Source organism: Amaranthus tricolor, chromosome 17 (assembly GCF_026212465.1).
Source record: "Amaranthus tricolor cultivar Red isolate AtriRed21 chromosome 17, ASM2621246v1, whole genome shotgun sequence".
NCBI classification, from domain to species: domain Eukaryota; kingdom Viridiplantae; phylum Streptophyta; class Magnoliopsida; order Caryophyllales; family Amaranthaceae; genus Amaranthus; species Amaranthus tricolor.
The window spans coordinates 18,145,000-18,207,796 of NC_080063.1; the positions used below are offsets into that span (position 1 = coordinate 18,145,000).

At 31.6% G+C, this 62,797-nt stretch overlaps 5 protein-coding genes, 1 long non-coding RNA gene and 1 pseudogene across 6 annotated transcripts; 3 read left to right on the forward strand and 4 right to left on the reverse strand.

Annotated features, from left to right (window-relative positions):
- Positions 1-9,473: 9,473 nt before the first annotated feature.
- LOC130803554 (protein CHLOROPLAST IMPORT APPARATUS 2-like) lies at positions 9,474-14,389 on the forward strand. The gene is made up of 3 exons (XM_057667721.1): positions 9,474-11,811; positions 12,467-12,622; positions 14,138-14,389. Exons 1-3 carry the CDS (start codon positions 10,747-10,749, stop codon positions 14,186-14,188), a joined length of 1,272 nt encoding a protein of 423 aa, XP_057523704.1. The 5' UTR covers positions 9,474-10,746; the 3' UTR covers positions 14,189-14,389.
- Positions 14,390-15,084: 695 nt separating this feature from the next.
- LOC130803822 (uncharacterized) lies at positions 15,085-15,747 on the forward strand. The gene has a single exon (XM_057668024.1). It carries the CDS (start codon positions 15,085-15,087, stop codon positions 15,745-15,747), a length of 663 nt encoding a protein of 220 aa, XP_057524007.1.
- Positions 15,748-21,418: 5,671 nt separating this feature from the next.
- Positions 21,419-23,979, reverse strand: LOC130803555 (laccase-17-like). Its single transcript, XM_057667722.1, has 6 exons — positions 23,748-23,979; positions 23,487-23,638; positions 23,144-23,388; positions 22,906-23,034; positions 21,679-22,641; positions 21,419-21,555 (listed from the first exon to the last, which is right to left on the reverse strand). Exons 1-6 carry the CDS (start codon positions 23,859-23,861, stop codon positions 21,425-21,427), a joined length of 1,734 nt encoding a protein of 577 aa, XP_057523705.1. The 5' UTR covers positions 23,862-23,979; the 3' UTR covers positions 21,419-21,424.
- Positions 22,464-24,980, forward strand: LOC130803556 (uncharacterized). The gene is made up of 2 exons (XR_009039929.1): positions 22,464-22,603; positions 24,750-24,980. It is a non-coding gene; the product is annotated as an uncharacterized LOC130803556 (long non-coding RNA).
- A 1,688-nt stretch (positions 24,981-26,668) lies between these two features.
- On the reverse strand, positions 26,669-28,559 carry LOC130803557 (aspartic proteinase PCS1-like; annotated as a pseudogene).
- Positions 28,560-41,934: 13,375 nt separating this feature from the next.
- Positions 41,935-43,934, reverse strand: LOC130803558 (probable E3 ubiquitin-protein ligase RHC2A). Its single transcript, XM_057667723.1, has one exon. It carries the CDS (start codon positions 43,625-43,627, stop codon positions 42,326-42,328), a length of 1,302 nt encoding a protein of 433 aa, XP_057523706.1. The 5' UTR covers positions 43,628-43,934; the 3' UTR covers positions 41,935-42,325.
- A 7,230-nt stretch (positions 43,935-51,164) lies between these two features.
- Positions 51,165-60,225, reverse strand: LOC130803823 (glycerol-3-phosphate acyltransferase 5-like). The gene is made up of 5 exons (XM_057668025.1): positions 59,646-60,225; positions 58,493-59,395; positions 57,429-57,533; positions 51,351-51,419; positions 51,165-51,275 (listed from the first exon to the last, which is right to left on the reverse strand). The coding sequence occupies exons 1-5, from the start codon at positions 60,195-60,197 to the stop codon at positions 51,165-51,167; spliced, it is 1,740 nt and encodes a 579-aa protein (XP_057524008.1). The 5' UTR covers positions 60,198-60,225.
- Between the last annotated feature and the right edge of the window lie 2,572 nt (positions 60,226-62,797).

Genomic DNA, 62,797 nt, shown 5'->3' on the forward strand with positions numbered 1-62,797 from the left:
AACGGTGCTGTTTGGTTTCTTAGAACCTGATTGTTTCGACAGTGATTTCTAAATGAATTATGAATTCTGATGATAATTTAGGAGGTGAGTGTTCACTAGTCCATGAAGATGTCAAATTGACATTTGATGACTATGAATTTGAGTCACTCGGTTGGCTCTCTTCTATAGGATATGAGTTGGGTTAAGGAGTAATGCATTTGATGACCTTCTCCATAGTGCTATTTGGATGACACCTTTTGTTATTGTAAGTTGTGACAGCTGATTTTTGGATAAATGAGGGGCATGGTCAAGAGAAATTGATGCTGTGAATCGCATACGACTTTGTAGTCGTCTAAATTTGGTATATGATAACAACTTAAGGCAAAAATAATTGACAATGACATTTTCTCTTTACAAGTTTCCGTCCTACATTATTGTTTGTGATTACGAAGGAAAAAACAGCACCAATACCAAAACACATGTCCTATTTTTGTCTCCAACAATGCAAGGGATTTTGGAGGTTTTTACCATTATCCATTCCATACGACTCAGGACAGGGTAGATCCAGAGTTGGCTTGACAAATAGATCGTGTGATATATCCTTATTTTAGATATTTTAGGATTTGAACAATGCTGGTAATGGACAATGAAGCAGTAGTGTTTGATTAGTGACGGTGACTTGATATGTCGTCCATCAAAACCTTTGGGTTTGAAGCTAACCTCAATTTTCCATATTATGGGGAGTTTATATTATAGATTATGGAGTTCTGTGTCACTGGATGTACATTTCCCACTAAATATTTTGGTTTTCCCTTGCACATCGTAGGGACAAACATACAATGATTATTTGTTGGATAGCGAAGAAGAAGACAAGTGAGTTGGTAATTCTTATATATTTTTAATTTTTCTATTATTTGATCTAGTTTCCAAGAAATACAAATATGTAGCCTCTGCCTTGAGCCATTTATTTTCATATGGTTACATATGAAGATAACAACTTCCAATAGCTTTCGCTATCTATGGGTATGGCTGTCAGGCTGTGTATACATGGATTTTTGGAATTGGTGTTGTTAGAATATTCTTGACTCTTGTATACTGGGCAAGTGTAAAATGTGCAGAAAAAATCATCAGTTGACATACTTTAGAGTTTAAAAACTAATCTCATTAAGCATTGATAAAGAGGTGATGTCTTTCTTTAAACTGAGAGTATTTAAATGTATACCTTTAAAATTGTCCCTTTGTCTAGTCCAGTCATTTTTTGTTGATATTGTCTTTGATTAAGTCACTTTTTGAGGATTAAATGTCTGATTTTCTTAAAAATGGTTACACCTGCAAGGTAGAGTAATTTCCATTTTTGTTAATATTGAGTAGAGTTTGTCATGAATGAACAATTTGGCCAAGCAAAAGATGCTGTTTATTCATCATTTCTATCAAAGAGGAAAACATAATGTGATTTCTTGATTTAAGAAGAATTCATAATGTTGCTAGCTTTTGAAAATGCCATTGTTGACTCATCAACTTACAGACATGTTTTGACATTTATTATTTTATACCGTGCAATGAGATTTTCTTATTTGTCATTGTTGACTCATCAATTTTGTTTATTATTCCGTTCAATATTGTTGAATATTTTTGACCATGGACATGTTTGTTCTTCCACAAGCTGTTGTTCTGTTCTTTCTTGTGTCCAAGTCCAGTATAATATTTTTCTGAATTTAATGGTTTATGTTTTTCAAACACGCCTTGTATGGTTTACAACAGTTGTATCTTATTTGAAATTCAGAATAGCCTAGTTCTCTTCTATGCACATACTGGTGACAGAACCTGAGTCCTAGGAGTAGGGAGTTATTCAGTAGTTTCCCTTTCAAGTTCTTGTCTTAGTGTTTAAACTTTCTTCTTGGTAGAGAGAAGGTTGCTGCATAGGATGGATCATTGTTTTACTCTGAGAAAGTTGCTCAGTATAAATTTTCTGGTTCTTTTTCTTTTTGGTAGTCAGTTTTAGCTTTCTGATTATATTGGCCTCTAATTATTGTAGTGAAAGTGTTTAGGAAAATCTCTATTTAATGAGGGGCAGGGGGTTTTAAACCTTCAATAGTCAAATAGCTTCTTTTACAAGTTAAAGGACAATAGGCTTGTTTAATCTCAAGAATCAAGTAAGTATGATGATGGTTGGTTATTTAAATGTCTTAACTCTTGTCTATCCAATAATTTTACAAGATTCCTTTCTCATATGCCTTTTCTATTGTTCATCATACTCTTCGTAAAATGTCTTTCCCCCCTTTTATGGGATAGCAAAAAAAACCACTGAATTTTTAATGTTCGATACAAGGGTTGTTCTTCATTTGTCAATGAGGAAAGATAATAAATTTAAACGCAACTAGAGGAGTTCATTTAGTGGATTGGTTTCTAGTTATATATTTCGGGTCGGATCAAAATTGGTTCTTGTTTTCATATTGGTTTTTACATCATTATAAATCCATTTTTAAAGTTTGGTTAAAGTCGGGTTCAGTTTACAAGGTCGGATAAATGTTTTGAACAACTCTAAACCCAACAAAAAACACCACAGTATGAGAGGAAAACTGCTCCAGCTCACAAAAATTCAGGACTTGGATTGTGTTTTCAATATCATTTCTTCACTAGAACTCCATGGTGGAAATTTGTGGTAATCTCTATAGCAACATATCTATTATGCAAGAGCATGAAAATTAATGGTGGGGCATTACACCTAAATTGCTGATGCAAAAATAGATGATTCTGTCTCTTTATTACCATAACACAAACATATATTCTTAACTCTCTAACCAATTAATCTAATAGCTATAATTACTTTATAGTGTTTCTAGGAAAGCTTTGCATAAAAACATTTATGTTCTTCCAAATCTCAAACATCCAAATAAGTCCGGATAAAAAGGGCAACAATTTTGATGTTTTCTTTGGACAATGATTTGACCTGAAGGTTTATTGTTTTTTATTCTAGATTTTTATTGTTGTCCCTGTGTCTCCCTTTTTTTCCTTTCATTATCTGTTCTTACTACTTGAAAGTGTATCCTAAGTTTACTCTTTGGAGTCAATCTCTTCCGAATGCTAATTGAGTGGGAATTCCCTGTAATAAACTTAAATTCTACATATTTCTTCTAGACGAAACTGCTCGATTCCTTGGCTAGCTACTTACTAAAATTTAGAATTGCGTATCACCATGTTGGTAAACGATTATCAAAGACGGAATATTCAGCCAACATTTTAAGGTAGGTAAGCCTCATGGGTCCCTTAGTCTAGCCACAAAGGGATTGTTGATCCTTTGGGAGGAAAACCTAACAATGTATGGTGTTTGGACAGAAATATTGTACAAGAGCATTATACCCCAGCATCATTAAGGGGCTCTCATTGATGAAAAAAGGGTCCTTTTTTTATTGATGGATAATAATATGTTGGCTAAGGGAAAGAGAGAGGGAGGGGTGGGGGGGGGGGGGGGGGGGGGGGGGGTTAAATATCCAAAAAAAAACATAAGACATCAGGAGTTTGGGACTTTCAAGCAAGGTCAGAAAGCAGTAGGCCAAATTTCATTTAGATTTGATATTATATAAATGCCAAGGTAGGACTTTTTGTTGATTGTAGTCGTATTGTTGAACAAACATGTAATGGTGATTGCAGCTACATTATTTGAGTGCTGTTTCAAGGTATATAATCTCTCATCATTCCTCTATACCTCAGTCTGCGCTACCTTGTGGATGCTACTTTGACTACTAATGATGGAAGGCAGAAGGACCTGTGTTTTACAATTATGTGTGCACGTAAAAGCATCAAACAAGGATCAAAAGCTTTTCTCATCCTTGCGTATTTAAACAAATACTCCAGGACAAACCCAAACAGCTTAATTTTCCTTCCTCATCTTACCAACCTTAAAATAATATTTTATTTTAAAGAAGGAAATATCCCTTGTTATTTTTTCCTCTCTTGACCCAATCTGTTTGTTAAAGGACTTGTGATTCTACTTTCATTCAAATTTTTGAAGTAACCTAGAAAACACTTTTATTTTAGTTTAATTGATCTGTTTGTTCTCATTCATTTGATCAACTGCTGGAGTGAACAACGATAAAGGCTTTTAACTTTTGAGTAGTATGGTTTATTTTAGTCTCATTTTTTCCCCCCATCTTTCTTCCTCCACCTCTCTTCTCCTTGAGGTGGGGCATAGCTGAGAGAAACAGGTGGGTGTGGGTGTGGGTGTGGGTGTGGGTTGCTGCAGACTTTTATCTTGTAGAATACAGACTTTTCAATGGACAGTCTGCTTCTATTTGGTCTGGTTATTAGTACTTAAGGTACAGAAGTTTGCATGTGTTGCTGGTTTAGAGCCTCAGAGGGGGCCTCAAAGGGGTTCCGGAATTTCTATGATCAACTCTCTTTGTTATCAGCCGATAGAGAGGGGAGAAGGATCATGACCTTAGGAAGTGTTGTTTTCATAATTGTATACTTTTTTGACAATGCATGGACGGCTAAGTAAGCTTAAACTGTGTAAAATTGATGCTTCTTATGATCAAGTTTTTTTACTCGTGTCAGCAACTTTACTTTCAACTTTGCAGTGAAAAAATAGTGTAATTTTGCATTTATGTTTTTTTTTTTTTTTTTTTTTTTATCATCTTCTGTAATACTTTTTAACTTGGAATATATACCAAAAATGTACCAAGAATGTAATATTTATATAACATTTTGTTATCAACCAATTCATAATCAAGGATTTATATGCATCATTTCTTTAACACTTTTGCTCGACTTAGTTTCTGTTTTTTTTTTTTTTTTTTTTTTTTTTTTTTTTTTTTGAAATGACTTGGTTTCTGTTTAATGCATGAATCATTATGGTTTTCTTATGAAACTGACTTATTCAAACTTTTATTGTTAAGCTTGTCAAAGATAATATTGCATTTTGTCCTCGGGAATCAGGATAATTTGGAAGAGGACTGTCTCCTTTATAAAAGTCCTACTACTCAAAACTACGATAAGCTCATAAGAAATGGAAGAATTTAAATGCTTGCTGTTATCTGTCGAGGTAAGCATTTCGAAACTTATCTAATATTTTTGGGTGATTTAACAGTATATTGATCACAGTTATCTGGTTCACAGCTTTTCATTTTCTTTCATATTGGATTATGTTTTTTATTGGGGTGGTTAGAGAAGTAGCTCATGATTGAATGATTATTTTTTTTAATGGGTTTGCCCCAGCGCTTTACATGTTTTCCTTAATTGCTTTTTTAAAAAATGTTTGTGGTTTTCTTTGAATACTCGTCACTAAATTAGGAGTACTTGACCAAATAGTTTTTTAAATCTTCAATTACGTTGGCAAAATTGTCCTGTCTCCAAACCTGTCTGTCTCTTTCTTTGTCTCCTGGCCCCAAAGGCATTGTATATTTGTATCTCTTGATGGTTCAACCATCTCTTATAAGCTTCAAATGTTATACTCTATGTTGTATTAAAACTAAAAGGTAAATCTGCAGTTCATCAACCATAATGGATTATATAACAAAATTCGAAAGTTTTGCAAATTATTTTTCCCATGTATTTACTCTTAAATAAATCATGATTCTCTAATCTTTGCATCCGAGCTTCTCTTCCAGTTTTTGCTTATAAGTTTGTTACTAATGGTGAGGAGAGTGATGAGATTTCTCATTGCAATAGATTATATCAGGCAAACTCATAGGAGAAAAAAACATCAAACATCTAATTGTTGTAGTAGCCTTTGGATTAGGGGAAAAAGCTAATTCAACCAACTATCTCGACTAAATTGTTGTGATTATCAAATATCTAATTGTGTAGTAACTATCAACCTATAATAATAAGTTCAAATGTAGTAAGGCCTTAAGGTTGTAAATTGTTGAACTAAACTAAATTTTAATTAAATCGAAAAATAATAAAATGTGAGAGTAATATGATGAGTATTGAGTTGAACTGAATTAAAATAGAATTAAATGGAGCTGAAATTAAGTTGTAGAGAACAAACTCAACTATAATATAGCTATTATGTAATCTCTACCATAATCTAGCATTATAATCTACTTAGCAATTGCTGGTTGCTTGAGGTAAATTAAAGGAGTTGTCATTGTGAAAGGTGAATAGGTGATGTTGGCTTCTGTTCCAAAATATTACTTAAAACAAAATTGTTTTTTTTTTTAGCAGTAGACGATCGTTTAAAGTTCAAACTAATTGTTGCATTCACGAGTATTTTTCCAAATACATTTCTTAGGATTTCAAATTGTTTTGACTTGGCTAGAAAAATCTACCAATCTATCTTTGGATTTTTAATTTTTCTGAAGTGGACCTAATTTACTGTCTTATCATTTTATATGAGTTTACCTCCACGTAATCGTGTTTCTAAATACATTATCTCAAAAAAAAAAAATTATCTAAAACTTTTAAAAAAATACTATGAATTTATAACGTGGAGCCTTGTTATCTTGTGATATCAAATGGTTAATATCTAAGATAGTGTTACAGGGTGGGGTTATGATTATCTTCTGTCCCCATCATTCAGAATCATCCTGTTGTAAGAGTGGTGGAATTTTGTTACATGCAAATGTTACACTTAACACTAAACCGCATAAATATGGCTATTGGCTTCGCTGTAAGCACGATAGCAAGTAGTATAGCAAGAGACTTGGCTTTTTCTACATTCTAATCTGAAATCTGAAGGTGCATTTTAGTGCTACGTTAAAGGGTTATCTGCCACACATCAATGGGACATAAGACTCCAGTAAGTCGCAAATCATTTTGCTACTGGGTCTAGGGTAAATTTTTGGGCAATACATAGTACCAAGTCAATTTTCAATATTTTTAATTGTGCATATTGAATTCTTAAGATCTTTAATCGTATATAATTAGAAATGAATAAAATTAATATTAATTAAGTTTTCATTTAGACAAGTCAAAAAAAATCTCATTTGACTACTATAATTCAACCTATAAATTAAGAAAAATACACAAACTTTATACTATGTTAGAAATAAACATTTATAAAATATTTTAACTTTCTTTGTAAGCCAAACAATTAGAAATAAACAATAGTCGTATTTAGATTAACCATTTATATTGAATAGGTTGATTTATTTAAGAATAAGTTATAGTTCAGTTTATTTTTTTGCAGAAGAGTAAATATTGATTTATTTAATTGCAGAAGAGTAAATAATTTTCCAAAATTTAAATGAAACTAGAATTGGATAGGAGTACTCCATTATTTATCTCTCTTGATAACATCTGGTTTTCTTTTTCATTTACCTTTTTTTTTTTTGCTAACCCAACTTTCCTTTTTCCTATTTATCATTTACTCTCTCTTCCCAATATTTTGCACCTATTTGTTTGTCCTGCTCAAGGTGCCCTTGTTTTTCTTTATTTAAGAATACTCCTCAAATTTCTCATTTAATCAAATCCACAAATTTATTTTCTATGTTAATCATATTTACAAATTTATTATGTCTTTGAGTAACATTCACAATTTCATTATCTCTTCTAATCACATAAATTCACCAGTTATTTTCTTTAATTCACTTGTTCTTTATTCTTCAACTACAAATTAACAAAACATCTTTTACATAGTGGTATAATTTTATAGAGACTGAGGTAGGATTAGTTTCACACGCATAGTGCCTTTTACGAGCGACAACTAGAGGCGAGTAAAAATGACAAATTCTTTAAAGATCATGTGCAATTTTAATGATTATATATTTTTCTAACAATTTTATATATTTAAACAATTAACATAAACTACATAATTTTTATCTTTACTACTACTGCAATTATTCTATAATTAATAAGTAAAAAATAACCAAGACAAAGTGTAACTAAATTAAAGATATAGAGTCACGGAGTAATTGAAATTTTATAAGCAGCAACAATAAAAAAAAAAAAATAAAGTCCTTTTTTCTCTCTCCTTTCTAGTTACTCACGTGAAAGTGCCACCAACCTATAAAAGTAGCCTCCAGGTCAGCCTGAAAAAATCCTGTACACCCAATGGTGGTATGCCATGTCATTGGATAAGAAAGCTTCCCATATAAATGGGCAATAAATGATTGAGGATTACTCCTACTAGTACTTAGATCCGTTGAGTAGCAAATTGAGTAACAGAGAAAATCTTATCAAGCCACCATACTTGCCCATGATTAGGATAGGTTGATAAGGCGCATAATAATATGCCATTGATATTTTTTAAAATTGTACTACCTCTATCCTACAAAATTTACTATGTACTTCATTTAGTCCGTTTTATTAAATTTGTCTCATTTTAACTTTTAGTTATGATTCACTCTCTTTGTTCAAGTTTCAGCTACACATCTAATTTGCTTTTTCGTTTTATTCACACATTTCTCTCATTTCTCCATAAAATTCCAATTTACCCACTTTTAAAAGTTTTTCCACTAAATGCCAACGAGACAAACTTGGTAAGATAGAGAGAGTAGAACTTTTATAACAATTCTATACTTCTATACTACCAGGAAGGAAAGTGGAGTAATAATCTTGAACTACTTGAACACAAATATTGAAGTTTTTTAGATAGTACTGGTACATTGTGAGATAATTTTTCAAAAATACCTCTAAGATGACTAGATGAGTATTTTTTACAACAAAAGTTAAATAATTTAAGTTTAAATATGGTTGAATTTACCCTGTTCTTTGAACTTTGACGAGTCGAATTGAACCTTTTAGTTTGTATTAAGTGAGAAACCTATATGATTGAGCTTAGCTAATGATTGGCTTTACTTTGGTTGTATTTGGAATCATTATTTCTAAAAGTTCTAATTATTAGGGAGCTAAGAATTTCATTATGCTAGTGTTATGCTATCTTTATGATGGCCACGTTTATAAATATTCAAAATTCACTCGGAGTAATTTTGTTTTTTTCCCAGTTTAGGTATACATAGCTTGTAACAACTGAAAACTAATTAGTTTGCAAATTTTGTTAATGATCTTTGGCGTATCTAATGAAGTATGATTTGGGATTGAAACCCGTTATATATATTTTTGTTCCTTGCGGTTTGTTGTCAATCCATACCTAATTTTACACACAAAACAAAAGGCTAATTAGTGGTAGGAATTATCACAGATAGTACTCACATTACTAAGTCCTGAATAGTTTCTTCAATATTCCACATTTAATTGGAAATCAGTACAATTATCACACTACTAAATGTTTGAATAGAAATTAGCAATATTTTGGGTAATTATTTAATTACATTGTTTCAGGATCATGATCTTGAGAAATTAGCTTTATATCATAATAAGAGTACTTGCATACTACTATACATATTTTTGTTTGCTCCTCAAGAAAGATCTAAGTTTATATTATTTTGGCATAAATATCTGGATTTTTTTTCTTTTAGAAAATATCTACTATGTTTCCAAAATTCATTAATTGATGCATTCTTTTTGGCTGCATCTAAGGCTACAATCATATTGCAAGCTGAATTTTGAAATTGCAAAGGCATGCAAATTTAAATTTGTACAAGGTTATTTTTGGATTCGGTTTTGGAGTTTGAAACCAAAAAACTAGTTAAAAGTTCAAACATAAGGTTTGTAATTGTTTATAGTTAATGATGATAAGATTGTCTTGGTCAATAGATTTTTGATAATGTTTGTGACACTCTTTGCTATTTGATTGGGCCATTTGCTTTTTCCTGCAATGGAAAAGAATTTCTGATTGTAACATAGTACTATTGAGAATTTAGAAAGTACTTCTACTTCAAAATCAGGGGCATTGTAGTCAATGCCATTGGTTAATTATTGATAGAGTAGTATTTTACTTTGGCATTGAGAGTTAAGATGACAGAGAGAAAAAGAAGGGGGGAGCTGGGAGGGGATGAGAGAGATACAGAATAGTGGTCCAGTTACTATTGTTAGCATCTGAAAGAAAAGGTTGTCCCTTGCTCTGTTCTCTTAACCATCAGTTCATTACTCATAAGAACACATCTTACCTCTGTTTCTGAGAGTCTCTCTTTATGCTTTTGCTATCTTTAGAGCTTTAACGATTATTACCTCTCATCTATTCCCCCTCGTGACCTGCTTCTATACATAAATCGCCCATCAAGACACACACACACACTCTCTCTCTCCCTCTCCCCCCAACCGCACTACTTTCTCATCCCCCATTCCCCCCTACCCGTTTTTCTCAGTGGGGCTAAATTTCCCATTTAAACTCTAAGCTGGTTTTTTTTCATTAAGCTGATTTTCTGATTCTTCACTGCAAAACCCATTCACTGTTTGATTGTGGTTGAGCTTTGTGCTCCATCACCTTAAGATTTCCTTGTATTAGTATAAAAGGGAGGGAGGAAAAAAAATTTCTGCATACCCAATCATTGCAATCCACATTTTGGGAATTGCCTTTTGAGGTTAATCCAGATGGGTTTATAGAGGTTTAGCATAGAGCTCTACTTTTGTTAGCTTAACCAAATTTTAGCAAACTTTTGAACTTTTACTTAGTAAGTGCCTTTTTAGGGTTCAGGGTTTTGGCCTTTTGCCTAGTTTAGTGCAAACTGCAAAGATCAAAGCTTGTGTTTCGCTCTTCCTTCGATGCCATTCCTTTGCTATAGCTTGAATTATTTTTCCTGTGGAGTGCGAGGGATATTAAATTTCAGATTGGACCTTCTTCCCAGAGTTTTTGAAGCTTTGATTATCTTAAGCTTGCCAAAGCTCATGAGGATTAGAACTTTTTCTTTTTCACTCTATTAGCCTTGAGTTTTTATTGCAATTGGGACTTCTTAGATTGGGCTTTAGGCAGGGAATATTTCAACAATGAGCTCCTGTTTGAGCGGAGGTGGAAGGACAGCCTATACAATTGACCTTGACATCATTAAATCTCCTTCAACGTCACTTCGAACCTCTCATTCTTCGTCTCCTTCTTCAACTATATCTGAATCGAGCAATTCTCTGCTTGCCATCTCAACTCGAAAATCACGAACTCCTCGAAAACGCCCAAATCAGACCTACAATGAGGCAGCTGCTCTGCTCTCCACTGCCTATCCAAACATCTTCTCTGCCAAGGATATTTGTAAGCCTGGCAAATTCATCAAGCCCCATGAATATGCTTCCTTTTCCTTTGAAGAAACCTCTTCTGAGTTGCTTCTACCTTTCCCAATTGAAAAGCCTGTTTTTCAAATAGATTCAACTGCGTGTGAAAAACCATGCTCAAATGATACAGATGAAACCTGTTGCCGAACGAATTCCTCTAATCTAAGTGATGATTATGAGGATTTTGATGCAGAATCTATGCTTGATGAGGATATTGAGGAGGGTGTTATAGATAGCATTATGGGGAATTTGAGTGTGCATTCAGAAGGGGAATCCACTACTTCCTCCAATGGTGGTGCTGTTGGCCCTGTTAGTTATTGTTATGGGTATCCTGTAGGGTTAGGATTAGGTTTAGGTGGGAGATTTGATTATGGATTTGGATTGATGAGAGGAGTGGCCAAGGCATTTAGACAAACTGATGAGGGAGACTGGTGGAGATTTCCTATTGTTGATGTTGGTGAAATTTCTCCAAGATTCAACAAGCGCTTGCCAGCTGAAAAGAAGAAAAAGTTGGATAAATTAAACCTCAAGGTCCCCTCTATAACCCTAAAGAAAGAAAACTCAGTGCTAATTTCCAAGTCTAGTTCATCCTCTAGCAAAGAATATTCAACCTCAAATCCCAAGTCTAGTTCAGCATCAGGCAAGGAAGATTCAGCCTCCACTTCTAAATCAGGCCTAGGGGTGCTCTTAAAACTAAATTATGATGACGTGTTGAATGCCTGGTCCGATCGGGGCTCGCCTTTCTCTGATGACATTCTGGGCTCTGAGTTTTCTGGAAGTGATGCCTTGGTATGTTTTTAGATTATTTTCTTTTAATACATCTTTTGGGCTCTTCTAGATTTAATTATTCATATCTGAAACTACGTAACTTGGAAGAATTGGGAACATGAGTTTTGACATTAATTGGCCCCTAAAATATGTCATTATTCTGATGCTAAGTAGCTTCCTTTTAGATGGGATTTGAGGGGATGAGATATGTACCCAACAAAGTGGTTGTTTGGCACCTAATGATACTATATTTTTGCTGTTTGGTTTACACAGTTTTTAACCTTTATTTTCCGAATTGGGAAGCTCCACTTGTAATTTCTGTAGTTTGATTGTCTTCTTTGGGAATTACATTGGTTCCAAAATGATTAAATATTAATTAATGGGGTCAAAAGGAAGAATCTGTGTATTATATTATATTACTCACGCAAGGACTGCTCCTGTGGTGCTAAATAATTATTTAAATATTATTTAATCTGTTCAGACTGCAAATTCCAAAAACTGAATGTGCATTGGTTCTTTTTGTAAGTGTCATGCTGCATGCGTTTTACGAAAGTTTCATGATACATGCTTTTTATAGGCTATTTTTGGGTCACTGTTATTCACTGATTGATTCACTAATTATGGAATCATTAGCAAACAAAAAATGGAATTAAAGGATTGACTTTTGAAATGACAGGCAAGATTGGCACAAATAGATCTATTTGGTGAGTTTGGAGCCCTAAGAGAAGCAAGTGTTCAGCGATACAAGGAGAAAAGGCGAACACGCTTCTTCTCGAAAAAGATTAGGTACCAAGTCAGAAAGGTTAATGCTGATCAACGACCAAGAATGAAGGTATGAAACTTTGTCAGCTTATTTGTTTCTAGTCTCCTGTATGCATCAATCTGTTTTGAATTTAAGGATTGGAATACGTTTTGCTTGCTTTGTAAGTCAATTAGATCTTGTTTACCTAGGTCATGTCAGATTTGATAATTACGCAAGTTGGAATTTGTTCTGGTGCATTATTTGATTAGGTTTGAGGGTAATTAATGATAATCAAAATGGAGAAATATGCTTGTTCCCTAATTGTTTGGAGTCAAATTATTTTTGTTTAAAGCTATTGGATCTGTTTCATGGGCTCACTTTCATCCATTTGATATAGAAGTGTTTTCTGAGCTCATATATATGTTTGACTTATATGTACACTTGGACTGTGGTATGCCATTGTTTTTGCTGATTGATAGTTGTCTGTTGTTCGTTCTCGGTAGAGACAATCATTTATTATAGTTCTTTGGTTTTAGATTATAATAGATTATATAAATGACTCGTCAAATCATGTGCATTTCATATATATGTGAAGTTGCATTTTATGTTTGCTAGCAAAAGTCAATCGGAAATAACCTTCTATGTTTTTTCAAAGACAAGGTTACATAAATCCGACTTTTAAACCCCATCTAGGTGGGAGCCATCTAATAGCATTGACGGCCCGTTTGGTTAGTGATACTATATGGTGGTAATGGGAATGATTTATAGTGTAAAATCTCATCAAAAGTTCTATGTCATTCCCATGAGGATAAAACTTTGATCACAAAAAAGTGTGTTTTTTTTTTTTTTTTTTTCAAATTTCTATTACCACCTAATATTACATCTCTTAATAATTATGCATTGGAATAAATTTTATGAAGAAAATGAGAAGATTGAAGTTGGACAACCATGGCTATCAAGGTAGTCAAGAGATTTTTCAATCAAAATTACACTGTTTTTTCATTCCCATTACCACCGTTTAATACCACATACCAAACAGGCCGTGAGGGTAATGATTGCTGTTTGACTTCTGTTTAGTATGTATGTTTGAAACAAATAGTGTTGTTTCCTTATTGTGGACATAGTATGTTTACAGAGAAGTTACATGTCAGAAAATAGCAGTACCATATGATCTTTCAAATACTTGCAAGAAGATTGCATCAATGTCATTTGTATTTATCATTCTATACTACTAGGTTAAACATGGCTAGACTCCTATCAAGCATGTTAACATCTTTTTCCTCTCGTTATTGATATTGCAACTCTAACTTCTGTGATTCTTACTCTAAATTCTTATTTTAGTCCAATGATCGATCTTTTCATGTTATTCATGCGTATTTAGTTTCATTAGAGTACGTATCTGTATCCTACTGTGTTTAGTTGATACTTGATAGCTTGCATACAGCCTCTTAACAAAGGTAAGGTAGCATACCTCCGACGTATGACCCTCCAAACTTTACTTAAGATTGCTTATTGCTTAATTACATTGGGGTAATGCAATATCATTTAAGCATTTGTGACCTAAGCTTCGTCTTGGAATTTAACAGAGAATACGTCTTGTTGCAGGGGAGATTTGTTAGAAGGCCTGATTCAACAGAGAATGAAGAAATAAAGTAGCAAAATTGCTTCCTTAGCTTTCATCTTATAGAAAATTACACTTTTGTAAGATTAAATTTTTTTTTCCTTCAAATTTCACACACTAAACTTTAGTCAGGGCTAGGTGAAAGGGATGATGGAAGAGTTTTAGTGTTATTATTCCTCATTTTTGTAGTCTTGATTAATAAGATAAACGTTTATCCCCCTTTCTGATTTTTTCAATATTTTCTTCTGAATTTTTGTTATTGGATTTGCTTTTGGTTTGTTCCTATTTTTTGTTTTTTGTTTAGTTTGTTCTCGTTCTCAGAGAGTAATTGCAACGTTTTTCTTCCTAATTGCAACGTTTTTCTTCCTATTTTTTTGTTTTTGTTTACATTGTTATTGGATTATTGATTGATTTGTTTTGTGATCTGTCTGTCGGTTATTCTGTAATTTGAACTGGTAGATTTATGCGTATTTTGTAGGTTTTTGGAATTCAATTTCCATTATTTGATCATTTGTTCTAGGTAAGTGGAATTATTGAGTTGAAAGATCCTATTTTGGTTTGATTGTTTGCATTTTGATCTTATATTATTATTTTTGTTTGTGTTGATCGTTAACGTAATTTTTTTTACCCAACGTATTCTCAATCTAAGCGGAGTGTTTGTTTTTTCCTACCTATACCTTTATATATAGTTAGTTATTTCTTTCGTGTGTGTCTCTATTTTAACCTTTGTTGGGTCTTGACTTGTTTGTGTTTGAGTTAATGGCGTCATCGTCTTTTACCATCTGGTCTGGTCCAAGGGTAATCGAGTATAGAGTTAAGGCAGACTAATGGTAACCTAAGGTCAGGTGTAAGGAGGAGGGGGGGGGGGGGGGGGGGGACAACGTAAGCAAGATGTGGAACTACGATTAGGGACTTGGAACATAGACAAGCTATGTCGTTGGAGTTGGCGACTGAACTTTTTAAGTACAAGATTCAAGTGGTTTGCATTAAGGAAATTAGGTGGAAGGAGCAAAAGGCAAGCATTTTAAAAGGTTATAATTTATGGTATGTAGGTTTGGATGGAAAGCAAAGTGGAGTTGATATTCTTGTAGCTAATGATATCCTAAAGCAAGTGGTAGAAGTTAGGAGGTGCAATGATAGGATTATGCTAGTTAGAATAGTAGTGGGAGAAGAGGTGATATCAATCATTAGTGTGTATGGGCCGCAAGTTGGGCTAGATGAGAAAGTCAAACGTGAGTTTTGGGATTACCTATGTGACCTTATAGATACTATCCCTGCCGATGAAAAAGTTTTTATATGTGGAGACTTCAATGGACACATAGGTAAGGAGACAGTTAACTATAACTTAGTTCATGACGGGTTTGGTTATGGTGTAAGGAACGAGAGCGGAGAGATCTTGCTTGAGTTTGCGTTAGTAAAGGAGTTGGTTATAGCAAACTCGATCTTTAGAAAGAATGATGAGCACTTGATTACGTACAAGAGTGGTGGGCATGCAACCCAAATTGACTACTGTTTAGTATGGAAGGTTGATTGGAGCTCATGTCTAGACTGTAAGGTCATGCTAGGTACAAAGATGCCCACCCAACATATATAGGTTATTAGTACTAGTGTTTCGTATGAAGAGAAAGATTGTCGAAAAGAAGATAAAGGTCAGGCAAACGATCATGTGGGGAAGACTTAAAGGGGATATGGTCGCAACCGTGTCAAACAAGATCAAGATGTCGGGCTACCCAAGTATATCAGACGATGCAAATCAAATGTGGGCGACCATGGCGGAAACCATTCCAAAGGTGGCAAAAGAGACATTAGGGAAGTCGACAGGGAAAATAAAGGTGTATAAAGAGTCGTGGTGGTGGAACGAAGAAGTGCAAAAGAGGATAAAGGACAAAAACAGGAGATTCAAGGTGCTCATGGCTTGCACGGAGGAGAAGGATATGACACATAAGAAGGAGAGGTATAAAGAAGCAAAACGGGCAGCAAAGAAAGCAGTAGTGGAGGCAAAAGATCGCGTGTTTGAAGCCTTTTTATCAAAAGCTTGAGACCAAAGAGGGGGAGAAGTATATTTATAAGTTAGCAAAAGCAAGATCTAGGCAGAAGGACTTAGGGACAGTGAAGATCATGAAGGATGAAGGTGGATGAGTACTCCTTAGACAAGAGGACATCAAGATGAGATGGCATCAATATTTTTCCCAACTGCTCATTGAGACTAGGGGTCTAAAGGAGGAAATTCAACAACCTTCAGACTTCTAAAGAACACAGGATCATGGATCGATTATTGATATTACCACGGCGGAAGTAGGAGAAGCTCTCAAAAAAATGGGGAGATCAAAGGCAGTTGGACCTGATAACATTTCGATTGAGGTGTGGAGGGGTTTAGGAGAGGAGGGAATTCAGTGACTTACTAACCTCTTTGATGTCATCTTGAGGTCCAGTAAGATGCCAGAAGAATGGAGGGTTAGCACACTTATTCCACTGTTTAAAATCAAGGGTGACGCATAAGTATGCGGAAACTATAGAGGGATCGAACTTCTAAGCACACTATGAAACTGTAGGAAAGAGTGATCGAGAAAAGAATTAGACGAGAGACGGTATTAGAGAGAACCAATTCGGATTTATGCAGGGAAGATCAACTACCGAGGCAATCCATCTTTTGAGGAGACTGATGGAAAAGTATGGGGAGCTAAAGAAGGATTTGCATCCGGTGTTCATTGATTTGGAGAAAGCGTACGATAGCATGCCGCGAAGTATCGTTTGGGATAGCCTCAAGAATAGAGGTATTTCATAAAGTCACATTGAGGTAGTCCAGGACATGTATGATAGAGTGGCGACTAACACATACACCGGTGAGTATGACAGAGTCTTTCCAATTAAAGTGGGACTATATCAGGGATCAGCACTAAGTCCTTTCATTTTTACGGTCATTATGGAAGAAATCTCTAAATCCATCTGGGAAACCGTACCATGGTGCATGCTTTTCGCCGATGATATAATTTTGGTCGCAGAAACCAAGGAGGAGGATAATGGTAAATTGGAAGAGTGGAGGGAAGCCTTGCGCATAAGCAGTACGAGGACAGAATACTTGCGATGCAATTTCAGTGAGACAAAATCAATAGGGGAGCCAGAGGTAACCATAGGGAGAGAAGTTGTTGTATGTACATCCAGGTTCAAATATTTGGGATCGGTGATTCATAGTAATGGGGAGATTGATGGAGACGTTACTAATCGTAAACAAGCGGGTTAGCTTAAGTGGCGAGCAGCTACCGGGATGTTTTGTGATAATAAGTTCCCGAGGAGATTAAAAGGAAAATTTTACCGCGTTGCAATTAGGCCGGCATTGCTATATGGGATAGCATAGAATGTTGGCTCGTAAAGAAGATTTTCGAACAGAGGATGGAAGTAACAAAGATGCGTATGCTAAGGTGAATGTGTGATAATACTATGATGGATAGGATAAGAAACCAGGAATTCAGGAAGAAGTTAGGAGAACAAGTTGAGATGGTTTGGGCATGTGCAGAGAAAGACACGTGACTCCCCAGCAAGAAGGATCAAATGCATCATAGTAGAGGGCAAAAGAAGTCGAGGAAGATCGTGGGAGGAACAAATTAAAAGTGATATGCATGAACTTCACATCTCCAAGGATCTGACCAGGGATAGGGGCAGTTGACGGCGCCTTATCCACGTCCTAGATTACTAAATCCTTCCCTTTTACCCTTCGTTTGTTATTGTTCATTGTCTTTAATTATCGCTCTTTACCTTCTTCTTTATTTTCAACTTTATTATTAGGTACTTGTACGTATTCTATTTATTCTATTTGTAAGTTGCAAGTTTCTCTCTTTGAAGACCTTTCTCGAGCCGAAGGACTCTTTGACCGCATTATCCTCTATGGGTAGGAGTTGTTGTCGTTCTTCCGTCCCCAGACCCTGATCATAGTTTTATACGAGTGGGATACACTAGGTATGATGATGATGATGAATTGATAAAAACATAATATCTATTTAATGCTATATATTGGATTATTTGTGGGTTGATATACCCTGGGTTGAGTTGCATATTTTATGCAATTTAGCCATTTTTCATTATTTTTATAAAAAATTGAAATTAAATCGATTGACATTTTAAAATTGTGTCTATGTTGGGCTTATGTTAATTAAAATGAAATTAATGTATTTTTTTAGATTTGTGTCTTCGTTGCGTTTACATTAATCGAAATTAATTAAAATGAAATTCATGTATTATACATTAAGCACGTGTTGAGTTTGTGAGATTTAGAGAAATAATTAAGTTTAGAAATTTTTTGAAAAGGAATGGGTAAATTTAAAAAAAAAACAGGACAAATGTAAAATAGACTTTAACAAGCTAAATAGACCAGAAGTTTTTCATTTCCTATTTATCTTATTAATTATATAAGATATTCAGAGTATCTTGGTTCCTTTAATTAACTTGTTTAATGAATTGATATTATTTTATTATCTGTTAAGTCAATTATTAACGTGGAATATGGTAAGAACTGGATTAAATAAAATCAAAAGCCAATTATAAGCTTTGACTTGAAGATTGATGTAAAACTCTAATATAATATACACATTCTTGTGACAGACGGTCTCTTTGAGACATCATTTTTAATTGGGTCGGCCCATTATATATTTTTTAAAATATTATAAGTAAGCATTAAAAATGATATAAATAGATGTTTAAGATATTGAAAGTAGGCATTAAAGACATAATAAGTAAGCATTAACTATAATATAAGTAGACATTAAAAATGTAAGTAGACATTAATAATTAATGAATTGGGTCTCTCGAGATACTAGCTAAATATAATAATACTCCATTCAGTTTCTTGCACTTTGACCTAAAATTTTTACAATTTTGATCGAAACATAACCAATTAATAAGAGGAAATGAGCCTTCTTTTTGTGGTATATATAGGTAGATTGTAGATAGATTTCTTTCCTCCTTTCACTTCGACTTTAAATAATTACTTGAGATAAGATAAATTGTGCGCTTTCAAGTTTCAACTGGTATGGCCTACAGATTTTCTGGCTTTTTCCATTTTTCTCTCCACATTTCCTCCGCGTCGTGGTGATCGCCATCACCATCACCTTCGCAACTTGAGCGGTAATTAGGTTAAATTATGTCTATTCTATCTGTTTTTTCTTTTTTTGTTAATTTGTATTTTATATACTTTAATGGATTTGTTTTTGTTAATGGATGGTAAATTTCAGTGTAATTATAATTCGTTGTTGTTTATTGATTATGTTGACAATTTTAGATTGTTATCTGGCCATGCCAGGTTTCGGAGAGTGCAAATAAACTCTAGAGTGTGAGTTTGAGTGTATGTGTATGTATGTTACTGTAATTATTGGATTATCATTAAAAAATACTTTTGATTTGAGGAGGGTGTAAAGGTTGAAAGTGTTTGTTTATTTAATTGAATAATAAAGTAAATCCTTTGATTTATTATATAGACTAAAATATTATATAAGATCAAAGTTAATGAGAATAATATTTGAAGCTAATAAAGAAAAAAAGATGACTAGAATAGAGGGAATAATATGCTAATAGGGGAATGTAGCCATTAGGCTATGATTATGGAGGATTGTAAGCAATATTTTCCTTAACCTGCCTCTTTAAGATGGACAATCGTGAGGGAAAATGCAATCTTTGAGAATTTCAAATTACGACGAGCATGAGCATAGTTAGAGAAAAGAGCTATTCATGGTCTGCTTGTTATGGAGTCGATTGGTGGTGGAGTTGAAATAGTTGGAGGACTTGAAGATTAGAGGGCATGGTGGATTGATAGAAGGTTCAATGACGAAAATAAAAATAGTTTAGTTCCGCAATGAATAATACCAAAGAGATTTTTTTTTGTGCATTTGTTTGACATGAGGGTTGAGAATTTGAGGGTTAGAGGATTTGAGTAAAAAAAAGAGTTTACGCTAAACGGATGACGGAGATCATATTAAGGAGAATGAGATTGTAGAGAGTACTGATGGCGAATTTGAGAGTGTGGTTGACACTGCCACCATCAAGGGTGAGGGATCGAGTGGTTGAACAATTAAATTGAAGAAGATAATTGAATTATTTGCAACCTAATCACTACCATCATCAAGGGAGGAGATCGAATGAGTGAACAATATTTTAAATTGGAGAAATGGTGGTGTTAATCTTACAAAAAAAGTTTCTTGTTGCGATAATATGAGCTAAATCTTCTCACTCTTGCTTCACAGTTTTCAGGGGGCGGGGGTCTTGCTACCCGGTCAGTAAGTTGGGGTCCAGGGGAATTCTGTTTCTAATTGACTATTTCTACATCTGTGCTTGGAATGGATCTAAACCTAATCATTTTGATGTAGATAAATCAGGAAATTCTGGCAATCTAGGGTATTATTTATAACCCATCAATCCTCCATATTTTTTTTCTCCATCGCGTTAATAATATATATTCCCCCTGTCCCGGTGGATGTAGCTAACACATTGTTAGTGAACCACATTAAAACTCTGTGTTAGATTTCTATTATTAATCAATCTATTTCGTTCTTGTATTTGTTTTCGTACTTATAACACTTGTCTCATCATACAAAACGCATGTAGAGCTGTGGGCTAGAGATCATCCTTTTGCCGACATTCCTTAAGGATTTATTTTATAGTGCAGTAAGTTCTAATGGCTCATTCATCACTAACCACTAATAGAGATTGGCTTGAGTTGTGAGTTGTGACCTGAGAATGAGACAATGTTTATAATTCATTGTAAGTTATAGGGTTTTATGCAATATAATGAAATGCTCCACCACTAGTACTCATGTTTGATCCTTGACACTCAAACATGGGTAAGACACTTGACACTTTAATTTGGTTCAAAATATTGGGATATTTTATAAAATAGTTGTGTTGGACACTTGAATACGCATTCAAATCAGACATGAATATATGAGTTTGAGTAATATAGATGACAAAATACACATTTCTTTAGACTTGTGAAAGTTTTTTCAAAAACATATCAAGATACAAAAGCTTGTCAGTGATTTGATCATATAACAGGGAAAATGAATGAGAAACCAATACAAAATGGAAAATATCAAAAGAGAACTTTTGTGCTACTAACTGGGCCAGTGGCCACTCTTCCATTAAAAAAATCAACATACAGGAATCTGAGCAACTCAGGAATTTGTGTATTGTCAGAAGATTGAGAAGAAAAATGGGAGGATGAATATGGATATATGATCATTCTCTGCTAGTTATCATGAAAACGTTCTCCGGTGAAACATGTACTATCAACACTTGGGAAGATCAGATGGTGGTGGTGGCAGCTTCTGATTGGGTAGCTTTCCATCTTCGACTATCCAAGCCATCTTCAATCCCCAGCTGGTGTGAACTTCCAAATGACAATGCATGAACCATACTCCTGTATTTCCAAATGAATCATTTACTTGAAAAAGAAGGTAAATGGAAAAGGATTTGTGAATTAATTGATTTTACTGATTCTCTGTAGTTTTAATTTCCTTCATGGAAATCAATGATTTCATACCTGGATTGTCTGCAAGAAAACGAATGGCAACCCACCCTCCGGCAGGCACACCAATAGTGTTCCTCTCGACTGGGTCAACTAAATTGTACTTAGCAGGATCTTTTTTGGGATCAAAGTTTCCGAAACCTTGACCAACCACATAGAAATTGAACCCATGAAGGTGAAGAGGATGACTCTCAGCACCAAGGATACTGGTATCTTGCAACACCAACTCCACACTGGTATTGTATGGTAGAACCACCACCTTTGTCCCGTCTATAACCATTGTGTTGTTAGGTGGTGTGCCGGTGTAATTGAAAGGGATCAATGGCGAGGAGGGGAAGTCAGTAGTGTAAACATTCTGTGATTGGTGGAGGAAATGTGCTTGCAGGAGTGCTTTCGAAGGCATGACAAATGAAATATTGTTGACAGCAGCCGCAAACATGGTGGTGTTGCTCGGACCTTGACAAGTTTGGTTTTTCGGGCATGGGTTGGTTCCTAACCCTACTGTGAAAAAGAAGTTTTTGTCAACATGTTTTGGTACATTGGCTGGGAATTGGGAATTTGCTAAGCTTTTGAGCTTGTTGGTGAAATTGGTAACAAAAGAGGTGTCTCGTAGAGCTGGTAATTCGGGTTTGAAGAGAGGAAGCTTCTTGATTGAAGGTGAAGGTTTTGGGTAGTGGTATTCAAGAATTCCCGCAACAGTGGAGTTGTCAAAAGTGCCATTTCCAGTAACATAAGGCCTAGCCATCATCAGGAAGTTTGCATTAGGATGATTCGTCTTTGTCTTAAGGAGAACATTTGTGGTTTGTCCCGGAGTTATAATAATCGTATCTGCCTCAAATGGCTTTACATAAACAGCATCAACATCCACGATTGTGAGAGTGTGGTTCGCGATGCTAAAGAAGAGTTCGTCATTCAGCGCAGCATTGATCAGCCTCAGGAGGTACGTTTTGCCCGGTTTTACATTCAATTTAAAGGTGTCTGCAAGCATAACATTATGAAATAAGTTTTTGTTTTCAGTGTCATAATTGATTGTTTATTATCTTTGCTTGATGCTTACTTAGACAAACTAGATAAACATTTAGTGTTCGATCAAGTTGGACTCTACTGACCCAAACACATAAAATGACCCTACCGAACTCCAAAATTAAACTATATGCATAAACTTAACAAATTGCTCGACTTGAAATATCATAACCAAAACCCGACCAAACTCCTCAATAAATGCTCCTTGAGATGAACTACCTTTAGCGGAGCAATTATATAATGGTCCGGGTAAGCCATTTATGGTGTACGCATCTGATACATTTGGACCACCACCTGTCTGCAAAGCTTGGGCAATGACCGCCTCAGGATCAGCATTCCACCACTCTCCTACAAACCCACCATATAATTCATATTTCACATTTTGTTAATATTTTCTAAAGTTCTTAAATAAGATTAGCATATATTGGATAAGTTCTGCAGATGCAATTGACAGTACCAAATATAAGAGGAACCTCCTTATAGGGATGAGGGAAAGGGTAAGGAACACCGCGCTTAGGGAGAATAATGATAGGTCCATATAGAGTCGATCTGAGCCAAGAAATGTGAGCATGCCACCAAAGTGTGCCTCGTTGCCCAACAATGGTGAAGTTATACACGTAAGTTTGCCCGGTTTGGATGGGGCACTGTGTTATATATGCTGGCCCATCTGCCCACCCACTTCGTAGTTGTCTGATTCCGTGCCTGCTCATCATTAAAAACAACATAATTTTGAAGGGTGATCTTTTTATAATCTTACTTTTCAATTACTCTTCGGGATAAAACTTGAAAATGAACAATACCAATGAATGGAAATATTGTTTTGGACATGGTTGACGACTTTGATAATGAGTCGATCACCCTCTCGAGCAACAATACGAGGCCCTGGAAACTGCCCATTAACTGTCACAATGCTCTTAGTGTGGCATAATCTTGTCACATTTTGCAGCTTGATCTACAACCACATAATATCAAAACAAGAATTAATGGTTAGCAGAAATTTATATATGTTAGTACAAAATAGTATTGAGTAACATAAAACACTTAAAAGACGTTTTAAGTACATCAAACTTGTAGTGTCTAGTGATGCCAAAGTGAGTCGCATTGACGATATTGTTCGAAAGAATGCAGCATCCAATGCTAAGAAAGGCAATGAACAAAATTGGGAAAGTTTCCATATTTGGAAAACTAGAAGCTTAGAGAATGTATTTGAGAGTGATACAACTAATGAGCTTGTGAATGATGATGAAACACTCAACTGAGAAGCTTATATAGAGTGTATATAAAATGATTAGGTGCAAAAATAAAATTATGGATGTTGATTGTCCAGCACTGTTTACCAATTTGTTTGTTGAATAGTTGCTTTTAGGGTGATCTCCAAGTCTATGTTTTTGATTTTTGTGTTTTTGGTCAGAGCAATGTCATCTTACCTTTTGTTTTTGAGATGTTTTTTTTAGTTTCGTATACACGTAAAGTTGCAGATAATTTTTCTATCACAAGTACTAATCATAAATAACATTTTTATTTTCGCAAAGGTATGTATGTATGTATATGTATTTATAATATTTTTAGAGTATAAATTATCTGCTCAAATTTTTTAGTTGAATTAATCATTTAACAATGAGTAATAATAATCAATATGGTATCATTGCATTTTGCACATTTGTTAATGTGAAACTTTGACTATCACTGAATTTAATTGCATCACAACATGCATTGTCACAAATCCAACTCCATCTATGTTTTTAGTAGTTTAAAAAAATATTTCCTCGTTTATGAATATTTGCAACACTTTAATTTTTACATTGTTCATAATTGTTATGACCTTCAATAGTTAATTAAATTTAACAAAAAATATAATCATTTGAAATTCTATTAGATTTTTCTTAATATAAAATTTTAATAAATTAACTTTTTATGATTTTTTTATTTATATATGACTAGAGATATTTGAAATACATCAACTAAGTTAAGGAGGGAATACATATTTTGGTAGATTATCTAGGTATTTTGCTAGGCTTCTAAGTATTTTTCCAAAGTTGGTAACATATGTCTTTGTTTTGTAGGAGTAGCATGTAGCAAAAAGGAGTCACTTAAGGGGTACTCATGTTCTATCCTCTCCTCCAAGTTTTTCTATGTAAACTTTATCAACTTTGCATGCATGGTTACAAGGTCTATGTCCGTACATGTCACAAAAGTGCATTGCAAAATACTACTCTCTAGTCTCTACTCTCATAGACGTATTTCCCTGTGTTTCATTGAGTTCGCTTATTTATAAACTATTCAATGTGAATCAATCTTATTATCTGTTGCTTTTGTATTTTCTCTGTTTCGTTGAAATTTGATTATTTAAAACTTTTTTATGTGAGCCGATCATATTGAAAGAAGTTTTGGATAAGTAGCTACTAGCTTTAGAGGCAAGTATTTTTTTTATTTTATTTTATTTTTATTTTTAATATTGCACATGACAAGTAACTCATTCGAGGAGAAACTTAAGTGAAAATGTAAACTCTTAACCTTTTGATGATAACTATTGGTAATCAACATTCCTCGAATGTATTTCCATTATATTACTAGTCATGCACATTTATACAAATTTATAGAATTTATATGTTCATGTGTTGAGTTATAGAGATGCCTAGGGGCTATTGGAGTGACCTGGCTAATTGATTTATTTAATAAATGACGAAAAAACAAAATGTCCAATGATTAGAGAACTACTATAGTGTCTGTTTACAAAAACAAAGGAATCAAACTTATGAATCATATTGAGATACGTATGAGATTTGCCTCCATATATCAGATAACCAATTTGAATTTATGCTAGATAGATTTATCGTGAAAGTAATTCTATCGTATATGACAAATAATGGGATACATAAGGCTAGACATGGATTTTATTAACTTGGAATAAACATGCAAATAATTACTAAGGAAAGTACTTTGATTGTCAATGACAAAAAAGAACATTCTCATCAAGAAGAAAAGACAAAACTCAATTTTCTATCTCTTTTTATGTTAGTAACATAGGCTATAAACTAGCTCATTGATTTACATCGATATGAATCGTCTATTTTTATCTCAAATTCATTAAATTTTATAATATAAGCTTAGCTGGCTTTTCTTTAAAAAAAAGATAAAAACACTAATATAAAATTCTAGAATTGTATAGTGAAATTGTTAATTCCATCCGAAATTGATACTTGGAGTGGTTGAGTGAAAAATGAGTTAACTCATTAAGATTAGGTCAGAAATCACAAGATGTTTGTGAATTGTAATGCACATGAAATGTACTTCATCAACGACGAATAGAATTGCTTTGTTTGCATGTCTTCGTGCCACAACATGGACCTCTTGTAATTCTGTTTGTCCTTTTGATCTTGGTACAATAAGATATTGATATATTGCTATATGGAATAATATATATTCTCTTTAAATTTATTACACAATTCAATCGTAAAAAATTTATTCTACATTGTAGTGAATGTAATTTTGTTGAGAGACTTTAATGATAATATAAGAGAGACTGAAATAGAAACAAAATTAAACAGTTATACGTTTTTTTGGTTTTACGCATGTAAAAATTAAAAAGCATTCAAAACTACTTGGAATTTTCTTATGTATGGGATATACTAGGTTCAATGATGATGATGATATACATATATCGACAATTTTTTTACGTTGTTAAACAATAAAACTTTCGAGTTTTCACTATGCTATTTGTGGATGTAAAACTATCTTATTTTGTCTTACTTATTATACATCATTTTAAATTACAATAAAAAAATTTTATATTTAGATTATGCAAAATAAATAAAACAAAAAAGCAAGTTGACTTTTATGCTAATCACCTCTTTAGAAAGCAAAACTTTACAAATAAAGAAGCAAAGCAAGAAAAAGACATTATCTTAGGAATACTACATATACAAGTAGATACAAGTAAAATAGTAAATGCAAAAAATTTACACAAAAGTTTTACATACTCTCTAAGAAGTGGACCAAAACTTATACCCATCTGGCCATCTATAGATATTTTTACCAACTCGTGTTTGGTCAAACACCATTTAACTAAGCTCTACCAACACTATATTTTCCCCAAACAAAATGTTCACACTTCACTTCGAACTCTGTATACTTCATATATTATCTAGCTAATCAACAATACTTAATATAATAGAGCACAAGAATATACATTTATATACTTGTATTATATAAAAAAACAAATTCTAAAAACCAAGTCCTAGTCTTTGACTTGCTAAATCACACCTAACCTTTGCTAATCCTACTCTAGTTTGCACCAAATCAAACTCCATCCACATATTTTGTTGATGATGATGCCCAATTATATAAGCCTCAATTCCAAATATATCCGAATTGCCAAATGTAAAGCAATGAACCCCATCCATATTTCTGACTTCACTCGGAATCCGATACAATAATCGTTCTTGAAGTACACTCATTTCAGCCCCTTCAAACATTAATGTTACGATAGGTAAAAGTGGGTAACCTATTTGAGTTAATGGCATCCGATAACATAAATCCATTGCACCTTGAAAAACATAACTCAACTCTCCTAATTCTCTTAGCTTATCCTTTGTTTGCGCCAGGAACTCGTTTTTAATGTGGTATAAACCTGCCCGAGTAAGAAACTAAATTGAGTACCCGAGTCAATCATGGTTTGACCGGCCCCGATATGATCGGTTTGGAGGATGGATTTGGGTAATGATAATAATTTTCCCCCAACTTTAATCCCTACAAATGGTATAGAATATGCCACTTGATCAAAATACGGTAAAGGGCTAGATACTTTTACCAAGGGAATATATCTTCTAGGTTTAAGTCAAGGAATCTGGGCCTCCCCTAATGATAACACACCCGACGAATCTTGACCCGAAATACAACACGAGAACTTCGGGTAACTCATTTGAGAAACAAATGATAACGACCCACGGTTCATACCCAATAACCCGGTCGTAACTGAATCCGTATCCGAACTACTAAACCCTTGATCCATACACCCGAAAACCAAACCCGGTATTGAAGACCCGCCCATCATAAAATTATCCATTGCAAGTGTACCTTCCATGGAGGAAGCATCCGCATAAAAAACTAACACATGGCAGAGTTTTTCCGGGTCACACGAAACGGGTATATTAAAATCCCAGGTCCGGGGTTTACAAATGGGTGAAGAACATGAAATAACCGAATCAGAAGTAGATTGAATCGGGTCATAAACTGAATTTATATTGGGGTTTTTTTTACAATGAAGCCATGAAAGTTCACTTCCTGTATCTAACACCATTGAAACAGGTTGTGGAGGTGTGCCAACTAGGAGAGAGACTGTAAGACTTACGTTATGATGAAAAGGTAGCTTACGTGTCTGCATTGCTGGCCGTCTGATTGATCTATATGGGATTTCTTTAGCTTTAAGAGTAAACATAACTGTAGACAGATTTGATGCAAGATTACTCTGGTTTGATTGAACAAAAACAGAGCATAATATAATTATAATTACATGAAATAAAAGAAAAATATGGAGAATTTGATGAAATTTTGAAGTACCCATTAATGGGGTTATTGATTTAAATGATTTAAAATGAATTTTGGGTTATATTTTGTAAAAAAATGGATGAAATATGAGATTTTTAGAGATTTTTGATGGGTTTTTGAAGTGTATGATAGGTGTTTGATGTGATGACAGAAAGTACTACTCCCTCCCTTTTTTTTAATTAGTTTATTTTACTTTTTCATATATTTTAATGTAAATTTTGAGTTTAATATCTCATAGTATTGCATAATAAAAAAATTTTAAAAATTATATATTAAAATTTTCTATATCAAGAAAAATTTAACAAGATTTCATATGTATATATTTTATCTTGAATATATATTTCAAAAATTAAATTTAAATTTTTTTCTTATAAAGTGAAAAAATTTATAGTGAAAAAATAAAAAGATAGTACAAAAACTTTTAATTACTATAAATTTTTTTGGGATTTTCTAACCTTACATAACTCAAAAAATTTATCACTCAAAACTTTATAGTGTAAAAATGGATGGTTTAGAGAGGAAAGATAGTACAAAACAGCTGGTAATGAATTAGGGAAAAGAACTTGATTTGCCCAAAAAAGGAAAAAGTTAGGGATCTGAAATTGGAAACAAAGTAATAGAGATTTTTGTTTTTAGAAATTTCAATTTATGGATTACAAATAATATGAGAAATTTTGTTTTTGAATTGTTTTGATTTATACATAAAGATGAGGAAACTACACATATAGGACACATCTAGAAGACTCCAAGTAGGTAGAGTACATCACTCATTCTTAAGAATTTAGAAAAAAAAAATTTGTTTGATAAAAGAAATTTGGAATACTATAAGAATTCTGAATTTCGTATAATAATGGGATTGGTAAAGTTAGATACTTTCTATAAAGATTTACACTTATTAGTAATTCTAAATTTCTTTAATTGTAATTTTTTTTGTGAATAACATAAAATATCAAATTTTTAAAAATTGAAATTCTATTGTATTTAGATGCAAATAAACAATCTATATTATATCAGGTTAGTTTTGGGAAAAAGTGATAAATTAATATGCCTAAAATTACTAATTCTATTAATATTTTTGAGTTATGTAAGGTTAGAAAATCCCAAAAAAAACTTTTAATTACTCCCTCTATTTCTTTTTATTTGTCCATTTTAAGTTTGTCAACTTTATGAGAGAGAAATTTAAATTAGATTTTAAAAGTATATATTGAAGATAAAATATAATCATGTGAGATCTTGTTAGATTTGTATGCAAAGTTTTTTAATACATAATTTTTTATGATGCATATTTAAAGATATTACGACTTAAAATTTACTAAAAAATACGAAACGAACAGATTACTAGATTAGTCATAAATTGTCAAACTTTAAAATTAAGCCAAGCAAATAAATTTTTTGTACATTTTGAACGATAGTTATGTTACTAAGCATGTTTTTATAGCTGAGCCTTGTGCAATGATCAAAGTATCAGACTCATCAACCTCGTCAATGATACGTCAAAGAAGCCGCCCGACAAGTGTTTTACATTCCACCAACATTTCTCAACTATGTTTCTAAAGAATTCTAATACTCGTACGTACATCTTCTCTTGTATTTCCTAATCTTTAAAAGAATTCTCATTTGTTATCGAGTGTTTCATTTATTATTCATATTAAAAATCTTTTTATTTATGTTACAAATTTTGAATAGAAATAACCCTATTCATATTCACGTTAATATTTTATAATGCTTATAGACCCCACATATCTTCCCCTAACTCCAATTTAACGTTTTTATCCAATTTAACGTTTTTATATTTTTTATGGTCCTCATATGTTTACTATTAATTTTATAAAATTAATTTTTTATTAGTTGTGGTTCCTATATTTTTTTCCACTAACTTTCTTTTAATATTTTTCTAATACTTATGGTCCCTATTTTTCTCCAATTAAATTAATTTTTCAATTAAATAATACATTCACTATCTAAAATATTTTATTTTTCTTAATTCCTATAAAAATTTCTTATGAAAACTTAATTAGAAAACGGAGAGAATATTTATAAGGATACTCTTTGGGATTAAAACCCCAGAAAGTATATAACGACATAATGCATATATAATTAATTTTGTGTCCGGTAGATACATGGGTGGAGCGAGAGTTATATACATGTGCCCATGAGATCATTTCACATTTTCACCCCATTTAATTTTGAATATTTAGATATATTTATTATTTTCATATATAATAAAAAAAAGTAATGATATAATGTATTAAACTCGTTTGACATTTAGATAACTATAAAAAGTATCTAAAATTGATATATTATAAGAGTAAAATTAGCAATCTATTTGAATAAGTATAAATGTATAATAGGATATGACTTTTTTATGTCAGTTTTTTGGATAGTTTATGTTTCGTAAGCTTTATAAATTACTTTCTTAAAAAATTATTATTTTGCCTAAATTTAAATTTCATAGTCAAATAATAACTTTTGACATTTTTAGACTTTATGTATTCACCTTATTTTGCATGGCAATTGACAGAAATTAACAAACTAAATGGCGTAACTGCAAAATTTTTGGTTATACGATATTTACATTGGTTCTAGACTTTTAGTATTGATTTAACTTTAATTTTGACTTTTTAAGCTAAATTATTATAGAAGTCTAAATCTTTCACTAGATAAAAAAAAGTACAATAACAATGTTATAAAAGCTAAAAAATAATTTTATTTCTTTTTCATATTAAGTAAAATAAGATGAAGATGAAGACTTGATATGTAGAAGTATATTCTATTGAGGAGGAATGTGGGAGCAGCATATATCATTAGACTTACATTTACCCAATACCGTCGGATCCATAAACCCGTTCAGCATATTAATTCAATGCATACTTTTTCTTGGTTGCTCAAAGCATTTCATGCACTTATAATTTTTAGGAATATTCGCCTGATTTGAACTACTCAACGTTCTTGATGCTGAGTTCATATCTTCCATCATTTAATTAAAAACTCTAATTGAAATATTCCTATAATATATAATAGTATTATATTATTTTTAAAAAGAATGATAAATTTGTTAAAGGACCGTAAACAAGACCTATACAAGGAAAGAATACGTTAACTACACACATTTTTTATGTAAGTTATTTTTCAACTGAAATTAGTAGTGGTCGGATTTGTTGAACGCGTACCATTAAATACTAGCATTTTCAATTGGATTTCTCTCGGTAAATAATAATATGATTTATATTTATTCCAATAGCTTTTTGCATAAAAATAAAAAATAAAAAATTCTTATTATTGAAAATATTGCATTCTTTTGAAAATGTTTTTCCGATAATATTATAACACAAAAACTTAGACGAGACGGTCTCATTATGAGACCGTCAATTTAGGCCGGCCTAATTCGCGCGTGTAATAACATTTCAGTTTTCTGGGTATTTATCAATTTTGACCTTTAAGATCAAAATTGAAAAATGCCCAGAAAATGAATAAAATACCCTAGTTATTACACACGCAAATTGAACCAACCCGAATTGACAAGCCTTATAATAAGATCGTCTCGTCCAAGACCAAGCTGATATTAAAAACACCCCTATAAAAATGTGTAACATCATCGTATCATATACCGATTATATGAATACCAAATAATGTGACTAATCCTTATAACCACTATGAAAAAAATAATTATCCAAAAATCAACTATTATTTATCTATATTGAACCGGGGGACTTTTTTGGCCGCGCTTTCTTTTATGGGTTGAGTCGTCGCCATCTTTTCCTCTTTAGATCTTGGCCTTAGTTTTTTTATGAGCGGGATATATTGGGTAAATGATGATGACGATATTGTAATCATAAATAGCAGTAATTTTTATAATTTTCTAAGATTTAAACAACTAAAGAATCGGGTTAATCTCAGTTAGAGCAAGTATTATTTTCTCCGGGTAAGGTCTTTGATGAATTCTCACATATCGCTCTTATCTTTTTAGCCTACCTTGTAATTAAAAAAGATTTAAATGACCAAAAAAAGAGTTAAAATGTAAAGAGAAAAAGAAACATAGAATTAATTATCTAAAGAATTAACAAGGATTAGAAGCATCAATATAAGAGTTGTGTATTGTGAAGAAGCCATTTTTAGAGTAGAAGTATGAATAGATATATGTATTTTGTATTTTTTATTTTCTAAAGAAAATTTAAATGTATGACTTGCTTATTTACTCAAATTGTGTCCCTTTTTATAGAGTGATTGTTATGGCTTAGGAGTAAATATGATAATCTTACTGATTTCATATCATATCAAAGAATATAATCACATTATTATTATTATAATGATCTCTATTACAAGTATTACATTATTATTATTATTATTATTATTATTATTATTATTATTATTATTATTATTATTATTATCATCATCATCATCTTACTGATTTCATACCATATCTAAGAATATAATGTCATTATTATAATTGTTACTATTACATATGATACTCTACTGATTTTTTGTAACTAATGACGATTTATTAATTTGATAATGACTATTACATAAGTATTAGTTTTCCAAATAGATCATATAATGTAAATACATCATGTCATATTTATGATATGTAATAATCTTAACTGATATATGTGCGATAGAATCAAGAGAACAACTTAATACAAAATATGATTATATCAATTATCATTGATTTGAATTATAATATTTATGAAAATTACATAACAGGCCATCGTAAAATGGATGGTTCATGGACAAGGCCGATTTTGGAGTTAAGAATTAGTAAAAATGTCATCAAGTTGTGATAATCCGAAATATGAGTAATTTAATGAGTACCAAAATAAATGATCATTTACTCGAACATCATGAAAATCAATTGCTAAATGTTTTATTCATGAGTGATGAACGGGACTCAAGTTATCACAAAATAAAGTAGGGGTGACTTGAGAAGTGTAGCCTAGTTCACCTTATTATATAGTCAAGTTTAGTGTAATTTGCTAGCTAATTTGCTTTTTGAATTCGCAATTTGTTTGAGAATAGTCTAAAACTGACTATAATTCACTTTTTTCGATTCGTGAGGAGATTAGCAAATCATGTGACACTGGTCCGTGCCAAGGTCTTTTGTCATTTAGAGCTCCATATTATTGGATTGTAACCCATTACACATGCAAATGAAGTAACGATGATCAGAGTCCTTAGTGAAAAATGTCATGTAAATAATTTACGTATTAGGCGCTTGAGAGCAAACCAATGAAGATCCATAGGACAATGCATGAATTGGGACAGCTTGTTGACGGATAAGGCAACTTGGGGACAAGTAAGAGCAAGATATTGTGATGCAACAAAAAGTGCTCGGCTGCTTTCCTTCTCGCTAAGTAGCCTACTATAGAAACTCGTCCAATTCATTAAATTGTTCATGTGAAATATTTTTTAAAAAAAATTTAAAATAATGATACAAGTATATATTATCGTTATTAAATTTATTAAATATATGGTTTTTTATTCATTTAACTGAACATATAAGATCTTAAATTATTAAATATTCTCATGTAATCAATTATAATCCACTAAAATAATTCAATTTACTCTTAAAAGATTACATTTATTATTTTTCAATATTTTTATTAATGTATGATAATTATTTTATGAATGTGAGATACTTAATGTGGATCTCGGAGATTCTTTATGCTAGAATCTCCTAGCTTTTATATGTAAGAGAAGAGATCAGAGCAAAGTTAATTATCTCACTGACTATGTATTTCAACTTGGGCTGGACTGGGCCTTGGCCCAAGTTAACATTTTAGAGAAATAAGTACAAATATCTATAAGTTAAGCTGCAAATGTGAAGTAGCGGAGTTGTTCTGTGGTTTGGACAATTTTAATTGAAGTCTTGTGTTCGAATACTGCAAGAAACAAATTTGTTTTTATAAACCCAATCCTTCAATATTAGTCTCATTGCTCCCAAGATAACAACCAATACTTTCAATAACTATTAATTTAATACATTTCTACCAATTTTTTAAACTTTAGGTATACTAATTGTTATTTGCCATGTATAATAATTAAGACAAAAATAAAAAAATAAAATTTCATTGAATGAAATTTTAAAATTATATTAGTTATACGATATTGACATTGGTTCTTTTATTGTTTTTTTTTCAAATTCCGTTGGTTTTGTTATTGATTTGACTCTAACTTTGAGTTTCTAAACCCAATTAATATAAAATTTGAATCATTCCATTAAAAAATAGAAAAGAGTAAAATAAGAATATGTTATAAAAGCTAAAAATAAAATTTTATTTCTTTCTCATATTAAGTACAATAAGATGAAGAATAAAGTATATTCTATTTAGGACCGTAGGCGCAGCACCAATCATTAGACTTACATTTACCCATACCACTTACATAAACTCGTGCAGCATATTCATCGCATACTTTTTCTTGATCCTCGTAGCATTGAGGCTGCTCAAAGCATTTTATGCACTCATAACCAATTGGAATATCCCTATTTGAACTACTTAACGATCTTGATGCTGAGCTCATATCTGTCATCATTTAATTAAAAATTATATTATATTGAATTATTCTTATAACATAAATGAAGAGGGCCGGTTTTTAGAACATCTGGAGTAACTGATCGCCTAGTGTCCATATAAGTAAAAGGTCTCAAATATTAATGACGTTATTCATTAGGTCTAATACAATTCTCTACAACACTTTTTAAATGATTTGTTTGTAAACCCTTTTTTTATAGTGGAAAATTTTTTATCTTTTAATTTTAATAGGCCTCTAAAAATCCGCCCATGTAAAATAGCATTATAATAATACAAAGGAATAACAAATTTGTAATAAGGCTTGTAAGCTTATAAAAAAAATACGTTCACTGCACACAAACTCTTATTATTAAAAAGTACTGCATTCTTCTAAAAATGTTTTTTTCGATAATACTCATAAAACCCCTAAAAATATCATTTTTTTGTAAACATTGCATAATATATTACTCGACCCCTATAAAAAAAAGTATAACATCATCATATCATATATCGATTATGTGAATGCCAAATAATTTGATAATCCTTATAACCACTATTAAAAAAATAATTATCCAAAAATCTACTATTATTTTATCTATATAATATTATAGTCATAAAAAGCAGTAATTTCTAAAATTTTCCAAGCTAGAAAATCAGAATTAATCTCAATTGAAATATGTATTATTTTTCGGGTAAAGTTTTGAATTCAATTCTCACAAATTGTTTTCATTTCCTTAGTCTACCTTATAATTAAAAAATATTTAAATGACTAAAAAAAAATTAAAATTGTCATAAAAAAAACATAAAACTAATTACCTGAGAAATTAACAAGGACGATTAGAAGCATCAATATAAGAGTTGTGTATCGTGAAGAAGCCATTGTTAGAGTAGAAGTATGAATAGATAGATGTATTTTGTTTTTTATCTTCTAAAGAAAATGTTAATGTATGACTTGCTTATTTACTCCAATTGTGTCCCTTTTTATAGGAGTAATTGTTATGGCTTAGGAGTAAATATGATAATCTTACTGATTTCATATCATATTAAAGAATATAATCACATTATTATTATTATTATTATAATGAAGATCTCTATTTAATGATAATGATAAGAATCTATAATTAAGGATTATATAAGAATTAAATTCTATTTTATAGGGATAAAGAATAATTATACAAATAATATAATATTTCTCTCTAATAGGAATGAAAAATAATGATACGAAATATATATATTCAAGGAACGTTACTAGTTAGCATAGTGCAAAAGTACAGGCACGGTAACGGTTGTAAAACGGATTTTAAGGCTAATACAGATGATATCATGGTTAATGAGGCTTATATTACGGTCGTAACAAGCTCTAAAAACCTTTATAATATGTTTACAATACGGTGATGCGATCTTATTTTATTTTACACTATACAAGCTAAGATTTATTATATCATTATATAATTATATAAGATATTATACATAATGATATAAAGATTATATTTTAGATAACCAATTAAATGGAATTAAATTTGTGATATAAAAAAAATTCTGGTAAAGATCTAGATTCACTCAATTTTGTGTTCCTTTTATGGTAATTTTTATTGCAACGTCCAGGAGGATCAAAATGCAACCCGTATACGAAGATAATTTTTATAACAGAAATCGTTAGGTATTACAATAAGAATATTGCTAACAAATGTCAAGGGGACGTTCCTTAATAAAAATAAAATCAATTTTATAAAATAAATTACAATATATTAAATTTTTAATTCAATAAATATTAATCATATTATCTTGCCAATATAAAATAAATTTTAAAATTAATTATCAAATCACGTATTAAAATAAATTATATTGTTAATTTTTTGTTATTTAATTTAATCTTTCAATCTTGTCTTATTCATTCCTCGACCAAAGTCTTCTAAACACCCCAATTATGAGGTACTAACTACTAATATACTTCTATAAGATATTCATTTATTTGGCCTAAAGTTTAGTTATGTTCCACAAAAAGGCCCAATTTCTCTATAAAAAAAAAAAGTAGGACTAGTGACTGTTTACTAGTAGCGGTTTTTATCTCCATTTGTTGTGAGATCGTCTTTTAGTAACACGATCTTAAAAAAAGTTTATATCCTTATAATCTATTTATGGTGGTACATTTCACAATAAAATCTTCTCATACAATAATTTGTAATTAAATTTGGAGAAATAAATTCAATAAAGTAATTTGTGGCCCAAAGTCAGTAATTCTCTCTGGTTATAGGCTTGTAGCTATGTTTTTTAAGCAAATTCTAAATCTGTCAAACAGATCAGATTGAGTCAGACTTGGATTTAGGTCATATATAAACAGGTTAGAAAAAATCCTGGGTCCAAACTTAGCTCATTTAGTTTATTAGATCGAAAATTACAATTATCACCTAATGTAAACCCATTTAACCCATTTAGATTTTTTAAAATTGTTTCATTTTAAGGCTTTTAACATTGACCATATCTAATTTTTAAGGCCTTAACTTTTCGTTTTTAGTTGTTTGCTTTGTATTTATTATTAAAAAATAGAAAAAAATTTAATGAATTAAGTTTAAATTGTACATATTTATTTAACTCGAAATTAACTCGTTTAATTAAATGGGTTATACAAGTTTATTTTAAATTTAAAATTTTGACCTAAACCTAACTCATTTAATAAACAGATCAAATCGAATAGACTCATTTAACTAATTGCATCAAAAGTCTCATTTCAAATTCATTGATTTCGAATTAGTATCGAGTTGAATTAGCAGGTGGATTTGGCTTTTGACACGCCTAGCAAATTCTTATCATTTGAGCTTATATCTACATTGTATGGATACTGTTGTGTAGTTGTATTCGTATCAGACATTGATACAAAACCTGCACTTAGTGGATACCGGATACTTTAAGGTGGTATTCGGTATAGGATAGGCCGGAACTCTTTCAGTACTCAATTTTGTATGCATACCAATTAACTCACTTATCATCCTTTAATGTTATATCTAACAAAATATAGTTTTAATAACTTTAATCAAATAATTTGATAGTCTAGTCAGCCCAAGCCTATATCATCCTTCACGTTTTTTTTTTTTTTTTTTTTTTATAAACTATGAACACTAACTATTTGCATTTTGTTTTATTTTATGTTATTTATTTCTGAATTTTTGAAACAAAAAACGCTTTACAAATTAAGCTTATAGATCCAATTATGAGTAAGTAATACTCTCTGTCATTTTTTTCAAATTTTTACTTAAAATTTAGTTTATTTTATGAATTTTATTTTAACACATTCAGTTTAGTTCAATTCAATTTAGTTTTTATTATAACGATAAAATAAATAATTTTCTGAATTATAAAATAACGGACAAATTAACGATCCTATTGCAATCATAGATGAAGTGGGACACCAATGTTTACAATGAATTGCAAAGATTTAATCCAACTTCTTGTGTTGGTTGTGATTGGATTTGGGAAATGTGATGCAAACATTGTGGTTGATGTGGTAGGCAACCAATGTTTTCTCTTTGTTTTGTGTATGAAATTAAATTAATGAATGAATCTCTTCTTCCCATTTAATTTTCACTCACAACTCATTATTCTCACAAAAAAATACATAGCATTTGTACCATAAAATTCTCTATTTCAAATAGTACAAAGTTGGAAATAATAGAGCTACCATGTTCTCTTTGTCCAATAACATTGGAAAAAAAAAAAAAAAAAAAAAAAAAAAAAAAAAAAAAAGTTCTTAATTGAATTATGATTTACGAAGTGGGTCTTTAGTTAAAAATTCCAATTTATTAGATAGGGAATGTGCATCTTAAATATTTTTAGATTATAATTTTTTGTCTATAACAATAGAATTACTATATTTTTCTATTTGGACAAACTCGTTTAACAAATGAGAAATATCCAACATATGTGGATTTTTTGTTTCTTTCTCATAATACTTCACTATGCGTAAAAGCTATTTAATCTAAATGTAGCAAATTGAATTTAAAAAAATATGTTAAAAAAGGTCGTAAATTATCTTAACAAGAGGATGAGATTTTTAAAAAATTACTTCTAGTTTTGAATTAGTGTTTTTATATGTTAAAAAAAAAAGGTCGTAAATTATCTTTAAAAACACATTTTAATGCTCATGCAATTCAATAAATTCTTTGAAATACATAATTTTATTAAAAATAATAATTGATGCTAATTCACTATTAACAAGTACTCAAATAACCACTACCTATATCATATGTTAATATATTGGCATGAGATAACCCCAAAAGCAAAACAGACCAAGATATTTAAAGGAAACTAGGAAAGTAATATAAAGAGTGACAATTGAAGGCAACTGGTTCCCCTTTGTAAGATCAAACACCAAATTAAATACCTGCTCCTAAATGTACTACCTATTTTGCCAGGCCATTCATAATTTATACTGATACAGTTCAAATTTACTCAATTTTCATTTTAATTCATTCTATAATGAATTTATCCTGTTTTTATTTTTATATCATTTTTTCCCCTAATATTAATATTCTCTTTTATTTTTCACAAATTGTTATGAGAAATGATCTCTACGAAATACGCATTAGATATACGGACTAAATAGTCCAATTAATACAAATTAAAGAGCACAAAAAACTGGTATGCCGCCACCAAAAGAAGTTTATATTTGCCAAATACAAGCCTTAAAACACTCATTTTAAGACTTGAAAAGCTAAATCTAACACTTAAAACCCCTACTCCAGGCCTTAATTTTTCTTCTCCGAAGGCTTAATTTGATTTTTTTTAGCTATCGACTTTAACCCTTAAAACACTCATTCCACCACTTAAAATATCAATTCTAACTCTTAAAACCCCTACTCCAATCCTTAATTTTATATTTTACTTACTTATTCCAACTATAAAATATTCATTTCAAAACTTACAATGTCTATTCCAATGGTTTAATGTTTGTCAAATGTCCAATTCAAGCTTTAAAATTGCTACTTCAAAATTATAATCTAGGCCGGTGAATGGTCACATTTATGCGGCCGTCTCACATGAGATTTGTTGATTAAAGAGAAAATAAAAATAAACTTCTTAATTTGAGGTCATTTCTTTGAAAGACGATTCCTCGTAACAGTAGTTATTTATTCTTAATAACTCAGTACTTTTATCTCATTCACCCAACTTTATAGTCTTCATTTCAAAAGCAATTGGAGCAATATAACTGCAAAATACAAGCACCCAACCTAAAATATTAGTTGATTCAAATAAGTTCAAAGTCAAGAATCAAGATTTACCCAATTTTTTATAGCAATTTTCAAGTCAACTTTCTAGTACTTTCTATGAACATTGAGCCACCATGTCCTTCAATTTTAAATAAAGAAGCTGAAGTTAGATTTGGAATTTGTTGTCTTTGTTCTTGTTAATACGTGAGCATAAGGATCGGAGAAAGTTCATATAGATAAGATCTACTTATTAAAAAATCATTTGATATTTAAAACACAAACAATACTAAAAGACTACAAATTTATTACTTCGATTTATTTATTTGTTACACTTTAACCAAAAGTGTCTTAACACGAGACTTATTGTATCGTCCTTCTGAAAGTAATGTGTTAACTTAGTGATTGAAGACAAGTTAAGGTTTAAACCCTTCTGAAGGTTTGAATCTCAAATAAATAATAATCACCTTGTGAAGAGAAATGAATAATTGAGATGAAAGATAGATTAATCATTTTAATATCGTCGTATGAGTGAAAAAGTTTACTCACTAAACGAATACACGATTCCCTCAGACAATAACATAAACTAAACAGTGCAAACAATCATAAAACATAAGTGTCCTAAGATGATGGAAAAAATAATGGCAACAAAGGTGGCTTATCTGGCAATCACCAAGCTTCTTTCTCACGGCCATGAAGCCATTAGAAGATCATTGAGTCACAAAAGAGGTGTGCTGAGTTGGTAGAGGTAGGACCAACCAGCTTTTTATAACTGTCATAGACTCTCAGCCACTAAATCAATTTCGCTTTGTAAGCATGAAATATAGCCTTAATAAAATGCAAGTTTAACCATCAATTATACTCTTAACTCTTATCAAACCAAAAAACATGTAATGTAACCCATACCAAAACCATAAAGAAACAGACCATGATTTGACCAAACAATCAACAGCAACAATCACGATAAGCAGAGTGTTGTGGTGATAGGATGGGATGTGATGCAGCCTTATTTTGAAAATGAGGCAACGGAATTAAGGTTTCCGTTGTCACTTGGTTCGCAATAAGCTACATCGTCGTCCATCACTCATTCTTTACAAATGAGTCATCTTCAACAACGATTCTACACATTTCTGAAAACACAGCAAAACCAAACACAAATGCAGAACCGAGCTTACAGCAGATTCTAATGCAATTTACAGTAAAAGGAATCAAATATTTGCTAAAAACACCATATTTAGGAACACCCCCATGTGGGGAAAACAAATAGGACCCCCTAGATTAGCATGAACCTATATTTCTCCAACATCATCAATAGTATGAAGAGAAGATTGCCATAATATAAGACAATTAATAGGGGAGAAAACAGAAGAGGAAAGGATGATGAATGATGATCAAACAGATAAAAAGATGAATTACTGCACTTGTATGATTGTCAATTGTCATTTTCTCAGTATGAAGAAGATAGATGACAGTTAGTCTATGTAAAAAAGACAAATACTGCAAGGCCAAAGGCCCAAAGCCAATGCTAAACAGAATTGAGCTGACAACTTAGCAACAAACTGCAAATCAAACAAGAATAGAATCATTTGAACTTCAATCCAAGCACTTTATTCTACCTGACATGTTCCAACATATGAGCCAGATAATTTGTAAATTGAGCCCCCTATGGGCAAGATCGGTGTCGCATGATTAACTAATTTCCTCGCGAATCACGATCGAAAAAAGCAAATTATAATCAGTTTTGGGTTATTCTTGGACAATTTTGAGCGAATCGCAAATTTAAAAAAGCGAATTAACTGGCGGATCATGTTACATAGACACCAGCTTGGCACAAGCCTAGATTCCACTTGGAGAGTAATTCATGTATTTAAAGAAAGTTCAATGAACACAACTACACAAACATATACTCCTTTTGAAAGGCAAAGGATGTAACTTGGACTAAATATATCAAATGGAGACCAAGTGAGGCAAGCTTTATCATGTAAACATATGAGTACTACTGAAGAACTAGCTTGATTCATTCTAAACAAAAAATTGATACAAGATAAAACAATGATTAATGGACAAATAACAAGAACCTAAATACACAATCTCAAAGAGGATACCTTATAATGGTGAAAAATAAACAAGATTATACTTTTGGATTACACTCCATTACACTTAATCTAGTATGCAATCCACATTCTTATTGCATCTTTACTCCTCCAAGGGCTCTACTTTCTTGCTCCTCTTCTCTTCTAAATCATTGTTTTACTCATTTCCTATATAATTTTCATCTAATCCACCTCCCAACTTCCTCCCTTTCACTCTCATTTTTCATATATACAAAACCAACCACCATAATCCTAAATTCCGATTTCAAAACATTTGACACTTTACCCATCATCACCATCTTCTTATACTACTTCCCATATCGAAACCCCTGCTTCTCGATCTCGAAGAAGCGCTAAAGAACGATGTTGCTCGACTCCTTTGACTCGTAACCCTCGAATCAGTACTCGAACTAGTCGAATCCTCCAATGCTTGATGGTGATTTCTATTCCCACCAAAACATGAGAGCAAATTCCTCACAGCCCTTCGAATTCCTCCAATTTCCCTTGATCTTGAACCTCTAGAACCCCACGAAATCCTCCTTGGAATACCTCCTTGATTAAACCCACCATCCATTTCTGTATAAACAACTGGTAATTCCCTTTCCCCTCTTCTCCCCCCAGAAAATCTCCCAACTGCAAACCCACCTCCTGGTAGTCTCCAAATTGTTAACCCAACTGTTTCATCCTCATTACCCTCAACTAAACCACCACCATTTCCATTATTAACACTATAATTATTATTGCTACGCCCATTATTATCAACCGGGTTTAATTCGGGTGAACCACTGGAATTATTATTATTATTATCAGAAGGCAACTCATGCCTACATACAGGGCAAGAATTTCTTAAAGACAACCAAGGTAAAATACAATCATGATGATAAATATGCTTACAAGGCATCTCTCTTGCTTCTGAGCCCAATTCAAATGCTTCTTTACAAACAGCACAATACACTTCACATTCAACATGTTCATCAACTATTGCAATTGTCGGCATCGATTCGATAGCTGCTTTCGACGCTGGTGGCTGTTCGTTCCTACCTATACCATTTATCTCAATCTGCGCCAATTGGTCCAATAATCGATCAAAACCCGACCCGAGTAGAAACTCGGAAACACTGGCGGGTAATGGTCTCAAACCCGAACCTCCTCCATCATCATAATACAGCTCATAACTCCCTCCTGCTCCGTGAACGCCATTTTCAGGTTCGGATGGGGTCCGCAATACGATTACTGGATTAAACGGTGAACGATCACCTCCATTTCTTCGGCTACGGCGAAATCTAGGGCTAGAAGAGAACGAATTGGAATTCGGAATTGGATTAGAATTAGTAGGGTTTCCAACCATGTACATAGCTCCGGCGGGAAAACGACGCCGTGTAGAGTCAGAAAGAGGAGAAGAAGAGAGTTGTGGTGGTGGAAATAAAGTCGGAGCAGAATCGAATTCTTCAAGAAAACCACCATGACAATCAGGGCAAGAGATTGAATCAGAAGAAAGAGAAAATTGATTTGTTGAAACCCTAACAAATCGATTACATATGTAACACCAATAGGATGAATATGAAGATGTATTAATAGCTGCTGTCGACGCCATTAAAGAAACTGATAAAGTTTCAATCTTTTTTCTCTTTCTTGTAGATCCAAGTATAAAATCAATCAAAATTTGAAAATGAAATTGGGGGTGATAAATTAAGAAGGAACAAACCTGGAAATTGGGGGTTTTAGGTGTCGGGGAGGGTGGAGGGGGAGGAGAACGGTGAGATTCCGGCGAGGAGAGAGAAAGAGCGAAAATGAGGAGAGAGAAAGAGAGGAGAAATAATAATACTAATGTATTGAGAATGGAATTATACTAGAAGAAGAAGAAGAAGAAAATAGTGAAATTATTTGGAAGAAAGACTGACGAAAATAAACGCGTTGGAATTTAAAGCGTGGTTCCCACGCTTATAAGCATACACGTGTAGAATTTTATTCGGTAAGGGTTAACGGCGTTAAGAGTAGTTAAATAAGAAAATAAAGTGGAGTCAAACTCCATTAGAGCTCCTCAAAATCTCTATTAATTAATTTTTGTTAGATAATAATTATTTGGAGATTATTTTGCTAGAATTTAGTATTAAAAAGTGGTTTTGCAATATCTTTAATAATAATAATATCAATCATGAATTTATTGAACATGAATTTATTGTTCAATAAATTCTATTTCTATACTATTTTATTTTATTCGTACGATGAATGTTTGTTTTAATAACTGCAAATTAAAAATAATAAGATAATTTGATGATTTTTTAAGCTAACTTGAAGAAATGATAGGAGTATATAATTGATACTTCAGCCAAGAACTGCCTATGAGGATTTTGGCATACTCTGTGGAAACTCGGCTAGGATAATTAATATATATATATATATATATATATATATATATATATATATATATATATATATATATATATATTCAAGGTGACGTTGCCAATAAAGAGAGAAAAAGTTCAAATCATTCGAAGAGGTGTATTGTATTTGAGATGCACATCTTTATGGTAGGTTAAAATCTGTATATACTCTATCATAAAGTTAACTTTTATTTTATTTTGTTTTGTTTGATTTAATTTGTATTTTCTTTCTTTAGCATCAATAGTATTATTTTCTTTAGTTTAATATCATTTATATTTGTATTATCACTCTATTTTAACTATTTATTTTATCATTTATTTATTTTTTTGTTTTATCCTTTAACTATAAATTAATTTTAATAATAAAAATTTTAGGTGTTTTTCTTGGGGATAGAATTAAGGAGTTAGTTTATAAAAATATATATATGCATGTGCCTTGGTCGTAACTAATAGGTACATATGATTAGGTACATCTTTACGTAACTTCCACTTGCATAGAGCATTCGAAGGATAGCCATCAAAATTCAAAAGAATGGATACTGTTAACCAATACATCCATGGGATACACGACTAGCTAGGCTTTATATAGGTTCTTAAATTCTCAAATATCACATGTAATTTATAAGATTTAAAGTTGCATTTTAATAATTTTCTTTATTTTTGTTTTATAGATAAAATAAGAAGAAAATATAATTTAAAATTTATAGTTTCTTACAACTCTCCTAGTAGTACATATCATATAGAAATATCACATAATTTTCAATAAAAAAAATATTTATAAAAAGAGATACAAAATTAAAACATACAAAATTAAAACATCCATAATTGTTGAAAAATCATAACTAAGTATAAAGAATAAATAATGTTGGATTTTAAAATGAATTTTAAAAGAAGTGGTTAGAGTAATGAATTAAAATAAGCTTATTATTGTTGGACTTGCCAATAAAAATCTCAATAGAAAAAAAATTCAAACTGTCAATTTTATATAAAATTGAAGAACAGTTAATGATGAAATATCAAAATTGAGGTGGAAACATATATTATTACGCTCTATATAATATTGAATCGTTATAAAAATGTAAATACAATACAAATTTTTAGTTTAGTCATTTTTAATCTCAATCACATAAGTCAAAATCCAAGGTAATTAATGTGATTTCTATATAACAAAATTCTTAAATTATTTAGTTATTAAAATTATTTATTTAAATTATTTCATTTACTTTGACTTTGGGAAGTACTGAATAATTAAAATTTTTAAGTCAAAGATGAGCACGTGAGTTGAGAATTAATTGTGGAGTTGATCCCCATCCCCATCTCATGGATTGTAGTCAAGAAATAATGAGGTATTGCGAAAAAAATATCCTAGTTTTATGTGGCGCATAGGTGAACATGTAAACTCTTGTATATAAATATATAATATTTTATAGGATTTTAATTAATTATTTAAATATTTAATCAAATTAGTCTTTAAAAATGATATTAAAATCAAATGTTTAATATCTAATATAAATAAAACATATATTGCATCCACTCAAACATAGGAGGCAACAAACAAGCAATTTGATAGCATTCACCCCCATTTTCTGAAAAAAAACAAGACTTTTCAAAATCAATAGGTTTGTACGTACTCTTTTGCATTCCAAATAATCCAAATATAATCGTAACAATTATATAAAAATCCAACCTAAAAAAAAAATTTAAGAAAATATCCAAATTGTTGTAAATTGAATTCTGAAACAACATGACCATCATGCTACTCCCTCTCTCCTAAAGAATTAGTTTTATCTTTTCTTTTAGTCTTTTTTATTAAATTTGCTTTATTTTTAGTTTTGGCCATGAAACATTATTTACAGTTTTACACTACTTTATATTTTTTAATTCGCATACACATATTTATTTTACTTTTTCAATGAATCCACACATTTTTTCGTCCTACTTTTTCATTTCATCTAACATTCATATAATTTTTGACAATTACTTTAAAAATTTACAGGTTTATATATTAAAAATGTTTTACTAATATACTTTATTAATCTAAAATCGTTATTAAGAATCTTATAACAACGACCTAGGAAGACTTGAGAAATTACTAGGATTTTACAAGAATACTTAAAAATAGAAAACATTTTTAAAATTTTGTGATTAAAAAATAATTTTGAGTAATTCAGTATATATTTAATTTCCTCACTTCCATAGCTAGTGCTGTATTTTTTATTTTGGTTTGTCTAATAAGTTTTGTTATATTTTTATTTATAGTAATGGCTATTCACGCATAAATTCATCTTTCCATCATGTTCATAGATTCCTTCTATTTTCCAATAAATGTTTTTTATCTAATTTATTTATTTTAAAGAAAGATGACATACAAATAGTGAAATACAGTAAAAGACAAAATACAATAGATAAAAAGTACTCTGTCCCTTTGATTTAACTTCAAAGAAAAAATAAGGTGTTTTTAAGAAAACATAGGTATTTAGTAATAAATAAAGAGAAATATTAATTTGTGTTGATGAAATAAAAAAATATATATGAATGAAATTTTAAAAATATAGTTAATTTCCAAAAAAAGAAATAATGTAAAATAAAAGTAGCAGTTCAAAATAAAAAAACTATGTTAAATAAAAACCACAAATATTGTAAAAAGTTCGGGCCGGACTGACATCAGAAGCGTGTGGAAAAGGGTAAGAAAGAACCGTGAGCCGGCCGGTATTAGTCAAGTCAAGTACTTCAAATGTGTAATGAGTGTGAGGAAATAAAAGCACACGGGTTTTCGGCATTTGGTGTGGAAAATAGAGAAATGACGAAATGCAAAGTTGCAAAGGGGAAGAAATTAAAATTGAAAGTCATGATTTTCACAATGCATGCAAAACTTGTACTTTAAACCTTACACTTCTAAATTTATTGTTCACATTTGTAAAACTATGGTGGTGTTTTGGAGATAATTTATGTGCTCCCTAAACCATACGATCCTATTATCATGAGATTGATATAATAAGAAATGACACACATATTAAGAAATTAATTAAAATATTAAAATTATGTAAATAAGATTAGAATGGAGAAAACTTAAAAGAAAATACATAGACATATAAGAATTAAAGAAAGTAATAAGAATATTATCTAATATAAAAATGTATCAAAGTAGAAATGACAACACAGTACAAAATTAAAATGTTGGCATACTCATGAGATATAAAAAATATGTCATATGAGATCTGCTTTAGAAATATCATTCTATATACTAAAGCAAAACCACCTAATGATACGTGTTAGCATCTGGTAAAAAATTTTCCGCACAAATTAGCTTCTCACATACACTTTTTTATAACTTCATTGTAGCTTTCACGACAAGATTACTATACATTAATGCATGTTGTTGCAATAAGTTTGACTATTAATTTTGCCTATGTAAGACTAAGGAAATTTATATCTTTATATGTGTTGGAATATATGTAACACCCCCATAATTAGGTCCAAATTTAAAAAGGTTTTTTAAGGAAAAACATAAACCAAAGCCTAATCATGGAAGTGATAACTAATAAGAGATAAATGTAAGGCTAAACAACTATAAAATAATTTTATATAATTTAATAACTAATAATTTTTCCAACTGGAAGTGATATTTAAACTGGGACATGATTACTAACAAAAACTAATTTCTAGGTGAACCTCACTCTATGTACCCCACGCGATTAATAACCTGCAAAATAAGAATGCAAGAAAAACAAGAGAAAAACTCCCAAAATCAGGAAATTGAGTAATTCTAACTCCATCCCATAAAACAGTTTAGTTTGAAAATAATTTAAGAAAATAAAATATAATCGAATTGAAAATAGTCTTAGAAAATAATATATAGTTGAGTTAAAAAAATCAATTTATAAAAATAATATAATATCACATAAACCAATTAATTTATTTGATATTTAATAATGACAACACATACATCCAATTATTAATTTGAGGGAACAAGAAAGCCAGTAGTCTCAGGTAACCCTAGTGTGCACACCCCTTCTACTTGGATCACAATAAATATAAGGAATACCAAACATCTTATCAATTAGCAGAAATAATAATACATGTCGGCAGCTATACTAACCAAACAGGGCAACATGTTCATCACCCTTATACTTGGATCACAACAAATATAAGAGCTTCATTTCCCTCGTGTTATTAATAAAAATCACTGTGATATTTTCTACCTCTAAATTGAGCATGCCTCTTTATTTATACTGTATATTATTTGTCATCATTCTATATACTAAAATGTTTACTAAATGAGGTTGATAAATAACTTTATCGAGTAAGTAGCTAATATACAAATATACATTAATTACAATAAAAATAATATTAATTTAGTCGATTTTAATCACTTTTTAAGTAACTATATTAGTATTACTCCAACCTAAAAGCAATACTATATGACAAGTCTTTAAAAATAAAATTATAAATTTCTTAGCTTTAAAATTATTATATTAGTGTTACTCCAGCGTAATAGAGGCACCAAATCAATCAAAATAAAAATTGCGTGACATTTTGTCAATATTAGTTATTAATAAATAATTATTAAATAAAAAAATTTGATATATTAGTTTTGTAAGATATTTCCTGTAAGGCCGTAACTCAAAAAGATTTTTTAAATCAAATATTTGATTGTTATCGGTAATATTAGGTGTATATGGTTTTTCTCATATGATTAATTTATTTACTTACACAAATATTTATATTATACCCAATTATTTGATAATTTGTAAATTTATTACCTTTAAAATAAACTAATAAGAATTATTATAATAGTTGGTCATGCATTCGACCCTTAGCTTTAAAAGAAATTTCTCTTTTTGACCCAACATTTAGTGATAGCCTAATAGAGGCACTAAACAATCAAAATAAATTTAGGTGACTTTTTGTCAATATTAGTTATTAATAAGTAATTATTAAAATAAAAAATAATTTTTGATATATTAGTTTCGTGAGATATTTTCTGTAAACCAAAAACATTTTGTAAATCAAATATTTAATTATTACCGAAAATATTAGGTATATGTGGTTTTCCTCATATGTTTAATTTATTTACTTGCACAAATATTTACATTATACCCAATTATTTGAAAACTGTTCTATTATATCAAAAAAAGTTGTTACTTAATAAGATCGTTCAAAATATTTATCATCTTTTAATTTTTAAAAGTTTTCAAATTACAACTCGATTTATCCAATAAATTAAAGAATACTTTTAACAATGGTCATTAAACTTCATAAACTCAATTTACAAGTCATAAATAATCATGGGTTACATTTGAGCACAAGTTTTCATAAATTTTAGATTTTATAAAAACCGTGCATTGCACGGGTATGTAACTAGTACAGGTCTAAAGTAAAAAAATATGTAACATCCTGACCCGTCGGGCCGCTGGTGACTATCCATAGATACTGTAGACTGGCCCATAAACCAATACAAGTCTTTTCAGAGCACTTTGACCTCACTCGTGCGCATCCGAGAAAACTTCTCAGGATGTCACCCATCCTAAGATTGTTCCCTACTAAACATGTTTTTCTGTGGAGTTCTTAGCAAATGGATTCCTATGAAAAGGCCCATGAAAAAAATATGCACCTTGTTGATATGAATAATTCATCAATCATTTTTAAAGCCAAATCTGAGGTAGCACAAAGTAACATGACAAAAATTAATGGATGAAAGATATATATGCAGATGAGATACAAAGTGAGAATATATTTTCCCTCCATTGATATTCCATAAAAATATATGGCATATTTTGAGTTTTTAATATTTAACTAAAAAGTTTAAAGTATATTACCTCGTTTTATTACACTTATTACTGGTACTATATAAGACATTTTCCGACACAACATGTCACAATTAGATGCGACTATTTCAAAATAGAAGAAGTATAAAAGACTCAAAACGAAATAATACACATTAAATACTATAATCATATTTATACAATCATATCACAATATACATTATACATACATGATTTGTCCCCAAAAGCCTTTTGAAAAGAGAGGAAGAATGCTTTAATTTTATTTAAGTGGTCCGATCCCTCCTTTATGCTTTGCTTTGTTGAGATGTAAATTGAGTGGTCATAATTCATCATTTTTCTTGAAACGGCACTACAAATACACAAGACACCCATTAACAAGGGAGCATAACTATGGTCCATGACTCATCATGAGTAGACATTTTTACATACTCTATCACTTTCCCAACAGATTTTTGTGTCTTTTCTCTTTGGAATTTCATGAATTTGCATGACCCTATTAGAAAGTTCCTAACATATACTTCATACTATAAATTACACAATAAATAATTAAGTTTTATATAATGGAACGAATTTTGTTAATTTGTTTTTCTTTTTTTGTTTTTTTCATTAAATTATATTAAATCTCTTCCCTATGTGTTGTGTTATGTTGTGTCCCCTAGAGAGCATCCTAGAAAATATATGGTTGCTTTAGAAATTTGATATTACTTTTTTTTGTGTCTTTTGCTTCTTGGTGTCCATGCTTTTTTAGGTCAAAATATCCAATAAAGAAAACAATTGAAGAAAGTAATTAGGGTTGTTTATCCAAAGAACTTCAAATTTTGAATTTATTGTTTGTAGATAATCGATATTTGTGAGAATAATTCAAAAGTTTTTTCCTTTTTGTTCAAATAATAATATATTTATAGATTAATGAAAGATTTCTTGTATAGTGGTTGCATAACATTTATGATTCTACTAATCATCACTCATAAACATTCACCATCATCATCAACCCAATATCTCGCTCGAAAATAGGGTCTGAGTGACGGAAGGTGACTGACAATTCATACTCGTACTCCCTTGAGAAGGAATACTAGAAGAAAGCGGTCAATTTTACCCCCAAAAGGTGAGAACCCTACATAAAGAAAAATGTGATTAAAATTGTTACCTGAAGATCAAAAACTACCTGCAGAAGAACCACATTAACCAAAACAAGGGTTGAGATAAAATAAAAGACCTGATGAGTAAAAAGTACAAAAAGGCAGGTAAGTAAACAGCTAGGCATCAGTGTAAGAAAGACAACTAATAAAATATTAATAATCTAAAATGTGAATCTGACGTCTCCAACTATTTCTATCTCTAGTCAAGTCCTCAGAGAAATACAGTCTTAATTATGATTTTATGTAGAGTTATTTAAGATTTCTTGTACATTATTACTAATTTGATATTTTTAAACCCTAGTAATTATGATTTTATGTTGAACATTACTTTGATTGAAAACAAAACTTTAATTTATTGATGATTGTTTGAGGTTTTATTAATTTTTTAAATACATTGTATGATAGTTGCAATTGGGTTTTCCAAACATGGTCAAATTGAATTAAGAATATAATTTGTACCCCTTACATTCAATATATAAACTTTTTCATCATCATCATACCCAATATATTTCACTATAGAAATTATGGTCAGAGTTAAGGGAAAAAAGAAAAACGACAACTCATACCCATAAAAAAAAGTGTGGTAAAAAAGTTTCGGCTCAATATACCAACTTTTTAATTTGAGCTATTTGATTGATATTCACATTTTAATTTCTTTTTTCTTTTAGACAAAGTGTTTCATTCACATGTTTTGTATATTAAATATTTTCTTACAGTTTCTATTCATTCAAAGTTTCACTTTTTTTCATTGTATTTATAATTTGCTTATGACTAAATGAATTAACATTACTGAACAAAGGGAGTAGACTTATATTTTTAATAAAAAGAAAAGGTAAAATCCTAGTTTAGTACCCTAATTGCCTTCTAGAAACCGTCTTTCTTAGAGCAAACAAGATCATAAAGCCTATAATTTAGGACTCATGGGCTAATTACACCTCATTAGGTATTTAAAAAAAAAAAAAAAATTAAAAAAAAAAAAAAACTAAGAAAGATGTAAATTTATTTATACATCATTGCTGAAGTGGCTATGCAATTGCGTCTAATAAGATCCAAATAAAATTGTACTAAGAGATGACATCTCATCTTTAAACAATCCTTCTCCAACTTGCCTAAATGATGAACCATTCTTCTTATAGTAGATAACATGTCATAATCCTCATATATAGTCTATTTTTAGGTCAAATTATTTTTTAACCAAAAGTTTTGACTATATGAATTTATTATGTCCCTTGTAAAAACAGGTAAACTATAAATTCCTTTCGATCATACAAATTCTGATATATTTTTTATTTTAGTTCAAATTTGCTATATTTTTATTTTTGGTCATAACTTATTAAATTATTTTTTTTATTCTCATCCATATATTTAATTAATTTTTTCTTGTTCACATAATTCTTTTAATTTTCTGCAAAGTACATTTATTAACTAACTTGTATTTATTTTCTTAGTTAGCTTTAATTTTGTCCTTCTAACAAATAGTTTTGGGAAAGAATACATACAACTAAAAGAAGATGTATGTTAGCTACATTTTATCTTTGTTTTTATCCTTATAAGTGGCTTGTTTAGCGTGAGGAAACTGCGTGTTATCGCATTGGTTTATTGTATTTTACGCTTGTTTTGTTGCTTTGGTATTTTATTTCATTTCAGGATCTAATCATCAACACCGAGCATAAACTAGCCCCTTTGGTTGCATACATTGAACACCTAAACACCGAGGGCTCAAAGAAGTAAAACATCATGAGCCAAGCCACAAAAAGAAGCCAAAATAGATCCACTCGACCAGAATAGGCTCGAGCCAGAAGCTGAGTATTACATATTTGAAGCTCGCTCGACCGGTCGAGCAAAGTTGGCTCGGGTCGAGCGAAGTGCATTCAAACTTCCAGAGCTTCTGACCATCAGCAAGATTCAATCCAGGTTACGGTACATCCGCTCGACAGGTCGAGCAAGATGGCTCGGGTCGAGCGGAGCAAAATTTCACATTCTGTCCAATTTTTGAAGTTTCTGATGTTGGACCTGATGGTGGCTCGAATGGTCGAGCGGGATTCGCTCCAGTCGAGCGAAATGGGCTGCAGCAGCATGTGCGATCTTTTTAAAGCATCATTCGAGGTCTAATTACATTTGTTGCTTCTAATTGCTACTGCCAAGACTGTCAGCCACTCTACCCCATCCACTAGGGGTGGCACCCCCCCTCCTACAACCTGGGGTAGTGGAGCAATCATGAAACCACCACCCCCACTTGTTCTTGAAACCTATAAATAGAGTTGAGGAAGAGGGAACTATCATCTGAGTTTTCACCTTTCATTTTGAGTAATTTTTATGTATTCTTCATAGTTTTGCTTTCATTTCAATTAAGAATTAGTGTTAGCATAATCTTCCTTTCAATTCAATTAAGTATTTTCACTTTCCAAATACAATCTTAACTTCATCCTTAATTGTAATATTTTGCAACTTAGAATTTCTTCAACCATTGATGTACTATTATTGAACCTTTTTGAAGCTATTACTTTGAATCATCAATTCATCTTGTTCATCCTTAGATTGAGCTTCAAAGAGTAACTTCTATCCTTGCTTATGGTGTTTTCAATTCATGTCACTTAGTTATCTTTGATTGTTTGTCTTTAGTTTCATATATTCATGCTTGTAGTTCTTCAACTTATATTGCACTCATCTCTTTAGGATACTCTAGCTTAATTTATTCATCTATGATTCTTGGCTTGTTTGCAATCTACAATTTCAATATGAGTATAAGTGAGTAGTTTGTTTTGGCTTAGGCTAGGCATCATCACCATGTATGTAGTTTGAATTGCTTGCTTTACCTTTGGCTTGGTTGTGTTGTTTATGGTTTAAGATGAATTTTGCTATCATGTTTTAGTGTCGTTGAATTGAGGGCGAGAGTCGATATTTAACGATAATCTATGCTTAAAACTTAAGACATCTCCATGAGAATAGGTAGATGCTTTGATTGGAAAAATTGAATGTGTGCTTCATGTCTTAAATTATGCTAAGCTCCATGAGAAAAGGTAGTTGAGTATGTTTAGGAAGCTTTTGTTGCTCGAGAGAGAACATTAGTACTTATGATACGTTCTTCCCCATAACAAAATATCCATGACCTTAGGTTAATGTTTAGTAAACACTACTTTGGTGAGAAAGCCTAGCCTATGCCTCTTAGTTTATTGATCATTTTATCCTTGCTTTTAGTTCATTGTATCCTTATTTACTTTTATGATTTATTTTCATTAAGTACTTTTAATTGTTTGTTTTATTTATTTCTATCTCCAAACATCATATTATACGTTTTCGAACACACTAATCGATCGAGAAACTATTAACTTAACCCCCACTCCTTGTGGATTCAACCCGTACTTGCCGACGTACTACGCTACGCCGTGCACTTGCGGTATTACTATTGAAGGACATAAATTCTCGATCAATGCCATTTAAGAAAATGTTGAGAAACTTGTCAATTAAACATATGCTTTGACGTCTTTGTCGACAACAATAGTTGATATTTCTTTCGTCGAGTAAGAATTTTTCTTTGGGGAAGTTACATGAACCTTCCACAAGGATACGTCTAATTTTAACCAAATTGCACAATTTGATAAAGTTCTGCCCCATAAAATTTGTTCAAGAAAACAATTCATATGTGATTACACATTTAAAAATTAAAAAGAAGTTGACAAACACATAAGCTAGATGAATCAATCCTTTCATTACCAATTAATTTTACGATGAAATCTGTTCAAATTTGTGTGCAATCAACCCTCTTATTGTAGAAGCCCAAAAACTAATTTATCGTTGCTTTAGTATTTTTTACTATCTGAATGAAGAACATTTCATCCCTGTATTGCCATCCTTTATTTTTGTGTATTTGCTCTAATTGAAACACAACATAAAGACCAATTTGAAAAGAAGTATCAATAATCTGCTGATATTGAAACTAATAGAGAATCACGAGTTAATATAATGATTGAGGACTTTTCATTTCATCATTGTGATTGAGATTTAATTCTTACCACTTTCCACCTACATGAAAAGTAATTTCTATTTCTCTTTGCCTGTAAGAATTCTCGAGTCAACCCGAATAAAAAAAAGATCTTGGCACTAATAGGTTTCACAAAGCCTTGGACGAGATGGTCTCATTATGAGACCATCAATTTGGGTCGACCCAATTCGCGCGTGTAACAACATTTTAATTTTTTGGGCATTTATTAATTTTGACCTTAAAGGTATCAATTTTGAAAATTGATACTTTTAAGATCAAAACTGAAAAATGCAAAAAAATGAAAAAAAAAATGCCCAAGTTGTTACACGAGCAAATTGGGCCGGCCCAAATTGATGGTCTCATTATGAGGCCGTCTAGTCCAATACCAGCTGAATAAGTTTTTGAAGCGTTTAGCAATAAGGGTTAAGTAGCCTAGCTAGATTATTCCACGGCCTATCTAAGCCCATTCACAAAAACTTGGACGAGACGGTCTTATTATGAGACCATCAATTTGGGCTGACCAATTCGCGTGTGTAAAACATTTTAATTTACTGGGCGTTTATCAACTTTTTCCTTAAAGGTATCAATTTTAAAAATTGATACCTTTAAAGTCAAAATTAATACCTTTAAGATCAAAATTTAAAAATGCCTAGAAAATGAAAAAAATACCCATGTTACTAGTATAATCAAGTATCAACATCGTGTAGTTAATTAACAATATATATCCTCAAATAAGACGATTTTAATTGGGCTTGCTGATTAACGCAATTTTGATTCCTTTTATGTGTGATATTTGTTATGTTTCTATGCGGTTTTTGTTACATTTCATTCCTTTTTCTTGGGTTAACGCTCCTTTCGAGGGAAGCATGCGTTTGTTCGTATTTTTGTAGGTTTTCCACTTTTTCCGAGCAAGGCGAGTTAAAGGTAATCCCTCGGAGGTTTTGAGGAAGAATGGATCAAAGTTGAGGAAAAAATGAGGCCAAGAGGTGTAGAAAAGTCCAACCCAGCAAAGCAAGAAACATCATTTGTGGAAAGTCAACTTAAATGTCGATGGAGGTCAACTCGCTCAAATTTTGATGGATATCTTGAAGGAAGGAAAAAGTTTGATTCGTTAGCTTCAAATCGACTGGTCACACTTCGAATTCGGAGTTATAACGAAGGAGATAGAGCGTTACCAAAATGGCGTGCCAAATCTACACACAAGCCAAACAGCAGCAACAACAAAAAACGCAGCAAAATGTAATTAAAAGGAGTAAATAATGCATTTCCGCCTGGGTTGTAAATAAAGCTAGTTTTCATGTCCAATTCAAACAATTGACAACCTTTAAAACAGAAGCAAGCAGCGAACAGCAGGAAGAGGCAGCAGCATCATTTGTTCTTTCTTTCCTCTTTTCTCACTTTACTCATATAAACCCTAACTCTCTTTTCTTTATTTTGGTTAGATTTTGTTACTTTATCTTTTGTTGATGGATTTTTAATGTTTTAAGCCATTTTTGTGGAGCATTAGTGATGGATTTTTATGGGTTTTTGCCATTTGATCTTTCAATCTCTCTTATACTTTGTGAGGAACTTCTAATCCTTTTTACTTTTATTATTTTTAAGTTTGATAGTAAATTTTAGTTGGTTTATGCTTTGTATAAATTGCTCTTAATCATTTGCTTTGTCTTTGTTCATATTTTGTCATTGGTGTTTGATTGAGAGTTTAGTCTTTTTGTTATTAATGGTTTTGATGTTGATGATGATTATTAATGGTATGATTATGATTAGTGAGTAGTTGGTTAGGGTTAGGGGTTGACTCATTTTATGCTAATGGATTGATTATGGTGGATAATGGGTCAATGTTGGTTTGATTGTGAACCCAAGAAGTGGGTCACTCCGCTTATTGTGTCGACGTCACCCAGATCGCCTTTCAAGGACCAACGATAGTTGGGTTTGTGGGAGTTTCGACCTCCTCTCAATGGGTAGAGTCGAGGGCAAGGGATCAACGAGAGTTGACCCTTGCACTCAACCCATGGAACGAGAGTTTTACCCTTCGCCTATGAGAGTAGGGAAGAATTGACGGGTTGTTTGATTTTTGTTGCCTATGGGTCTTGTTCTCACTCACGAGAGTGATGGGAACATGATTCTTGGAAGCGATCCCAAGCCGATCTAGAATTGGATCACTCTTCATATTTGAATCCACACCTTTGCGATCAGGCCAAAGTAAACTCTGAACTCACCGTATAAGGTCCGTTGCACACGAATTAACCCCTACCCCGATGTTTTTTTATTTATTGCTTTCATTGTGGTGACCATAACTTAGACCATCATCTATCCCTAATTACATGTTCCCCCAACACCTAAAGAGGCCCTAAGTCTCTCAACTCGTCTCCCTGTGGATCAACCCCCTACTTGCCATTACACTTGTGTAGTGTTAAATAGGGTAATTATAAATTTTGTTTGATTAGAGGCTTTAGCGACGACACATAAAAAGTCCTTTGTCACTTGTCTAATATTCACTTATAATTTTAAAATAATCACTTAAAATCTTAAATTAGTCAATGCAGTTTCAAAGTTATAACATTTTATAGTCTTAAAGGGACCATTATAATCTTAAAGTGATTACTTACAATCTTAAAGTGATCAACTATAATCTTAAAGTGATCACTTACTATTTTAAAATGATCACTTTTATAGTCTTAAAGTAATTACCTATAACTTAGAATTAACAGGTGATATTAAAAAAAATTAATCACTTACAATATTTAAATGACTAATTAGAAAAATATATTGATTGCATGAAAAATATGTTTGTGATGATATTATCTTACACAACACTTTATTGAAATAACTTATGAACACAAATTCTCTATTAACAGATAATCTTCTATCAACATTCTTACAAATTATTACAATACAAACCTTATTTTATATATTATGAATAAAAAGACAAGCCCCATTTCTCTTCACAATATGTTGATTAATTACTACCCTTAAGTTGATTATTTAGGACTATCAAATAAAATACACAAATTTTTATATCATTGACGATTTTTTACAATAATAGTTTAATAAAATACCCATTGGGATTAGCCTACTAGTGGCAATGATTCAGCTAATAAAAGAGAGAATTAATATTAATATTAATATTAATAATGAATAAAAAAAAGGCTTAAAATGTCTTACTACCTTGTTCGGGCTAACAAGCCATGGTCTCTTGGCCCGACGCGAAACCGTTCCATCATTTCCTGCCAGCAATTTATACTTGTCTTTTCTTGTAAAGTTGGTACATCTGAATCCTAAAGTAGCAGCTAATAAAAGTTGGACGTAATTTGCCACGTCATGGGGACTTTTACCGGCTGAACAAGTTGCCTCATCCGGTAACTGATTCAAAAAGGTCACCTCATAAACCGGTCTAGGGTTCATGAACAAGAAAAATGAGTCCAAACCCTTCCACCCACGGGCAGTGGTTGCATGAAAGAATCCAACACTATAATTTAGAGCTACGGGAATAATTTTATCAGTTAACTCGGCAAATAACGGACTAAACCTTAATAGAAAAGGTTCCCTACAAGTTGTTCCTTCGGGACATACCACTACATCCCCTTTTTTTAACTCCTTTTTAATTTTTTCGGCATCAATATGACGAATACGTGTTATGCGGATTATCGGAATGGGTGAAAGTATTTCAGATACCTTAGAAATAGAATATGAAACGGACGAGATTCTACGGCCTAGTACGTAGGAAAGAACGACTGGGTCCATTAGGGTTCGGTGATTGCATACGAAGAGGACTCCACCGCTAGAGCCATTAGGATCAGACGGTGGGGACGGTGGCTTGCCCTTAACTCGTACGATCCCACCATAAGCGGTGGTCACATAAGGGATCATCGTCCATATTGGTAAGACTAGACCCATTAACATTCGTATTATGGCTAGGACTATACCTATAGGGATCCATAAGAGGATTGTTAACGCGGTGAAGGGCGTTGGCCGCTTCACTAACCGACCATCGTGGAAGATCACCGGCAATGGACGGTCTAGGTTACGGTGATTGTTGGGAAGCAAGGTAAATGGTGCATGGCCTTGTTCCTGCAATGAGGTTCACATTCATTCGTTAGTTCAATGATACCATTATTTCTTTTATTATTCTTTTTGTAATTTAGTCGTGATAAATTGTACAAATAATAAAAAATAATATAATTATCACTGTTATCAAATGAGGTATTATAATGATATATTTCAATTAAAAACAAGTGAGATACATGTAGCTAAAGATGCGAAATAAAAAGCATAAAAATCACAATAAGAAAAAAATTACTTGGAAACATACATAACTTACCTTGCAAAGTGACATGAATTTTCTATAATCATCACTATTGCACCTTCCTAACCCTAAAGAAGGTGTCTCATTACCAAACAATCTTACAACTCGATCCGAAACTGACCCAACATCCATAATAAAACCTGTTGCGAATCCGAACCGATTGACAATCAACTCATTTCCAATAACATCATTAGCCTTTAAATGCTCTTTAGCAAACCTCTCCACCATAACCCTAGGAGTTTTAGTCACCACAACTTTCTTACCATATTGATTAAACAACCTCCAAGCTTCTATATCAACATCATCCATATAAAACTTAGGCAAAACGGATCGACCAACGAATTCAATTTCGGATATCCGAATCCCTACAACCGAAATAAAAATGGTTAGTTTAAACCCAAGATCATGCATGCCAATCAAGTCAAGAAACCGAATAACGGGCCACAATAGGAGAAGTATCGTGAATCGGGTAAGACCCGAAGCCTCGAATGCTATAAGCATGAAATACGAAAACGGGTCCGGGTTTTTCACAAGTATTCCTTCAAATTCTGCTACTACTGAGTTCATTGATTATCTATTAAGTTGGGAAATTTTGTTATTTAAAAGGAAAGCATTTTCTCAAATTGATTTTGTTGTTATTTTATAGAGTTTGGCAGCAATGAATGAATAGGACCCACTTACAAATATGTTATTTTATACACAAATTCTTGTGAGAGACGTCTCTATGAGAGACCATCTTTAATTAGGTTGGTCAACTATATATTTTTTTTGAAATATTGTAGGTAGGTATTAAAAATAATGTAAGTAGACATTTAATATATTGTAAGTAGGTATTAAAAATAACGTAAGTAGACATTAAGTTTTAATCGGCTGGACCTGAAAGACGGTTTCTCAAGAGACTAACTATATTTTATATGTTTATGACCATGTTCATCAGCTCAATATTCCACGCAAAGTCACAAATTAGTTTTTATATCTTATTTATTATATGTTAATATTTAGGTCGGACTACCACTAAGGCACTAAGGGGTAATCAAGGGAGTAGGCACATTGGAGGCCAAAGGAGATTTAGTCCCTTGATTTAAACACACCACATATTATATTTTTAATTTATTTCATTTACTAATTTTCGTAGTAAGTGATGCAATGTATAGGTCGATTAAATATCGCAAAATTAATCAAGTAAAGTTAATGATCTAAGTGGTAAAACCTAGAAATGAAACTTATGTATGTGGTTTGAATCTTTATAAAAATTTCAAATTAAAATTTTTTATAAGTAATTCTTGTTCTCTATTATAGATTTTTGCAATTTAAAAACCACAAAATTAAAATTTTAACTTGTTTTTATATAATAATTTTGCTATTGTATCGATTATTTAACTTAAATTTTTTAATAATGTATCAACAATTTATGTAGTCGCTTAGTTTAAACTTTGTCTTTGCCCCTAATGTGAATATATGAAGCTCTTTAATTTAGAAGGTCTTGAGCATTCAATCACTTTGTACATCCAATCCTCTTTCATCATCATCGTACTAAGTGAATCTCACTCATAAGAACTATAATTAAGATTTAGGGAGGAATGAAAAAAGGCAAAGGTGGATGCAACCAAATAGTCTCCTTGCTCGAAAAATATCTTCAAATAAAGAAAATCCTACAGCGAGAAAGACTGGGTTAAACTGAACCCGCAAACCTGCATCTTACAATATAAGTTGGGTCATTATTTGACTTTAGCTTCCAATTATTATATGAGAAAATAATTTTTTAATTACAAATGTTAAGCAAGACATACATTTTCAAAATAAGGAAATTTAAAATTAATTGGAAACCGACATTTAGGCCATAAATTGAAAAAGATGGTAATAAAATACAAATAGTTTGGCTAGTGTTGGTACGAGGATTTTCCATAGAACCCTTCCAATTAAATGTCTTTCTTAAAATGTCATACAAAAATTAGGTTATAATTATAAGCCCCATTTTTCTACCTTTAGGGGTATTACTTTTAAGATGGTACAAGAAACTTGTAAAGTTCGCATAGTCCTTTGCTAAAAATTTTTATCTATCATGATTATCCATCTTTTATTTTCAAAATTAAAATTCAATTAATTCTTAGTGCATATGTTTTGTGGATATGTTTTATAAAAACACAAGTCTATTCGATAATAACAATATTTTATTACCTCAACATTATTAAATGGTTTCTAGTGAGATTTTGAGGGATCGGGTGTACAAATGTAGGGAGCCTACCTTTATTAATGATAAAACTAACAAAGAGATTTTTCCAATTAACTTCACATAAATTAAAAATATATATAATTTAATGAGTCATTTTATTATAGTTTATGATATATCTCATAAGAATTATAGTTTGGAAAATGTATTATTTGTTAAAATCTTATCATATAATGGGGAAATAAAGTGGAATTTTTTAAAAAATATTGCTAAATAAGAAAATATTTTCCATTTTATGACATCATCATCATCCTACCCAGTATATCCCGCTCTTAGAAAGCTAAGGCCAGGGTCTGGGGAGGGAAGGACGGCGGCAACTCATACCCATAAAGGAGAGCGCGGCCAAAGGAGTCCCCCGACTCGAGAAAGATAAAGAGACGCGAAAAACACAAGCAAGACAACTTAAAGACCTATAGACAGAAGGACCAAAATGTATTCACTTTGAATCTATAAGTGATTATTTTAGATTATAAGTGATCACTCTATTACCATAAGTGTATATTGGGTCAGCCTATAGTATTGATCTCACTATAACACCGTCCCATTTAAATCACATATGGTTGTATAAGACGGTCTCACATCGAGACGCACCTTTTAGATAAGTTAATAGCTCATTTTATATAATTAATAATAATATAAACTCTTAAATTGAGGTCATCTTATCGAAAGACAGTCTCTCGTAAGATTAGCTATTTGAGAATTTGTGTACAGCGAGTTGTAAACAAACTTGAGCGGCCCCATGGCTACTGCAAACAAAGTAATGGATTCGAGGTTGTCGTAAACATATGGACTAGAGGCCCAACCCTTTTAATAATGATTAAGCTCAATGCAACATGGGCCTCAATCAAACAGATCCCAAAATGAAAATTTGAAATCCTTAAGCCAAAAAAAAAAAAAAACAAAATTAATAAAATAAACTAAGTTTCAAAAAATTCCA

What these genes read in the sequence shown, in the direction of transcription:
- LOC130803555 (XM_057667722.1), bottom strand. Translation starts at nt 23,861, where the DNA reads ATGGAAACTTTCCCAATTTTGTTCATTGCCTTTCTTAGCATTGGATGC. An exon ending in CTAGACACTACAAGTTTGAT is followed by an intron (nt 23,639 to 23,747) that starts GTACTTAAAACG and finishes ATGTGGTTGTAG; the next exon opens with ATCAAGCTGCAAAATGTGAC. An exon ending in TTTTCTTGCAGACAATCCAG is followed by an intron (nt 21,556 to 21,678) that starts GTATGAAATCAT and finishes TTGGAAATACAG; the next exon opens with GAGTATGGTTCATGCATTGT.
- LOC130803558 (XM_057667723.1), bottom strand. Translation starts at nt 43,627, where the DNA reads ATGGCGTCGACAGCAGCTATTAATACATCTTCATATTCATCCTATTGG.
- LOC130803823 (XM_057668025.1), bottom strand. Translation starts at nt 60,197, where the DNA reads ATGAACTCAGTAGTAGCAGAATTTGAAGGAATACTTGTGAAAAACCCG. An exon ending in AATTCATGTCACTTTGCAAG is followed by an intron (nt 59,396 to 59,645) that starts GTAAGTTATGTA and finishes ACCTCATTGCAG; the next exon opens with GAACAAGGCCATGCACCATT. An exon ending in ATCATGTTCCCATCACTCTC is followed by an intron (nt 51,420 to 57,428) that starts GTGAGTGAGAAC and finishes TTTACTCATCAG; the next exon opens with GTCTTTTATTTTATCTCAAC.
- LOC130803822 (XM_057668024.1), top strand. Translation starts at nt 15,085, where the DNA reads ATGTCGTTGGAGTTGGCGACTGAACTTTTTAAGTACAAGATTCAAGTG.
- LOC130803554 (XM_057667721.1), top strand. Translation starts at nt 10,747, where the DNA reads ATGAGCTCCTGTTTGAGCGGAGGTGGAAGGACAGCCTATACAATTGAC. An exon ending in TTTCTGGAAGTGATGCCTTG is followed by an intron (nt 11,812 to 12,466) that starts GTATGTTTTTAG and finishes TTGAAATGACAG; the next exon opens with GCAAGATTGGCACAAATAGA. An exon ending in ATCAACGACCAAGAATGAAG is followed by an intron (nt 12,623 to 14,137) that starts GTATGAAACTTT and finishes GTCTTGTTGCAG; the next exon opens with GGGAGATTTGTTAGAAGGCC.